General features: G+C 40.7%; 4 protein-coding genes and 1 pseudogene across 8 annotated transcripts in view; 2 read left to right on the top strand and 3 right to left on the bottom strand.

Moving 5' to 3' along the window:
* LOC103723876 (scarecrow-like protein 32 pseudogene) overlaps nt 1-1,690 on the bottom strand; it is a 1,972-nt pseudogene extending 282 nt beyond the window's left edge. The window contains exon 1 of the transcript XR_015967120.2: nt 1-1,690. This exon is cut by the window's left edge and continues 282 nt beyond it. The product of XR_015967120.2 is annotated as a scarecrow-like protein 32 pseudogene (transcript).
* A 29,689-nt stretch (nt 1,691-31,379) lies between these two features.
* Nucleotides 31,380-34,970, top strand: LOC103695912 (uncharacterized). Its single transcript, XM_008777358.6, has 2 exons — nt 31,380-31,871; nt 34,753-34,970. The coding sequence occupies exons 1-2, from the start codon at nt 31,543-31,545 to the stop codon at nt 34,808-34,810; spliced, it is 387 nt and encodes a 128-aa protein (XP_008775580.4). The 5' UTR covers nt 31,380-31,542; the 3' UTR covers nt 34,811-34,970.
* Nucleotides 34,971-37,144: 2,174 nt separating this feature from the next.
* LOC103695913 (uncharacterized) lies at nt 37,145-49,362 on the bottom strand. Its single transcript, XM_008777359.5, has 6 exons — nt 49,072-49,362; nt 48,013-48,931; nt 47,634-47,821; nt 38,939-38,975; nt 38,733-38,800; nt 37,145-37,962 (listed from the first exon to the last, which is right to left on the bottom strand). Exons 1-6 carry the CDS (start codon nt 49,173-49,175, stop codon nt 37,482-37,484), a joined length of 1,797 nt encoding a protein of 598 aa, XP_008775581.3. The 5' UTR covers nt 49,176-49,362; the 3' UTR covers nt 37,145-37,481.
* A 1,959-nt stretch (nt 49,363-51,321) lies between these two features.
* On the top strand, nt 51,322-52,188 carry DPMS2 (dolichol phosphate-mannose biosynthesis regulatory protein-like protein). 3 transcript variants are annotated; one of them, XM_008777360.5, is made up of 3 exons: nt 51,322-51,443; nt 51,588-51,708; nt 51,828-52,188. In XM_008777360.5, exons 2-3 carry the CDS (start codon nt 51,619-51,621, stop codon nt 51,978-51,980), a joined length of 243 nt encoding a protein of 80 aa, XP_008775582.1. In that variant the 5' UTR covers nt 51,322-51,443; nt 51,588-51,618; the 3' UTR covers nt 51,981-52,188. The 3 variants fall into 3 exon arrangements, with proteins under 3 accessions (XP_008775582.1, XP_088557001.1, XP_038981832.1); XM_088700875.1 differs by having other exon boundaries at nt 51,364-51,443; nt 51,529-51,708; XM_039125904.2 differs by lacking the exon at nt 51,322-51,443 and having other exon boundaries at nt 51,477-51,708.
* A 9,752-nt stretch (nt 52,189-61,940) lies between these two features.
* LOC103695916 (pentatricopeptide repeat-containing protein At4g18975, chloroplastic) lies at nt 61,941-67,432 on the bottom strand. Of its 2 annotated transcripts, XM_008777363.6 has the most exons (6): nt 67,135-67,432; nt 66,848-66,891; nt 66,056-66,149; nt 65,001-65,144; nt 63,046-63,258; nt 61,941-62,740 (listed from the first exon to the last, which is right to left on the bottom strand). In XM_008777363.6, exons 1-6 carry the CDS (start codon nt 67,237-67,239, stop codon nt 62,546-62,548), a joined length of 795 nt encoding a protein of 264 aa, XP_008775585.3. In that variant the 5' UTR covers nt 67,240-67,432; the 3' UTR covers nt 61,941-62,545. The 2 variants fall into 2 exon arrangements, with proteins under 2 accessions (XP_008775585.3, XP_088556986.1); XM_088700860.2 differs by lacking the exon at nt 63,046-63,258.
* Nucleotides 67,433-71,633: the final 4,201 nt, after the last annotated feature.

The following is a 71,633-nucleotide window of genomic DNA, read 5'->3' as shown; positions in this document are numbered from 1 at the left end:
TGCGTTGGACCACAAAGGGATGCCGAGATCTCTCTCTCTCCCATCCAAAGAGACAAGGCTTTTATTCATCAAATCCATCTGGGACCCAAGCTGTGGTGAAAACTGAGCTATGGCCTTTCCATGTGAGCACCAACATGTCTTCTTCTTTCTTCATACCCCAACCACTTGCATGCTCATCCAAAAGAAGCTTCACCTCCTTCACCGTCTCCTCATCGAACGGAATGCTTTGAAATCTTGCTCTCTTCATTCGTTGCACGAACCGAACACCGGACTCCGACCTCTCTATCCTTCGGCCCCCCTCAAACCCTATGATGTTCTCGATCTTCTGCCCGACATCGGCCTCGTACTCCGCCTTCTGGGGGCTGTCCTTGGGCAAGAAGGTCTCGAGGGCATCAAATGGTATCCATAGATAGTTGAAGCATGCCATGATCCTCGAGGTGAGGCTCGGGGAATCCAAGTCGGAGTCCTCATCGGTCACCGTCACAATCCGAGGACCGAGTCCGCGTATGAACTCTAAGAACCCATCTCTCGATGACGGGTCCCTGGCAATGCCCCCTGACTCCTCTGGCAAGTACCGGAGCCAGCTCTGGCAATTCAGGACCAGGGTCTCATCGTCCCTGAGCCCCAGGGATGAAGGATCCAATTGGCCCGATGCCAATTCCTGGCGAAAGCGCAAGGCGGCATCCATCCCGTCACCGGAGTTCGCTGAATTGGCCTTAATCACATGGAACTCGAATGGGATGTCTCTGAACTTGGCAAAATTGGCCAGCCTCAGGCCGACCTCCTCAATCGAGATATTGAGGGAAGGAGGGACCGGCGGCCTGGAGGACGGCACGGTGATGCGGAGCGACGGGGGGCCCTCGGGTCTCTTGGCGAGCTCATCGATGAGCGTAGGCCACTGCATGCAATGGGTGATGCCGAAGTCGAGCACATGGACCTTGGGCCTGTCCTGCACCGCCTTGAGGATGGCGCCGTTGGAGGCGGAGAAGCCGAAGCGGTGCCACGGGGTGAGGTCGACGTAGCCTGCGAGCTCGGTCACGGTCATCGGCCGGGCCCGGGCGAGCCCCGTCGCAGCGAAGGGCATGGCGGTCGGGCAGAGGCTGGAGGCGCGGGCGATGAGGGCCCTGAGGAACCAGGAGGTGAGCCTCTGGTTGGGGTCTCCATGAGGGGAGGCCACGTTGTTGAGGACCCACATGACCTGCTGGGCTAGGGTTACATCATTGGATTCTAGGGCGCTGGCGCAGTGGAGGAGGAGCTTCTCGATACAGGCACCATCTAGGCTCCCAAGGCGCCCCCTGAGCGCCCCAGAGAGGGAGTCCCGAGGGGTTTGGAGGAGATTAGGGTTTGAGACGGGGATAGAAGTGGGGGTGCCCCTTAGCTCTGCCTCCATGGCTCTTTGATCGAGAGAGAGAGAGAGAGAGAGAGAGGAGGGGGGGGGGGGGGGGGGGAGGCTAGGGTTTCACCACATCCTTCACGTGCATGGGTGTGTGGTGGAGGGAATGACACGTGGCGGAGGGATGGCTGAGGATTGGGGAGCTAGCCAGGGATTCATCTTTGGAAGGAATGGGTTTGCAGAGATGGGAGGGGGTTGTCGAGGGCTGGAAATCTCAAGAGGATATGGTGGTGCGCTTTTTAAAACTAGCAGTGGACGAGGGGGAGGGGATAGACGGGAGTTTTGGGTGTGTGGGTCTCGCTTAGTCCCTACTGGAGTTTTGGGTCTATATATAGGGGGGGTCTACAAGGCCATTCAAATTTTTATTGGAATTTTTATTTATGGTGAACGAGGACAATGGAACAGTGTGGAATGAAGGGTACTAGTGTTTTGCCAGAAAAGACGGGATGCCACGTTTTTTTTAAATCGTTAATCATGCAGCATAGTTGTCTTCTTCTTTACCATTGATTGAAGCATACTGGAAATACACTAGGTTGATCATATATGCGTACCCTGTTCATATTGTTAATATAAAACTCAGAGAGTTGATCCGTAACATGATCAAATTGTCTCCACTTCATTGATTTTCATTCTCCTGACACAACTTTAACTGGTAATACACAAGATTTGTGTAACGCGTTCATCCATACGCGTTCTCCTGACACAACTTTAACTTTGCATGCACACATATATAAATTTATATATTTATATGGATGATCATTATATCAGTTCCAAAATTCTATATCATATGTTCTTTTTCTTAGATAATTGCAATTAGGCCTTTTTATTGACTCATCAACGGCAAGACTTAGGATTTAAAAAAATTCAATTTGCTCATTGAGTTGCCACGACTAAACTGAGAAAGAGGAGTAGGGCAGACCTAAGCTTTTCAGAGCTTAATCTATGGTCAAAAAATAAAAACCCTTGTGAATTTTCAGAATGCAAGTACACCATTGGATGTCGTGGTCCGGTGGACTCGCACTACAAAGTCAATGAAACAAGTACATGCTCTCTAATCAGAATAAGACAAATGATTAGCCATAAAAAAACGGCTATTTTGGCTATTTTGCTCATTAAGTTGTTTATATAAGTGTCACTGGTTTCTTAATTACTAGAAGGTAAAGAGTAGGCCAGAGAAGCTGCCCTAGCCGGCCTCTCTTTTGTCCAATGGTATTACAAGACAAAACCCAAGCTTACAGTGTTAATTAGTTGGTTCTTCCTGTATCAGCCTTGAGGCTGAAAGGTAGCTGGCTCCTTTACATGCCAACGTACATCATGAAAGAGCAAAGAGTTGTTCTTTTGCGCCATGCTAGTCCAACGGAAAGGACAATTGGACTTCTTTTATCTAGATAGCATGTCGCTCCTTGATTAATGATCGGCATAAGGGCAAGCTACCAAAATGATGACTTCATGTTGATTAACCCGGATATCTTAAGCTAATGAAATTGTTTTGTTGGGTTATGTGCACTTAGAAACTCTCATTTGAATGGTCAAAAGCCGTCCCTATTCCAGTAAAGGCCAAAATCATTATGATAAAATCATTCATTACTTTCTCCTAAAAAAGAAGAAAGAAAAGTAAAAAAGAAAATCACTTATTACCTTTTTTCTTGAACAATATTATCCGTTGCTATGTCATGTCATCCTAATTATCAGTAACTTGTAAGCTTCTTTTGTCAATATTCTTGATTTATGTCAAAAAGGGGTACCAAAAGAAGCAGCCTAACAACATAAGCAACTGCACTGCATTATGATAGCCTAATAAACATTCTTTCCACATGGAACAATCCCCAGATATCAGAGACCTTTTGTCCAATTTATACGAGGGTTATAAACTTGTTAGAATGGGGTTTGTTATGGATCCAACAAAGATGAATAAAAATGAAGAAAGGAGATTGAGATCACCCCGCTCACTTTTTGTGAAGCTAATGAATCTAATGCAGAGTACTTTTTTTCATTTGATTCTTGCTGCATATTATTGACCGAGCTTTTTCAGAGATTGAAAAGCTTAGATATGTTGCCAATAAAAGAAAATTGTGCATGATAGTTAATATAAGCTCCAACAAAATGTTGGAACAAGTTCTGAACTTTTTTTAGAGCCTCATACACTGAAAATAATGACACTGATGGTGAGTGAAGTCCAGAGCTTTCCTACATATAAAAAAGAAGTCCAGATCTAGTTAACAGCAAGCAGGAATTAATTACTATATTGTAAACAACCTTATGCTTCTGAGAGGGCATTATTTTGGTTGTCCTTATCCACTCTAATTCAGTCGTAGCATTCGGGAAGTACATAAGAAGGCAAAACAAAAAGCACCAGGCGCATGCACTGGTATGCGAGGGTTCCATGTGATATCTATCAAACTCCAGAGAAACCTAGCCTGCTGACAAAATATCTAAATTACTAAAATCTTAACCTTCATAGATTATTTAAGGAAATGAAGGCAACATCAAATACCGCCACCACAAGAAACAATGGAAGGTCCAAATTATGCATAGATATTCCCACCAGAGCTTTGGTTGGAAAACTTCATTGGTGTTTCCTTTTGTCATTGATCTAGTATTGAAGAGATTAGATTAATTCCAAGTAGTACTTGTGCCACCTATGCCAAATAACTAATTAATCTAGAATTCTAGGCTTAAAATACGATCCCTTTAAATGACTTTCATGCATTTGAATTGGGATGCGATGAGGATCTTCTGCATGTCTTTGCGCGCTACTTATACGATTCCACTTGTCTGAAAAAGGCACAATCATGGATTCCCATGTGAAGATGCTGTGGTTACATGTTGATTAATCTTCCAATTATCTAGCATTTTACTTTTTCAGGAATGCGGTGAAAATGCCGCCACCTGGACATCTCTCATACAGTGTCCAACTATGCTGCTTGAATTTTACCCGCCCGAACTGTGCTTGACCTTTAAGGCCTTAAACCAAGGAACTTTGAACTACCAACACTACCATGATTTTGAGAAAGCTGCTGCAGTTTATTTCAGAGACAGAACAAGCTAGTACAGTTGTGCAATTGTGTGCAGCAGGACAGCATGAGAGCATGCACGGAGCCTCTGCGGTGCGGGATTTGTACAGTAGAGTACTGTTGAGCACTTGATGGCCACGATCAAGAAATAGATGACTATCAAACAAGATAGGATAGCCTTACATGTCATACATAATGCCTCGCTGTTGATAACCGTCCATCTGATGATGGCCATCGAGCACTGCACGACACTTTATGGTGCAAATCAGGCACAGCAAAGGATTCTCATGGCAACAGTCAGCAGACAGCACCAGGTTTAGATCTAAGTTTGGCCTGTTGATCTACCAACAGTCAACAGACGTGCAAGCTCCCATGATTATATATGTGGCCTCTATATTCTAACCCAAGCTTAGGCCCGTCCCATTTACATGCCGGATTAAAAACTAAACATAACTGGGAGTTGCTTGGACTGTAGGAGATTTCATTCATGGCATCCGCCATGGACAAAGAAGCTGAAGCAACGGAGAAACGGTGTTGAAGAGCTTACAGGGAAACGCATGAAGATGACACACATCAGATAGTATTAAGCCAGTCCAATATGTTCCCTCCTAAGGGAAGAAGTTGGTCGAAACACTCGTTTGCATCAGAAGCTGCTGACTACCAGGTTTGCTTGACCTCGAGCTGCCTCGGCCTGAAAGTTTTTGGACCAGCACATCCAAATCCGCCGTTTAGTGAAATGAGCCCAAGACCGTCCTTAACAGGCCGTACTGTTTCTAATCTCGACCCGGCCCAAATTCCACGAACAGGCCGAGCATTTAATCTTGGGTCTACAGGGCAGGTCAAATTATTAGGCTAGCTTCAGTAAATTGGGGTCGGTAAAGTTCTGTGGCCACAAAGAAGGCTCAATCCTTGCCTTGGAAGTGGCCAGTGGTTGGAGCAACTCCATTTTAGGAATAAGGGCAGGATAAGGCTTTGCTTTTATCTTTCTTCTGTTTTCAACGGAAGACATGGTGGCCACCAACCTAATCAAGGTGTTGATATCCCACTAGCAGCGCATCTTCTTCCATACAAACATTTTATAAGAAAGTGGGCAGAGAAGGTTGTTTGAAAGCCTCCAATCAATGAATTTTTTCTCCATAAAACAAACGGCCCTCTTTTTCTCAGCGCATCGACAAGGAAAGGATAACTTCGAATAAGTCAGGTCTTGTATCTTAGTGGCTTGACTCAGCCCCCATCACCAAACAAAAAGGTTCATGAAAGGGACGAAAGGGACGTTGAGCTCTACCCACTCCACTCTTTGCGGCATCTATATGAGAAGCTCTCTCTAAAGAGGAAAGGTCGATGAAAGAGTACAGCATCCCTTGGAAAAAAAAGGTTGACAGACAGTGCCCTTTCATCCATGACCTCAAATTTGAAGACTATATCCTCTGTGATGAGTGGAACTGATCGCCAAGTTGATCGGATAGATACAGCATAAGCTTTCAAGCACTCGTACCATATCACCACTCATTTTAGCTAAATGCGAAGAATTATTGTCTTTAGTCTAGTGTCTTCGTATACTGTGCTGTAGAGCTTCTATTACATGCAGATGCTCCTATGATGGCACGTTCGCCAGCTATATTCTAGTTAAATTTAGGTTTATGGTAAATGGAGCACTACACGTTGTTGACTTGGAATAACGTTCATTCAGTAATAGTGGGTTCTCAGAAGTCAGAACATTCGTGCCCATGCGTTGCCGTGACAAAATGGACGAACGTCATGTCATTGGGTAAACTATTGTTCAGAATTCCACATCCAACCACTGCGCGACGACTCGCAATAATAAAATGGGCAGCCAGCGTTTGTAAATATTTTATTTCATGGCCACGATATATAAAGCCAAGTTGAAAAGTATGACCAATATTGCAACTCAGTTTATGAAGAGTTCGGACCCATCTTTTGGCTGTATATACTATTCCTTCGCAAGCTCCGGAGCCTGTCAAAGGCTTGCACTTGGACCCATTTATACATGCAATCGCCCCATTCTATGGAGAAATTGCACGACGATTAAGCCGAGGTAAAAATTATATAGACACTGAGAAGTGCTTACTGCGTCAAAATTCTCTGGGTGGGTAAGCAATTAGAACGAGTAAATGAACTACTAACGTAAAGTAATAAAAAATGCCCATTGTGCATGAAAAATTCAAGATTATGTAATTGTATGGGCAAAAAGAAATCACCTTTTGAGAATGATGGTGGCAATTCTCCCCTCATATCATGAAAATGATGGAAGAACTCACCTTTCCAAGATTAAATATGGATGATCCTTCCAATGAAAGAAGGGTGGGACTACTGGACTATCGTTGAGCGATTGAGACATCGTGACTTGTGTAATTCAGAAGCAAAGTCTACAACTCGGAAAATCTCCACAGCTTCAGATAATTAGCCCTTACCGTCCAAGTAAGGATTGATCTCATGGACCAGCTTGATAAGCTCTGCTTTGGACCATACTGCAGCCTCACCATCGCACGTTATTAGTTGAAAAGAAGCTTAATCAAATGACTGCCTAGAAAGCTATCGAAGGTTGACTAGGACCCTGATTGTAGCATATGAGTCCAGCAAGTCCTGATCAGCATGAGAGTGACTAATGAACTCCTCTTTTACGAAACTTTGTGAGCCAACCCTGGACTTTATCATGCTATTAGTTTTTTTCTAGTAAACCGAAGGAAGAGGCTAGGGATGGCAATGAATCAGGGATCGGATAGGACATTACCTGTAGCTGTTCCGTACTTGTCTCAAGGCAGAGTTGGGCGAGTAAAGTTAAATAGGGTGGATTGGACGGTCAAGTCGGGTAAAGTTACAAATTCATTTTTTTTTTCAAGATACAAATTTATTTTTTTGTCTTGAAGAGGAAATTTGTAAAGAGATATACATATTTAAATTGAGTTGGGGACGAAATTTACCATTACCCAAAATCAATTTTTTTTTCAACATACAAATTCATTTTTTTTTGTTTTGAAGAAGGAATTTATGAATATATATATATATGTATATCCAAATCGAGTTGGGTTGAATTTTACCATTATCCTTATCTGCTTCGGATCCATCGTGCAAGGTCGGGTCAAATCGGATAACCTGATGGGGTAGAGCAAAGTACCATCCCTAGAAGAGGACCCTCTCTCGTGGCATTGGGTCACAACTCTTGAATGCCAACTTTTTCTGAATGAAAAAAAAAAGGAAAAGAAAACTCTGGAATGTCAAAATAAATGTAGTTGTGCCTGGTCTCTGTTTTTCGGTAAGCATGCCTGGCCTCGATGCTGGCCGGTTCATCATGCTGCAGTGCTAAGACTTGATGGGGTCCAACAACATCTGCTGTCACGCCCCGGATCCGGATCCGTGACACGGCCGTGCTATTGCCGACTATCGCCCACAGTAGCACGCAGCCTCATACAGGGGTAACAGGTAGCCAAAAGGATTAAAACTTATATATATATATATTAAAAGTTTTACAGTACCACCTTCAAGTTTGAAACCAAAAATACAGAACTTCTATGCTATTCAAATGTACAAAAGTATATAAGCTTCTCCAAAAATACGAAGCTCTGTAACAAAATAAAAACATATCTGGTGGCGATCACTGATGAGGGTCTGAAAGAAAACGAAGCATAAACAGATGTGAGCTACACGGCTCAGTAAGTAATCCTGCATAATCCTACCGGATCAACCAGTAGGCTAAACATGTAAATCAGGGTTTGAGAAGCTGACATGCATGTTTATCTAATAATCATCATGGCATAATATGTATGCAATTTAAACAAGGTAGTAGTGCAAATCACAAAATTTTCATAATATATATATATATGAAACCGTGCCCCCCCGGCATGCCGTGGTCCTTTTTCTCTCGGATGCTACTGCGAAGTCAGACTCGACCACTGGCGGGGCCAGCTCAGTTACTATTCAGCCACTGGTGGGGCAACTCAGTTACTATTCAGCCACTGGCGGGGCAGCTCAGTTACTATTCAGCCACTGGCGGGGCAGGCCCAATTCCAATTCAGCCACTGGCGGGGCAGGCTCAGTTACTATTCAGCCACTGGCGGGGCAGCTCAGTTACTATTCAGCCACTGGCGGGGCAAGCTCAGTTACTATTCAGCCACTGGCGGCTCAGTCATTCTCAGTAGCATCTTTGAGCCCATTATAGTGCCTCTGGGCTAGCTAAGACTTTATAAACTTACATGCATAATTAAAATATCAGTATCATCATGTTGCATACATAGCCATAGCTTCTGGGATCATGCAAGTTACTTATGCATTGTAACATATCATGCATGAAACATATATACTTAGAATAAATGCGTAGGAAACATTAATGACATGATCCATAACAGGATTAGGACAGGTTACTTACATTCTTCACTAATCATGCATACAATTCAAATTGTATAAAGAAAAACACTGGTTCATCTTATAAAACGTAATACAAGATCTACGATAGGATTAAGACAGATTACTTACAGTGATTCGTTTTCTCCCAAGTTTCTTACGTCCTGGTGACGGATCCCGAGTCACCTAAAATCACATTATAATGAGCATATTATTTCCTTTTTACTTGTTTGGATCCTACCCGAAATTTAGCCCAAGTCTAATGTGTTCATATTGGAGCCTTGATTGGGTCCATATGGTTTAATTGACCTTCTAATTGGTCATTAGGCTTAATCCCAAGTTTAATTGGGTCTGCTGGAATTAACTCTACTCAACTGGGTTCGGACCCAAATCAATTTGGGCCTAATTTGGTTCAGATTTGACCCAATTTGTAATTTGGGCTCGTCCAGACTTAGCCCAATTAAATTGGGCTCGGGTTCAGGTTCAATTGGGTTCAGATCCCACTCAATCCCTCATCCGGGTTCACCCAACTAGATTGAGTCCGGTTTAATTGGGTTTACTTAACCCATTTCAATTTTTAGGCTTAACGGGTTGCGGGTTCGGATCCGACCCGCGAACCCGTGCTCATGTTTTTCCTTCTCCCCCCTTCCAGAGGCTTCCGCCTCTTCACCTTCCGCGACCCCTCTCTCCTCCGACGCTCTTCCTCTCTCTTCTCTTCTTCGCCCTCGCCGGAATCGTGGGTGTTTCGGCCGATTCCTCGGCCTTCTTCTTCTTCTCCGGCCGAATCCACGGCCTCTCTTCCTCCGTCACTCCCTCTCTTTCTTTCTCTTTCCCTCTTTCTTCCTTTCTTTGTCTTTCTTTCTTTCTTCTTTGTTTTCGCCGAACCCTAGCTTCCGACCCTTCGCCCTCCACCGGAACCCACTGTCTCCTCCCCTTCTTCTCCCGCAGGCGACCGGGGAGACGAGGCTCCCCCCCGATCCACCGACCGAGGCGGGGGTTTCCCCCCGGTGCACCGGCGAAAAGGAAGGCCGGCCCTTCCTCTCTCCGAAGTGATGCCGGAGAGGGGAAGGGGCTCGGAGATGGGTCGGAGTCCGGGCTATACCCGAGAGCCTCCATCCGTTCCGTCCACGGCAGGGCATGGCCGGAGGGGAAGAAGCCTTAAGGTCCGGTGAGTTCCCCTTTTCTTTTTTTTTTCTTTCTTTTCTTCCCTTCTTCCTTTTCTTTTCTTTGGTCCTTCCTTCCGGCGCCACCACCTCTTGCCGGAGAAGAGGTGGCGGTCCGGCCGGGGCTGGTGGCCTTGTGGCCACGCCGGTTGCCGGCTCGACCTGACCGGCGGCCCGGGGCTGCCCCCCGAGCCCTAGAGTAGCCGCAGCCGAGGCTGCGGTGCCCTGCAGGCGGCTCGGCCCGAGTGGTCATCGGGCCTGGCCTTGGGCCGCGGCCGTTCTCAGGCCGGTCCGGGGTCTATGGGTCCGGCCCGTGACCCTTCTCCCTTCTGCCGGTCTCCTCCTCTCTGTCCCATAGTTGAAACAGAGGGGAGAATACCCTACAGAGGGTTTCTCCACTCCCTAAAATTTTATTAAAAGGGGCCACTTACCTGGATTTTTGCTGGTTACCGTTGGGCAGTTCTCCCCCTGGTAGTCCCTCCTTCCTCTTGGAGCTTCAGGGCTCCTTCGCCTTCGGCTCCAGGGCTTCGGCTCTCTCTCACTCTCTCGTTCAGTATTCTAGGGGGTCTGTCACTTGGGGTTGCCGGCAGATGCTTAAATAATTTGTTTAGAGGATGAAACCCCCCTCTGAGAGGTCCCATCCTCTCCTTTCCTCCATACTCCGGGACTGGCCGCCGCCCCCCCTGTCTCCGGCGCGCCAGCATCGGCTGCCAGCAGGGGGTGAGGTGACCCTTCCCTGTCAGTCTTATCCCTTCGTTTTTTTTTTTTTATAACTATTATAATAACCATTATAATAATACTGCCCACAGTGAAATTTGGGCCCAAACCTTTAACTGGGCCTACTTCTTATTGGGCCTAGTAGGTTCTGGGCCCGGACATTACATCCTACCCCCCTTAAAATAAATTTCGTCCCCGAAATTAAGCATACCTTGGTTCTCGAAGAGCTGAGGGTAACACTGTCGCATCTCTTCTTCCAATTCCCAGGTGGCTTCCCTTTCAGTGTGATTGGTCCACTGGACCTTAACGTAGGGAATGGTGCGCCTTCGGAGGATCTGCTCTTTTCTGTCGACGATGCGCAGGGGAGCCTCCTCATAGGTTAGATCTCTATTTAATTGCAGGGGCTCATGTGGCACCACATGGCTGGGATCCGGGATGTACCTCCGCAGTAGTGAGACATGGAAGACGTCGTGTACGCCCGATAGCTCCGGGGGTAGGGCCAATTTGTAGGCAACCTTGCCTATCCTGGCAAGAATCTCGAATGGGCCGATGTAGCGGGGACTTAGCTTGCCGTGTCTTCCGAATCGGGTGATACCCTTCGATGGAGAAATTTTTAGAAAGACAAAGTTCCCCTCCAAAAATTCCAAGGCCCTTCTTCCTCTATCAGCCCATCTTTTCTGTCTGTCTTGGGCAGCCTGAAGCCTTTGCTTAATTAGTAGTACCTGAAAGTGAATCCTAGGTTCTTCGGTGTTAAGCATGCGGATTTTTTTTTTTTTTTAAAACCATGGCTGAATCTGATCGGGTTGCCTACGTACCCCTTGATAAGGGGGATCAAGCCATACGTAGTTCTTTTTAAGTTTTAAAACGCAGCGGAAAAATCGAATCAAACAATTTAATTCATGCATGCTTACAAGATCAAATCTAGAAATCAGCACCTTAAGAACACATAGGATTATGCCGGAATCGTTTAAACAATTATGCTAAAACTTTCATGCATGATTAACTATCAGATCTGAAACTTAAGAACTCTATTCCGATTAATCTCCGAATATCCATTGAATGGATTCTGGAGATATCTCCGTGAGGAGCCCCAAAAGAGGGTAAAACCTCGGGGAATCAGACCTAGATCTTGACACCATAATAAAAGATTAATGTAGGATTAATACCTTTTATGATGGATGAAACTTGTGGATCTGATCCTCGACTTCGCAGCCACGCACACGAATGGCCTCTACGAGAAGTCCACGCGAAGTTCCTGAAGAGATCCAATCCTGCGGAAGTGCTAGCTTGCGCAGAATTTCTTGAGGCTGAAATTTGATCTTCCAAACACTATCAACTTTTGATCCGCCTTCTTGGAAGAACTTGGAGGAAAGGTTTAAAGGGATTGAAGAGGACTTAGATCTGATCTAAAGACTCTTATCAGGGACCCCTAACACTAATGGCGCGATGGACTTAGAGGAGGAAGAAGTCAGCTAGATTGAATGCAGAATTTTTCCATGCATGAACTAGGGTTCCTCTCTTTTCTTTTCCCTTTTTTCTTCTTCTTTTTCTCTCTTTTTTCCTTGAATTCGACCACCAGATGATGGAGGTCCTTTTAATGTTGCTCTCCTACCTAACTTCATGCCAACCATCCCATATTTGTGGAGGATTTTGTGGGGTTTTGAATTTTGAATTCAAAATTCAAGTTCATGTGCCATTACATGATGAAGCTTGATCTAATCTAAACCATTCATCATGTTGCCACTTCCCTCTTTCAATTTCGAAATTTCCATGCCCCTAATCAGATTAGAGGGTCACGTGGTGATTTTGTGGTGATTAAATTCGAAATTCAACCTTAATTAGAAGTGAGATAAAGATAAGGATGGCATATGTCATGAAGAGAGAGAATTTGATCTTATCCAATTCTTTTCATGAATTTATCTCTCCATTTCGACCCATCTAATGATGAAAGAGGTCCCTGATGTTGCCAAGTGTCCCATGGCACCATTAAATAAATTAAATTAATTTTTAATCATATTAAAAATCAATTTATGGCGCCATGCATGGATATGTGACAAGTGGATTTCAAGATCCGAATATTTTCAGATCAAACCCATTTAATTTAATTAAATCCTAACAATTAGAATGATTCAATTACCATGGGTTGAACCTAATCCAATTAGGTCAATCCCTAATTAAGCACAAATTTAATCTAATTTAATTTGGTCAACCTAAGTCCTCTTGATTCAGACCTAATCCAATCAGGTCAAAAACCCTGATTGAGCCCAGAATTGAATCTAATTCAATTTGGCTCATCCTTAGTCTAATTACTCAATCCAATTGAGTTCATTAGCAATCTAATTACTAATTAATCCTCCGATAATTACTTTAATTATTTTATAAGATAATTTGCCAATCGAATTGACCAAATTACCCCTGAATGATTCTTAATCATTCATCAGCCTTCTTGATCAATCAGGAATCTTCTATGCGTGTGACCTCATAGGTTCGAACCTAAGCCGGTAATATAGGAACGACTTCCTACACTAATCGATGTGACCATCTAGCAATGGCACCCGACGTCCGAATAGGCCGAATATATGCGAAGCAAATATTCTGGAACCCTGAACTATGGTTACTGTATAATTCAATCCCTTTGACTCTTAATGCCAGGATGACTTAGAGCTCACTGTCAACCCTATAATTAGTACATCCATTATGTGATTAACTTTAGATATCCCGTGACTCCTCACTGAGATTACCCTGGCCAAGGTTTTGCTAAATTAGTCACAAGACATTATCTCCTGTTTGCAGGAGGGGTCAATTCCATCTTGACTCACAACTGACTACGCAAGTACTTGACTGCACCCAGTGACCTTCCGTCACTGAATTAGAAATTCAGGTAGTCCGGTACCAAAGTACAGTGAGTTGCTTGCTAGTCACAGGTTGCGGTCTCAGGTCAGAGGGCCAAACTTATACCCATATCCACTCGGAACATCTCTCGACAGTAGAGCGTTCCGGAATTGGTCACGTTCAGTGAAATGTACTCCTACACTTCACCTGTATGGCATACCAGTGTCTCCACACTCCTTGGTTAAGAGGACAACCAACGTATATGTCACACAACGACCTAATCTCGATAATGTTGTCGTCCTAGTAACAACATATCATTTGATCGCGAACAAGTTTAAGGACTCAAAGATAAATCCTCCTTTATCATAACATAAGTCCTAAGGACTTCATCATATAAGAGTTCATTTGAAGATGAAATGATGAATAATGCCAAATAATACTTTATTAATTTGTCAATTTATTTACAATATTCAATCATCAATATGCTGACGATTGACATTTAGGATACAATTCCCAACAACTCCCACTTAGCCTAAAGCCAATCGGCACAGTATCTAATACCCATCTTCGACTTGTGTTCGTTGAACTCTTTGATGCCGAGGACTTTGGTAAATGGGTCAGCCAGATTTTCTTTTGTGTCAATCTTCTGAAGATCAATATCACCTCGTTCTATAATCTCTCGAACCAGGTGATAACGTCGCAGAATATGCTTGGTCCGCTGATGTGCTTTAGGTTCCTTTGCCTGAGCTATGGCTCCAGTGTTATCACAAAATATACGAACTGGACCATCAATGGAAGGTGCCACTCCCAGCTCGGTGATGAACTTGCGCAACCATACGGCTTCCTTGGTTGCATCAGATGCTGCAATGTATTCTGCTTCACATGTAGAATCTGCCACTGTATGCTGCTTGGAACTCTTCCAGCAGATGGCCCCACCCTTAAGAGTGAAGATATATCCCGACACGCTCTTGCTATCATCTTGATCTGACTGAAAACTTGAATCGGTATATCCCTCAAGTTTTAAGTCAGAATCACCGTAGACAAGCCACTGATCTTTAGTATTTCTCAAATACTTAAGGATGGTTTTGACAACCTTCCAGTGGTTGCTACCTGGATCAGACTGGTATCTACTCACTACTCCTAGTGAGTATGCCACGTCTGGTCTAGTACATCTCATGGCATACATTATAGATCCCACTGCCGAAGCATATGGAATTCTATCCATAGTCTCTCTTTCTTGAGAGGTTGTCGGACAATCCCTTTTACAGAGGTTAATTCCATGGCCCATTGGAAGATAGCCTTTCTTGGAATTAATCATACTGAACCTTTTCAGTATAGTATCAATGTATGTGGATTGGGATAATCCAAGCAATCTTCTAGATCTATCTCTATAGATCTTCATCCCTAGGATGTAAGATGCTTCTCCCAAATCCTTCATGGCAAATTGAGATGATAGCCAAACCTTTATTCCTTGTAATGCAGGAATGTCATTCCCGATTAAAAGAATGTCATCCACATACAAAACAAGAAATATAATAACTGAACCATTTGCCCATTTATAAATGCAAGGTTCCTCTTCATTCTTAATGAAGCCATATGATTTGATCACCTTATCAAATCGTATGTTCCAACTCCGTGAAGCTTGCTTTAATCCATAAATGGATTTTTGAAGCTTGCACACCTTAGACTCATCTGCAGATATAAAACCTTCAGGTTGCATCATATACACCTCTTCTTCTAAATCTCCATTTAGAAAAACGGTTTTAACATCCATCTGCCAGATTTCATAATCTAAGTGTGCTGCTATCGCAAGCATAATCCGAATGGATTTGAGCATTGCCACAGGAGAAAACGTCTCGTCATAGTCAATACCATAACGTTGACGATATCCCTTGGCAACCAGACGGGCTTTATAGGTCTCTACTTTTCCGTCTGCGCCTCGTTTTCTTTTGAAAATCCACTTACACCCTATGGGTTTAATCCCTTCGGGTGGGTCAACTAATGTCCATACATCATTGACCTTCATGGATTCCATTTCGGATTGCATGGTTCCAAGCCATGCATCAGAGTCATGCCTCTGCATAGCATCCATATAGGTGATCGGATCCTCATTGTTTTCATCAAGTTCGACAGGATCCCCGTCCTGGACCAAGAAACCGTAGTATCTGTCCGGCTGACGTGGTACTCTACCTGATCGCCTTAATGGTGCATCTAAGATGGGTTCTGGATCTGATCTAATCAAATCTGACTCAACTAGTTCAGTAGATGGTGTCGGATCTTCTACATGTTGAACTTCCCTAAGCTCAACATTAGAGCTTTTAGTTCCTTCACTAAGGAATTCTTTCTCTAAGAAAACAGCTCTATTGCTTACGAATAACTTTTGTTCTTCAGCAAAGTAGAAGTAATATCCTTTAGTTTCTTTAGGATAACCAACAAAGAAACATTTGTCAGACTTGGGTTCAAGTTTGTCTGTCTTCAAACGTTTGACATATGCTGGACACCCCCAAACCCTAAGGTGAGACAGCATTGGCTTACGTCCAGTCCACATCTCATGTGGTGTTTTATTTACAGACTTACTTGGAACCTTATTTAGAATGTAGCAGGCTGACTCAAGTGCATATCCCCAAAAGGATATGGGCAGACTTGCAAACCCCATCATGGATCGAACCATGTCTAACAGAGTTCGATTTCTTCTTTCTGATACACCGTTATACTGTGGTGTACCAGGAGGAGTCCATTGGGAGAGAATCCCATTCTCTCCTAAATATGTCAAAAACTCATTGGAAAGGTATTCGCCTCCTCGATCTGATCGAAGAGTTTTAATACTCTTTCCAGTTTGTTTTTCTACTTCATTACGATACAATTTGAACATTTCAAATGCTTCAGATTTATGTCTCATTAAATAGACATAACCATACCTAGAAAGGTCGTCTGTAAACGTAATGAAATATGAATACCCACCTCTAGCATCTGTGCTTATTGGCCCACATACATCAGAATGTACAAGGGTCAATAAATCACTGGCTCGTTCACCTTTTCCGGTAAAAGGTGATTTGGTCATCTTACCAAGAAGACATGACTCACAGGTTGTCAATGATTCACAATCATTAACATTGAGGATTCCCTCTTTACTTAACCTGTTCATCTTGTTCTTGTTAATATGACCTAGCCTATGATGCCAAAGGTAGACATCCGTGACATTATCTATTCTAGGATGCTTACTTGACGTGTACATTACATTAACAGGTTGTGATAACAAGTAGATGCCATTGCTCAATTGTCCATTCATTACAGTAACACCATTCATAATGATATCACAAGAAAATTTCTTTATTGAAATTTCATAACCGTTCATGGCCAAAAGGCCTACGGAAATTACATTCAATAAGAATGCAGGACAATAGTGACAATCACTCAAGACAACTACATGAGAATTGAAAACAAGTTTGAGATTTCCTAAAGCTAGAACTGGAACAGATCTTCCATCTCCAACATTCAGGAATCTCTCGCTGTTTTCAAATCTCTCATTGACCTGAAGTCCTTGCAATGAATTGCATATATTAAACGGACTTCCAGTATTTAATACCCAGGTTGAATTATCACATATAGAGAAATTACAAGGTGTTATCATATAAATACCTTGATCAGCAACTGATTGCCCTTTTCTCTTGCTTAGCCTGTTCGGGTCAAGTGAGGTAAGGTACTGAGGACAATTCCTCTTCTAATGCCCCTGCTTCTTACAATAGAAGCATTCTGCCTGACTTTGGTCATCCTTAATCCTTTTGGTCTGACTATGCTGAGTTTTCAGCTTTCTATACCAATTATTGAAGTTGGAACTAGTCAACTTGTCATTATCCAATAATGAGCGAAGTGACAAACTTGTGGCCATTTCTACATAAAAGAAAATTTGGCTATTAGTATATGAATTGACTAAACACAGTAGACTTGGACTTTAGTCTAAAGATACTCCCACTATTTTATACAAATTGGTAGCCTCTACCTCCAATTCGAAAAATTACTCCTAATTCTTTAGTGGGCACTAGAACCCAATAGATCGCATATAGGCCCGAGTGTGGCTCGGCTAACCCATATGCACCTATTGGTAGGTTCTAAACCAGTTGCTTCACCAAGCAACTTCTAGTGATAATTTTGCCCTAGGTTCTTCGGCAGGCGTGTGGCGCCTCCACCGAATACCCTAGTCAGGTCCAACCATTAAATGATAGGGTTAAGTCTAATCAACTAATAGACGACCAAGCCCGAGTGTGGCTCGGCTCACCTGACCGCCTATTGAAGGTACACTTAACTCATCATATATTGAATGACAATTCCAATGCTTGATAAGTACCAGGCGTGTCGCGCCTCCAATAATTATCAAAACATTGGACCCATTATCACCCAACTTAATGGGAGGCTATGACCTAGTTATCCCCATAACCATTTCATTTTAAGGACCAAATAATTTTAGAGGATTTCATAATTAGGATAGATGAGAAGATCCGGTTAGTCTAATTTCTCCCACTGACTTCACCAAATCAGATTAGACTCAAACCGGTTAAGGAGATACCTAAATCAGTCAAACTGATTTTCCTTATAGGCATGGGCTAACTCGAATCATTAAGTGATCCAATCAAAATGTGATTGACCATGTCGGCCAGGAAAGTGAGATCGGTGGAAGGGATATGCCATTAACTCGGCAAAGACGAATCAGTGCGAGTAGCTCCCAATTAAAAACCACCGGTCAAAACTGCCAAACTTACCTTAGACACCGACTGGTTAATCAATTTTGATTTGATTACTCAAATGACTCGGGCTACACCTCTGAGCCTAAATCAAGTTCCATCTTGGTCTAATCAAAGACATGGACTTGATCCATCTACAACTATTGTAAATTGATCTAGAATTTTCTTGACCTAATCTAGTTACTACTTAATTAGATTTGATCAATTAATTCTATTTGTCCATGTATGATTCTAACCTTAGGTCTAACCCAATCCTAGGAACTTGATTCAAGCTAACCCATATGCCCAAAGAATTATGCAATGTCAATTAATTGAGTTACAATTCTATTTCATAACACTTAATTCTCAATTAAGTTTAGACTTATGAAAGTTTTGATCATTGCATATTTCTTTTTAATTACATATTAATTACAATCTTTCAGTTCTTAAAACATATTTTCAGATCTGAGTTTTTGTAATTAATCATATGTAATCAGATTAAATTCATGTTTAAGTCATTATATTTAATGTTCATGCATCACATATACATAACAACATGAATTAATACAAACAACATACATCTTATGTATTTGTTTTTTCACTTTTATTTTCAGATCTGATTTGTTCATTAAAACCAGAGATCATATGAATCATAAATTTTATTTAGATCTAATCTAAACAATATTATGATTTCAGATTTATTTATGTTACAAATCTTAACACAAACATGCATCATATGCATTCAAAATTTCAGATCTAGTTAATCATGCATAATCAGCAATTAAATCAATCATAAAAAATACTTTAGATCTAATCTAAGCATGCTCATGATTTCAGATTTAATTACAAGAATTAAAACATAAAAGTTTAAACATGAACCTGGCTCTGATACCACTGAAAGTGAATCCTAGGTTCTTCGGTGTTAAGCATGCAGATTTTTTTTTTTTTTTAAACCATGGCTGAACCTGATCGGGTTGCCTACGTACTCCTTCATAAGGGGGATCAAGCCATACGTAGTTCTTTTTAAGTTTTAAAACGCAACGGAAAAATCGAATCAAACAATTTAATTCATGCATGCTTACAAGATCAAATCTAGAAATCAGCACCTTAAGAACACATAGGATTATGCCGGAATCGTTTAAACAATTATGCTAAAACTTTCATGCATGATTAACTATCAGATCTGAAACTTAAGAACTCTATTCTGATTAATCTCCGAATATCCATTGAATGGATTCTGGAGATATCTCCGTGAGGAGCCCCAAAAGAGGGTAAAACCTCGGGGAATCAGACCTAGATCTTGACACCATAATAAAAGATTAATGTAGGATTAATACCTTTTATGATGGATGAAACTTGTGGATCTGATCCTCGACTTCGCAGCCACGCACACGAATGGCCTCTACGAGAAGTCCACGCGAAGTTCCTGAAGAGATCCAATCCTGCGGAAGTGCTAGCTTGCGCAGAATTTCTTGAGGCTGAAATTTGATCTTCCAAACACTATCAACTTTTGATCCGCCTTCTTGGAAGAACTTGGAGGAAAGGTTTAAAGGGATTGAAGAGGACTTAGATCTAATCTAAAGACTCTTATCAGGGACCCCTAACACTAATGGCGCGATGGACTTAGAGGAGGAAGAAGTCAGCTAGATTGAATGCAGAATTTTTCCATGCATGAACTAGGGTTCCTCTCTTTTCTTTTCCCTTTTTTCTTCTTCTTTTTCTCTCTTTTTTCCTTGAATTCGACCACCAGATGATGGAGGTCCTTTTAATGTTGCTCTCCTACCTAACTTCATGCCAACCATCCCATATTTGTGGAGGATTTTGTGGGGTTTTGAATTTTGAATTCAAACTTCAAGTTCATGTGCCATTACATGATGAAGATTGATCTAATCTAAACCATTCATCATGTTGCCACTTCCCTCTTTCAATTTCGAAATTCCCATGCCCCTAATCAGATTAGAGGGTCACGTGGTGATTTTTTGGTGATTAAATTCGAAATTCAACCTTAATTAGAAGTGAGATAAAGATAAGGATGGCATATGTCATGAAGAAAGAGAATTTGATCTTATCCAATTCTTTTCATGAATTTATCTCTCCATTTCGACCCATCTAATGATGAAAGAGGTCCCTGATGTTGCCAAGTGTCCCATGGCACCATTAAATAAATTAAATTAATTTTTAATCATATTAAAAATCAATTTATGGCGCCATGCATGGATATGTGACAAGTGGATTTCAAGATCCGAATATTTTCAGATCAAACCCATTTAATTTAATTAAATCCTAACAATTAGAATGATTCAATTACCATGGGTTGAACCTAATCCAATTAGGTCAATCCCTAATTAAGCACAAATTTAATCTAATTTAATTTGGTCAACCTAAGTCCTCTTGATTCAGACCTAATCCAATCAGGTCAAAAACCCTGATTGAGCCCAGAATTGAATCTAATTCAATTTGGCTCATCCTTAGTCTAATTACTCAATCCAATTGAGTTCATTAGCAATCTAATTACTAATTAATCCTCCGATAATTACTTTAATTATTTTATAAGATAATTTGCCAATCGAATTGACCAAATTACCCCTGAATGATTCTTAATCATTCATCAGCCTTCTTGATCAATCAGGAATCTTCTATGCGTGTGACCTCATAGGTTCGAACCTAAGCCGGTAGTATAGGAACGACTTCCTACACTAATCGATGTGACCATCTAGCAATGGTACCCGACGTCCGAATAGGCCGAATATATGCGAAGCAAATATTCTGGAACCCTGAACTATGGTTACTGTATAATTCAATCCCTTTGACTCTTAATGCCAGGATGACTTAGAGCTCACTGTCAACCCTATAATTAGTACATCCATTATGTGATTAACTTTAGATATCCCGTGACTCCTCACTGAGATTACCCTGGCCAAGATTTTGCTAAATTAGTCACAAGACATTATCTCCTGTTTGCAGGAGGGGTCAATTCCATCTTGACTCACAACTGACTACGCAAGTACTTGACTGCACCCAGTGACCTTCCGTCACTGAATTAGAAATTTAGGTAGTCCGGTACCAAAGTACAGTGAGTTGCTTGCTAGTCACAGGTTGCGGTCTCAGGTCAGAGGGCCAAACTTATACCCATATCCACTCGGAACATCTCTCGACAGTAGAGCGTTCCGGAATTGGTCACGTTCAGTGAAATGTACTCCTACACTTCACCTGTATGGCATACCAGTGTCTCCACACTCCTTGGTTAAGAGGACAACCAACGTATATGTCACACAACGACCTAATCTCGATAATGTTGTCGTCCTAGTAACAACATATCATTTGGTCGCGAACAAGTTTAAGGACTCAAAGATAAATCCTCCTTTATCATAACATAAGTCCTAAGGACTTCATCATATAAGAGTTCATTTGAAGATGAAATGATGAATAATGCCAAATAATACTTTATTAATTTGTCAATTTATTTACAATATTCAATCATCAATATGCTGACGATTGATATTTAGGATACAATTCCCAACAGTACCTTGTCTCTGGTGTGCTGGACCAGTTTGGGGCCTAGCATTTTTCGCTCCCCGACATCATCCCAGTGTAAGGGGGACCGGCATTTTCTCCCATAGAGGGCTTCGTAGGGGGCCATCTGGATACTGGAATGGTAACTATTGTTATAAGCAAATTCCACCAGTGGTATATGACTATCCCAATTTCCACCTAGGTCCACAGTGCAAGCCCTCAACATGTCTTCCAGAGTTTGGATTGTCCGCTCTGACTGGCCGTCAGTCTGGGGGTGGTATGCTGTACTGAGCCTCAGTCCGGTACCCATGGCCTTCTGAAAGCTTCCCCAGAATCTGGACACGAATCGGGGGTCACGATCAGAAATGATACTCACTGGTACTCCGTACAGGCGTACAATCTCGTCGATGTATAATTGGGCCAGCTTGTCTAAAGGAGTACCAATTCTGAATGGTAGAAAGTGGGCCGATTTTGTGAGACGGTCAACTATCACCCATACCGCATCATTCTTCCTGACTGTTCTAGGAAGTCCCGTAACAAAATCCATTGTGATGTGCTCCCACTTCCATTCAGGAATTTCTATTGGTTCCAGCAACCCTGCCGGCCTCTGGTGCTCTACTTTTACCAGCTGACAGGTCAAACATCGGGCCACAAACTCAGCTATCTCTCTCTTCATCCCCTTCCACCAGTAATATTCCCGAAGGTCCCGGTACATCTTAGTACTGCCTGGGTGAATAGAGAAACGGGATTGGTGGGTCTCTTCCATGATTTCCCTTCTTAGGTCAATATTTGCCGGTACACACAGTCGGTGGCCAAACCTTAGAGTGCCATCTGGGTGCATTTGGAGCTCGGGTCGCAACCCTTTCTCCACTTCATCCTTGAGCTGGCAGATGTGCTCATCAGACTGCTGGGCGACCTTTATCCTGTCGATCAAGGTTGGTTGTATGCTCAAAGCGGCCAGCAAACTTTTTGTAGTTCGGGTAACCACCTCAACCTGCAGTTTATTGAGATCCCCCTGAATCTGTGGTTGAGTGGTGAGTACTGCGGCGGAGCCCACTACTGATTTCCTGCTTAGGGCATCAGCCACCACGTTGGCCTTCACTGGGTGGTACTTAATGCTCAGGTCATAATCCTTCAGGAGTTCTAACCACCTTCTTTGCCTCATATTCAATTCCTTCTGGGTGAATATATACTTTAGGCTCTTGTGGTCGGTGTACACTTCACAGTGTTCGCCATACAAATAATGTCTCCAAAGTTTCAAGGCGAACACTACTGCAGCCAACTCCAGGTCATGTGTCGGGTAGTTCTGTTCATAGGGTTTCAGCTGTCTCGAGGCATAGGCTACCACCTTGCCATCTTGCATCAGCACACAGCCTAGCCCGTTCTTGGAAGCATCACTGTAGATGGTAAATTCTCCCGTTAAGGACGGCAATGTTAAAATTGGGGCAGAAACTAACCTTTGTTTAAGCTCCTGGAAGCTCCTCTCACACTTGCCATCCCAGATAAACTTGGCCCGTTTCTTAGTCAACTGGGTCAAGGGGGTAGCTATTTTGGAGAACCCTTCCACAAATCGCCGGTAATACCCGGCTAATCCCAAAAAGCTTCTTATTTCCTTGGCGTTGGTAGGACGAGGCCAATCCACCACCGCTTCTATCTTCTTGGGGTCCACTGACACTCCTTCCTTGGAGATTATATGGCCGAGAAACGCCACACTGTCCAGCCAGAACTCACATTTGTTCAGCTTGGCGTACAGCCCCTTCTCTCGAAGGATTTGTAGCACCACCCTCAAATGGTCTTCATGTTCCTTCCGGCTCTTTGAGTATATCAAAATGTCATCGATAAAAACTATCACGAACTGATCCAAATATTGTTTAAAGACTCTGTTCATCAAGTCCATAAATGCAGCCGGGGCATTGGTCAGTCCAAAAGGCATAACCAGAAATTCATAATGCCCATACCTGGTTCGAAATGCAGTTTTTGGCACATCCTCAGATTTGATCTTCAGCTGATGGTAACCCGACCTCAAATCTATCTTGGAGAAGACTTGGGCGCCTTGCAGCTGATCAAACAGGTCATCGATCCGGGGTAGGGGATATTTGTTCTTTATGGTTATCTTGTTCAATTCCCGGTAATCGATGCATAGCCACATACTCCCGTCTTTCTTTTTCACAAACAGGACAGGAGCTCCCCATGGCGACGCACTAGGCTGGATGAACTTTTTATCCAGGAGTTCTTGTAGTTGTACCTTCAATTCCCTTAACTCAGCAGGGGCCATCCGATAAGGAGCCTTGGAGACTGGCCCCTCTCCTGGTGCGAGGTCGATAGTGAATTCGATCTCTCGATCTGGGGGTAATCCTGGTAATTCCTCCGGAAAGACATCCGGATATTCTCTGACTACTGGAATATCTTCCAGTTCGGTCTCTTTCTGGGTATCCACTACACAGGCCAGAAAGGCCATACACCCTTTTCTCAAAGCCTTTCCAGCTTTCAAGGCAGAAATAAAGTGTAGTGTAGGAGCATCTTGAAGGGGTATATCGCCCTGAAAGAAAAATTCTTGCTCCCCAGGTATCCGAAATACCACCCTCTTGTGGTAACAATCAATGTGGGCGTGATACTGTGACATCCAGTCCATGCCCAAGATAATATCAAAGTCTTGCATGTCAAGCTGTAAAAGATTTGTCTCTAATTCTTTTTCCCCTATCTGAATTATGCAATCTTTATATTTAGTGTCAACAATTGCGGTTTTCTGAAGGGGTGTAGCAACATGCCATGGTTCCACTAATTTCTCAGATGTGCTATGTAGTTGTCTGGAAAAGCTAACTGACACGAAAGAATGCGTAGAACCAGTATCAAATAGAATGAGGGCAGGAACCAAGTTGACCAGAAGTGTACCTATCACCACTTGATCGCTAGCACTGGCATCCTGTCGAGTCAGTGCGAAAACTCGAGGGTTACCCCTCGATCTCTGGTCCTCTGGTGCAGTATGTCTGGGCTCGTCCTTCTTTCGGCTAGGGCAGTTGCGGGCGATGTGTCCTGTCTGCCCGCAAGAATAACAAGCTACGGTCTTCTTCATGCAGGTACCCTTGTGGTTTCCGCCACAGGTGGGGCAGCCTCTGCTCTGTCTCTTCTTGGGCACAGACCCCTTGCTGCCTCCAGACCCACTACTCGGTGCTCCTGATGACTGGGTCCTCTTCAGGTCCTCCCTCTCTCTCCCGGACCGTATCAGGTCAGCCTCAACCTTCAAGGCTCGGTCCAGTACATCTTTGTAGCTTGAGAATAGATGGGAGGATATTCGGGACCGAATCCCGTACCTCAATCCCTGCTCAAATCGGTTCACCTTACTTCTCTCATCCTCCATGAACTGGGGGCAAAATCGTCCCAGTTCGTTAAATTTATTGGCGTACTCCAGAACGGACATCTGGTCAGTCTGGGTCAGCGTCAAAAACTCATTCTGCTTCGCCAGGTGAACTGAGTCCGGAAAGTATTGATTGTAAAACATCCTCTTAAAGTCCCTCCAGGTGAGTCCGTCAACGGCATAAGCCGTCTCCATGGCCGTCCACCAGTATTCGGCGTTTCCTGTCAGCATAGAGGTCGCCAGTCGGACTTTCACCTCCATCAGGAAAGTGGAGGGCTCGGAACATCTTTTCCATCTCCCGGATCCATGTTTCTGCCGCCATAGGGTCAGACCCACCCTCAAAGGTCGGGAGGTTCAGTCGGCGGAACCTCTCATAGCAGGAGTCTGCTGATGGCATAGCGGCCAGCTGCATCATCTGCTGCTGTTGCAGCACTTGTGCCATGAGCTGATACACTCCGGCTAGGCCGGCTTGACCCGCTGCAGACCGTGGAGTATCCGGGGAAACTGACCGCTCACTGGGCTCCGGGGAGGGTGGTCTCCGGTCGTCGTCCATATCTTCCTAATGATCGCCTAGCAGTCAAAAAATTTTTTACAGTGAGATTATGATAAACTAGCAGATTATATCATTTTCTATGACGGTAACATTCTTAACTACCCCTTTCCTTAGGCATTTTATGGTTATTCTATTGTTTAACCTAAGGCTCTGATACCACTAGATGTCACGCCCCGGACCCGGATCCGTGACACGGCCGTGCTATTGCCGACTATCGCCCACAGTAGCACGCAGCCTCATACAGGGGTAACAGGTAGCCAAAAGGATTAAAACTTATATATATATATATATATTAAAAGTTTTACAGTACCACCTTCAAGTTTGAAACCAAAAATACAGAACTTCTATGCTATTCAAATGTACAAAAGTATATAAGCTTCTCCAAAAATACGAAGCTCTGTAACAAAATAAAAACATATCTGGTGGCGATCACTGATGAGGGTCTGAAAGAAAACGAAGCATAAACAGATGTGAGCTACACGGCTCAGTAAGTAATCCTGCATAATCCTACCGGATCAACCAGTAGGCTAAACATGTAAATCAGGGTTTGAGAAGCTGACATGCATGTTTATCTAATAATCATCATGGCATAATATGTATGCAATTTAAACAAGGTAGTAGTGCAAATCACAAAATTTTCATAATATATATATATGAAACCGTGCCCCCCCGGCATGCCGTGGTCCTTTTTCTCTCGGATGCTACTGCGAAGTCAGACTCGACCACTGGCGGGGCCAGCTCAGTTACTATTCAGCCACTGGTGGGGCAACTCAGTTACTATTCAACCACTGGCGGGGCAGCTCAGTTACTATTCAGCCACTGGCGGGGCAGGCCCAATTCCAATTTAGCCACTGGCGGGGCAGGCTTAGTTACTATTCAGCCACTGGCGGGGCAGCTCAGTTACTATTCAGCCACTGGCGGGGCAAGCTCAGTTACTATTCAGCCACTGGCGGCTCAGTCATTCTCAGTAGCATCTTTGAGCCCATTATAGTGCCTCTGGGCTAGCTAAGACTTTATAAACTTACATGCATAATTAAAATATCAGTATCATCATGTTGCATACATAGCCATAGCTTCTGGGATCATGCAAGTTACTTATGCATTGTAACATATCATGCATGAAACATATATACTTAGAATAAATGCGTAGGAAACATTAATGACATGATCCATAACAGGATTAGGACAGGTTACTTACATTCTTCACTAATCATGCATACAATTCAAATTGTATAAAGAAAAACACTGGTTCATCTTATAAAACGTAATACAAGATCTACGATAGGATTAAGACAGATTACTTACAGTGATTCGTTTTCTCCCAAGTTTCTTACGTCCTGGTGACGGATCCCGAGTCACCTAAAATCACATTATAATGAGCATATTATTTTCTTTTTACTTGTTTGGATCCTACCCGAAATTTAGCCCAAGTCTAATGTGTTCATATTGGAGCCTTGATTGGGTCCATATGGTTTAATTGACCTTCTAATTGGTCATTAGGCTTAATCCCAAGTTTAATTGGGTCTGCTGGAATTAACTCCACTCAACTGGGTTCGGACCCAAATCAATTTGGGCCTAATTTGGTTCAGATTTGACCCAATTTGTAATTTGGGCTCGTCCAGACTTAGCCCAATTAAATTGGGCTCGGGTTCAGGTTCAATTGGGTTCAGATCCCACTCAATCCCTCATCCGGGTTCACCCAACTAGATTGAGTCCGGTTTAATTGGGTTTACTTAACCCATTTCAATTTTTAGGCTTAACGGGTTGCGGGTTCGGATCCGACCCGCGAACCCGTGCTCATGTTTTTCCTTCTCCCCCCTTCCAGAGACTTCCGCCTCTTCACCTTCCGCGACCCCTCTCTCCTCCGACGCTCTTCCTCTCTCTTCTCTTCTTCGCCCTCGCCGGAATCGTGGGTGTTTCGGCCGATTCCTCGGCCTTCTTCTTCTTCTCCGGCCGAATCCACGGCCTCTCTTCCTCCGTCACTCCCTCTCTTTCTTTCTCTTTCCCTCTTTCTTCCTTTCTTTGTCTTTCTTTCTTTCTTCTTTGTTTTCGCCGAACCCTAGCTTCCGACCCTTCGCCCCCCCACCGGAACCCACTGTCTCCTCCCCTTCTTCTCCCGCAGGCGACCGGGGAGACGAGGCTCCCCCCCGATCCACCGACCGAGGCGGGGGTTTCCCCCCGGTGCACCGGCGAAAAGGAAGGCCGGCCCTTCCTCTCTCCGAAGTGATGCCGGAGAGGGGAAGGGGCTCGGAGATGGGTCGGAGTCCGGGCTATACCCGAGAGCCTCCATCCGTTCCGTCCACGGCAGGGCATGGCCGGAGGGAAAGAAGCCTTAAGGTCCGGTGAGTTCCCCTTTTCTTTTTTTTTTTTTCTTTCTTTTCTTCCCTTCTTCCTTTTCTTTTCTTTGGTCCTTCCTTCCGGCGCCACCACCTCTTGCCGGAGAAGAGGTGGCGGTCCGGCCGGGGCTGGTGGCCTTGTGGCCACGCCGGTTGCCGGCTCGACCTGACCGGCGGCCCGGGGCTGCCCCCCGAGCCCTAGAGTAGCTGCAGCCGAGGCTGCGGTGCCCTGCAGGCGGCTCGGCCCGAGTGGTCATCGGGCCTGGCCTTGGGCCGCGGCCGTTCTCAGGCCGGTCCGGGGTCTATGGGTCCGGCCCGTGACCCTTCTCCCTTCTGCCGGTCTCCTCCTCTCTGTCCCATAGTTGAAACAGAGGGGAGAATACCCTACAGAGGGTTTCTCCACTCCCTAAAATTTTATTAAAAGGGGCCACTTACCTGGATTTTTGCTGGTTACCGTTGGGCAGTTCTCCCCCTGGTAGTCCCTCCTTCCTCTTGGAGCTTCAGGGCTCCTTCGCCTTCGGCTCCAGGGCTTCGGCTCTCTCTCACTCTCTCGTTCAGTATTCTAGGGGGTCTGTCACTTGGGGTTGCCGGTAGAGGCTTAAATAATTTGTTTAGAGGATGAAACCCCCCTCTGAGAGGTCCCATCCTCTCCTTTCCTCCATACTCCGGGATTGGCCGCCGCCCCCCCTGTCTCCGGCGCGCCGGCATCGGCTGCCAGCAGGGAGTGAGGTGACCCTTCCCTGTCAGTCTTATCCCTTCGTTTTTTTTTTTTTTTAACTATTATAATAACCATTATAATAATACTGCCCACAGTGAAATTTGGGCCCAAACCTTTAACTGGGCCTACTTCTTATTGGGCCTAGTAGGTTCTGGGCCCGGACATTACATCTGCGGGGTTAAATTTGCACATCGATGGCTTGATGGAACTCACAATCACCGCTTCATAAACTTGCAGTGAGATTTTCTATGGTGGTGGACCATCTTCCTGGAGATCATGAGCTCAAGTTTCTCCGAAATAAACACCTATGAGTCCGTAACTACAGTCATTTCACTCTGGAGCCTTCTCCATTTCTGTGCGTCCCTTGTAGCCTCCCAATTTACTGGTAGTAGCATTAAAAGATCACTGGCGGCTACCCAGTCCCTGTTCATCAGAATTTCCTAGATAATTAGAGCATCAACTATGTCAAGTTACCTGTCCTCAAGCCCTTCTGAGTTCAACATGACATGGGCTCACCAAATTCTCAGATAAGCATCCAAGAGGCACTAATTCTTCCTTAAACCGTAGTTAGTAGCACTAATTCTTCCTTAAATTGATGCATTGAATTGTACGAGCCTGACGACTGTCATAAGATCATGAGGTTTGAATCAAAAACCATAGAGATTGTGGAGCTCATAGCCATTTCTTAAGGTTCGATGAATGGAAGCAATATTCAGTTGGTTGACAATATATTACCCTCATTTTCAAGGTGCGTCAGTTTGAAGACAATTACACAAGGAGTTACCAAACGATGAGAAATTGGTTTTTGGCCCTGATACTTGGCTTAATTCATAGTTTATAATTCATAGTTTAAAGCACATGGGCTGCTCGCGATAGAGATGGGATAAAGAATATCACAAAGTTACAGGGGAGTTTGATGTCAGATTAATGGTGAAAGGCATGGCAAAATCCAAGCTGATGCATGAGGTCCTTTTCGATATCAAATTCATTTTTGTTTTTTTTTTCACTTTGAAGGGCTGTTTTCTACTTTGTAAACGTATGGTGTAAATCTATGGTGCGAGTTTAGTCAGACCTGAAAACCCAAGAATCTGTAAGGCAAGGTTTGACTATTAGTTAAAGGTTAAACATATGATTTGTCCCTTTTGAGGGTTAAAACATATGTTTTATCACTGTCTCCATGTTTCTGTTCTCTCTTTTTTATTCTCTCTTTCTGCTTTCGGTGAAAATATTTATCCATACTCTTAAAAATTTGGAATTGCACGATATAGTTTCCTTGCAGAAGACTGCAGTTAGTGACTGACAGATAAAAATCACCGACCAAAGCTCAGCCCAAGCAAGCAAGGTCTAACCCATTCAAGAATTTTTGATTTGTTGCAGGTGAAATGTTCAATTTTCGAGGCATCCTTGAACCCAGGATGCTTTGAAGACCTTTTGCCTATAAACTATTTGGCCTTACTAAACCCAACCACCTTTTTGTTTTTCTTCTACCACTTGTTTGGTGCGCAAGAAGAGGAGAGAGAAAAATGTGGCCGTTGAAAAAATAGAAAAATATTTTATGTTTGGTTGGATTTTTTTTAAAAAAATAAAAAAGTAGCTTTTTTTATAAGAATAAAATTTTTATATTTAATAAAAAAATCATGTAGGACTTCAAAAGTCTAATTCTCACTTGATCATAATTAGAATAATTTTTTTTTCAAAAATACTTGTAAACTTTTGGATAAAACACGATAAGAATTTTTTTTAATTAAAAATATAACAAAAATTTTACATAATTTTTCTAAAAAAATTAGATGCTCAACTGAGCATAAGACACTTTAAATGTCATTTTTCCATAGCCGACCAAATATATAAAAATCACTTTTTTTCAGATTTTATATACCCAGATATCAACTTTCTAAAAAAAATATTATAGAAATTTTTTTTTTCACATTCCAAATGAGTTCCTAATCTTTCCACGGAAGGATTGAAGTCTGATATCCAGTTTCACTTAAAATTACAATTCCCTTGCCCTCTAAACAATCCTTCTAGATCAACAACAACCAACCTTATTCAATAAAAAAAAAACAACCACCACCAACCTTAGCTGTTTTTTAATTTCAAGAAGCTTCATGTCTAAATTTAGATTTTCAAAAGATCTGACTGACCTAAACTCCCGTTCTTTCTGGACCAAGTTGAAACATCGCGTGATTACTTTATTTCCAAACTGAATCATATCCACACTGCTCAAATTTCCAATTCCACGCAATCCCAATGGCCAGCTCCAACTCTAATGTCACAGTCTCCGATGAAGAGTAACTAAGAAATTCTACATGGAGTGCAGAACTTAAAAGAGAAGTACTCCGCTTGCTTGCAGATATTTCTGCAGTTGGCGACAAGGATATCTAACAAACACAATTACTTGATGGTCAACTTGCCAGCTTGGGAGCTCTACTTGGCCCCCAGCTGCCGTAAGGAAATTAAATTCAGGACAAGCCATGGCCTTAACATAACCCAGGAGTTGGCCAACTTGATTGCTCCTCATGATGCACGCTTTCTGGTCCAAAACGTCCGTTTTCGTTAGTTTCCTTGTCCTCATCTGCTTCTACGGACTAACATAAATTCGTAAGATTATTTTAATCCCGGCGACCACGTCCATTCTTTTGAATTCCCGAAATACCCTCATCAAGACACTGTGAGCGAGGGCATTTCGGTCATTCCATTCGTCAACAAGGTTGGCCGGGAGCTCGTTATGAAGAGAACCAAGACAACCGGGAGACGCCCATCTTCGTCTTTCTACTCGGCGATGATATCCTCTGTCCGCCACCGATGGTAGAGCTGTAAATATGCAGTAAAGTCCTGCCCCTGCGAGGAGAACAACGGAAGAGGGGACAGATGAGGCTTCTGGAGTTCGTTCCCTGCGGCCGTCCAGTCGCGCTACCGGAGGACTCTCCGCCGAGAACGCGGCGGACGGAGGAGAACGCGGAGGCACCGCCGCTCTCCCCGATGACCTGCGCCTACCCTGATAAGCGCCGGCGGAGACCCTCCCACGGGACGGCTTCGCCATCATGGCGGCCGTCGCTCGTCGCGATCTCCGAGGACGGCCCCCAGGCTGCGATGGCGCCGGTGGCTGCGAAGGGTGGGAGTGGGGGCGGTGCATCGCGGACGAGGAGTGCCAAATCAACGGGGAGGATTCTCCCTCGCAAGGAGCGAGGCGACTACTGGTAATCTCTCCCTCTCTCTCTCTCTCTTTCTCTGTGTGTGTGAACGGATAAGGAAGCCCGTGAGTAGGACGGCGGACCGTGCGCCCGTGTACTGGTGGTTCCGCCACGTGGCGCTACTGGACTTATCCAGGGGCGATGCCGCCGAGTAGGTGTTCCGGCTCCGGTAAACCAAAGCCTCAGCCTTGCGTCCCCATAGAAACACTACGCGGACATTCCCTGCGAGGAGTACATGACCGTGTGATCGGAATCGAGTGGTTGTCCATTATGATTCCATTTCACGGTCTTTTTCCCCCGTCAGAGATATCGTCGGAAATGAATCGTGTTTTTTTTTTTTTTCTCTCTTTCCCTTCCTTTTTTTTTTTTTTTACGTGGCGATTCGGCAAGCAGTGAGAGTTGTTTTACGCACCGTTCAACCGGCCATCTGTCTCTTTCGGTCTATTTTATTAAATTATTAGACCGGCGGGCGTTGCAACCCACCAGATGGCTACATGTACTGGAAGGAAAGGGGTCGAAGAACGCCACTTGCCTGGCTTAAGCTGGCATCGAGTGTTATTAGTACGAACAGCAAACAGCCGTATTCTACGAGTGGCAAAAGAGCAGATGCTCAGTAGAGAAAGGCCAAAAGGATGATCGCAGGAGAGGGATTATCGGGGTGTCAAAGGTGTGGGTGTATGCGGTATTCCATATGGGTGTTGTCACGCCCCCGCCTCTGCGAGGCACGTGAGGCACCTAGTGCCCACGTGGGGGCCATATAAGGGAAGAACACAGGACTCCCCTGTCAGATATTGTCCGGTTCTGGGGCTTCACGCAAGCGTCCTTCACCCCTCCCCGGTTTTGCTTTCCGCCCAAAACGCGTCTGCAGGATTAGGAGACACCCGCCTCATATGCGCAGGCTCTAGAACGAGTCTTTCCGATGTGGGACTATTGGGCCTCATACCCTTCCCACCATCGGACAAGAGCCGTCCTCGGCTCTGATACCAAATGTCACGCCCCCGCCTCTGCGAGGCACGTGAGGCACCTAGTGCCCACGTGGGGGCCACATGAGGGGAAAACACGGGGCTCCCCTGCCAGATATTGTCCGGTTCTGGGGCTTCACGCAAGCGTCCTTCACCCCTCCCCGGTTTTGTTTTCCTTCCAAAACGCGTCTGCAGGATTTGGAGTCACCCGCCTCATATGCCCAGGCTCTGGAACGAGTCTTTCCGATGTGGGACTATTGGGCCTCATACCCTTCCCACCATCAAACATAGGTGGGTTGAGCCCCGTGTTCTCCCCTCATATGGCCCCCACATGGGCACTAGGTGCCTCACGTGCCTCGCAGAGGCGGGGGCGTGACATTTGGTATCAGAGCCGAGGACGGCTCTTGTCCGATGGTGGAAAGAGTATGAGGCCCAATAGTCCCACATCGCAAAGACTCGTTCTAGAGCCTGGGCATATGAGGCGGGTGTCTCCTAATCCTGCAGACGCGTTTTGGAAGGAAACAAAATCGGGGAGGGGTGAAGGACGCTTGCGTGAAGCCCCAGAACCGGACAATATCTGGCAGGGAAGCCCCGTGTTTCCCCCTCATGTGGCCCCCACGTGGGCACTAGGTGCCTCACGTGCCTCGCAGAGGCGGGGGCGTGACATTTGGTATCAGAGCCGAGGACGGCTCTTGTCCGATGGTGGGAAGGGTATGAGGCCCAATAGTTCCACATCGGAAAGACTCGTTCTAGAGCCTGGGCATATGAGGCGGGTGTCTCCTAATCCTGCAGACGCGTTTTGGGCGGAAAGCAAAACCGGGGAGGGGTGAAGGACGCTTGCGTGAAGCCCCAGAACCGGACAATATCTGGCAGGGAAGCCCCGTGTTTCCCCCTCATGTGGCCCCCACGTGGGCACTAGGTGCCTCACATGCCTCGCAAAGGCGGGGGCGTGACATTTGGTATCAGAGCCGAGGACGGCTCTTGTCCGATGGTGGGAAGGGTATGAGGCCCAATAGTCCCACATCGGAAAGATTCGTTACAGAGCCTGGGCATATGAGGCGGGTGACTCCAAATCCTGCAGACGCGTTTTGGAAGGAAAGCAAAACCGGGGAGGGGTGAGGGACGCTTGCGTGAAGTCCCAGAACCGGACAATATCTGACAGCGGAGCCCCGTGTTTCCCCCTCATATGGCCCCCACGTGGGCACTAAGTGCCTCACGTGCCTCGCAGAGGCGGGAGCGTGACAGATGCCATGGCTGCAAGTTAACCTGGTCAATTGAACTAATCTGTCCATGTTATTGTTAGATCTGTCGTGGTTCAATATTGACTAATTAAAAGAGTACTAAATAGATTTATCAATCCAGATCTCTTCTCAATAGCTAAAACTTTTGAACTTAAGAGTCTGGAACAAATGGTATCAGGGTCGAGTTCATTATGTATCGCCATCTTTATTAGCTATGCAGGCTCTTTGTTAAGAGATATCCGCATCGAGGAGGATCCGGCAGGGTGGAAGAGTCTTCCTTTCTCAAGTTAAGAGTTAATAGGACGTCACGAGATTGGTTGGGCGAAGGAGATCAGTTATAGTCCCACATTGATTAACAAAAAAGTGCCACACGTGTTTACTTTTGGGCTAAAGTTGTTGGGCTGTGATTCCGTATTCCTATTTTTGCACACTCGGGCAGTAGATGGCTGAGGAATGATAATAATGGTGGCGGATTCAGAGTCCATGTAGAAATATATACTCAAAGCGGAGTGATAGTGGCTCCTCCAGATGTTGAAATCTATACAGTATAATTTGGCAGGCCAATCATCATCTTCAATTCAGCTATTGAAGTTATGTTTGGCATGATTACGTTTGTGGGATCGGTATAAAACTTCTCTGTCAAGTGAATAAAAAAAAACTCAAATAAAATTTTTGATTTTTCAGGCACCATGGAGTTTCCACAGTCGTGCCTGCATTGGCTCCGACTCCCTTCTTGTTCTGAAGCTCTCCACCAGTCTGTGCGAAGATTTAGAAGCAAGAAGTGTCATGCCATGTTGACGACGATGGAAAATTGTGATTTTATCTATTGTTTCACAGTAGTTGCAAATTTATAGTCCTCCTGTACATTGTTCCATTGTTTTAAAAGCCTATTTTTATTTATCTATTTGCTTATCATGTAATGTTGCTGGAATTCCTTGACGGCATGCATGATTTCAAACCCTTCAGTTCAGACGGCAGCATGGCTCGAGGGAGATGGAGAGTACTGCAGAATGAAGATTTAATTATTTTCAATCTCTTCTTTAGAATAATAAATTTGCCAAAATTGCTATAGTTTTTGACGGCTTAACATAATTACCTTCAGACCTCGAAAATACTAGTACGAATAACTGGCTTGAAGTGGAAATCATACGTTCAAGGTCAAACTAATGACTAAAGCTTTTCTTTGTCCATATGTCTGAGGAAAATCACCTTGGAAAATCAGTTTGACAAGAGATTTCTGTTTTTCTGTAGTTAGTAGACCACCAAACTATTATTAAACTAAACAAAGAGTGCATCTTGTGTCGCCTAGGAAGACTCGAGTGTGACGCATAAATGGGCTCAATGGAACAGATAAGTGACCATAAGTGCCTGAAGCTATTTTACATATTCAGTAACATAATGCTGAACAAAACCCTGCCATATTATGAGCAAATACATTATTCTGCACCATAAATGCCGCAGTAGCCTCTAGTGATGGTCAGCTAATCAAAAGACCAGGTGAAGAAAGCAGAACTAGCATCTATATTGATTTGCAAACATCAATGAAGAAGACAAGATACTACCAAAAAGGCTAATATCAACAAAATATTTCAAGCATGAATTCAGACAATGTGATGCAATGTTATCTGGTCATAGTTCAAACAATGATCTCCAGAAAAGAAACCTTCGAAGCATCTTGCAAATCATGAGCTCAAAAAGAAAAATATGAACAACGATATAGTCAATAAGCAACCAACAACAATGAAACAACAGCCATCTAATCATTTCAATGCTATGTGACCTGGTCAGTTCAAACGATTATCCCCAGACAAGAAATAAGCTCATGACTTGCAAGCTGCTTTGAAGGAGAACTAGCATGCATATTGATTTGCAAACATCAATGGAGAAGACAAGATACTACCAAAAAGGCTAATATCAACAAAATATTTCAAGCATGGATTCAGACAATGTGATGCAATGTTATCTGGTCACAGTTCAAACAATAATCTCCAGAAAAGAAACCTTCGAAGCATCTTGCAAATCATGAGCTCAAAAAGAAAAATATGAACCACGATACAGTCAATAGGCAACCAACAACAATGAAACAACAGCCATCTAATCATTTCAATGCTATGTGATCTGGTCAGTTCAAATGATTATCCCCAGACAAGAAATGAGCTCATGACTTGCAAGCTGCTTTGAGGGAGAACTAGCATGCACATTGATTTGCAAACATCAATGGAGAAGACAAGACACTACCAAAAAGGCTAATATCAACAAAATATTGCAAGCATGGATTCAGACAATGCGATGCAATGTTATCTGGTCACAGTTCAAATAATGATCCCCAGAAAAGAAACCTTCGAAGCATCTTGCAAATCATGAGCTCAAAAAGAAAAATATGAACCACGATACAGTCAATAGGCAACCAACAACAATGAAACAACAACCCTCTAATCATTTCAATGCTATGTGATTCTCCATTGATGTTTGCAAATCAATATGCATGCTAGTTCTCCTTCAAAGCAGCTTGCAAGTCATGAGCTCATTTCTTGTCTGGGGATAATCGTTTGAACTGACCAGATCACATAGCATTGAAATGATTAGATGGTTGTTGTTTCATTGTTGTTGGTTGCCTATTGACTGTATCGTAGTTTATATTTTTCTTTTTGAGCTCACGATTTGCAAGATGCTTCAAAGATTTCTTTTCTGGGGATCATTGTTTGAACTGTGACCAGATAACATTGCATCACATTGTCTGAATCCATGCTTGAAATATTTTGTTGATATTAGCCTTTTTGGTAGTGTCTTGTCTTCTACATTGCAAATCAATATGCATGCTAGTTCTCCTTCAAAGCAGCTTGCAAGTCATGAGCTCAAAAAAAAAAAAATATGAACCACGATACAGCCAATAGGCAACCAAAAACAACAGAAACAACAATCGTCCAACCATTTCAGGCTAGATGTTCTTCCAACCACCAGTGAGGCTAGATGTTCTTCCAACCACTAGTGTCATTGTGAACTGCTGAAATACCTCGTAGCCATTCCTTGCCAAATCATCGAGTTTAGGGTTTTGAATAATGTCAGCAATGCAGAATGATGTTCAAATTCCATCTATTAGTTTCACGAAGTTACAATCTCAGTTCAGCATTAGTTCTTATGAGATGCAACTGTGTCATCAAAAAAATCAAAGCCACAGATTGATTTCTTCATTAACCATCCCTCTTGGAAAAAAGATGTAAAAATTGATTCTCTGCCATTGATATAAGCTGCAGCACGGATGTTGCTAAGGCAATCCACCTAACCCCCCAGGTTAAGTAAAATAGAAAAAAATAAGACCAATAATATGTGAAGATAGAATACCAGCAGCCATGTTACCAGCATTTTGCAGTAGGAATGAATTCCCATTAGCCCATTCTCTGATTCAGAAGGGATCAGTAGCCATTAATCTGTCTTTGGGGGGACCGGGAGTAGAACACCTTGCTGTTGTCTGTCAACCGGGAAAAGGGCACCTGAGTCCGGCCAGGAAGGCTCCGTTGGCTAGTGAAGCGGTTCTCAGACCTGCCATCAGACACTGACTTTGAGAATGCTTGAGCAAGTTCCAATGCAGAGACTGCTTTCCCTAAGCGGGCCCCTGGGACATCAGGCTTTGGCTGTTCAACAGGTTTGCGCCAGGTGTCAGGCTCTGGGCGTGGTTGTTCCATTGGCTTTTCAATCTCTCTAGTTGCCCTCCGGTTCTCGTTCCTCCATGAACTCCTCTGCACATCCATTCTCTCAACATCAGCTCGATGGTCTTTCCTCTCAAAATCCCTTCCAGCCTTTTGCCCAAGCGTAAAGGTCTCAGTCCTTTCACCAAGCCGGACAGTAGGAGCAGGCTCCAGCTTCAGGTCAGTCTTCAGAAGGTCACTTTTAACTCTAAAAGACACCAGCAGACAAAGTTAGGATGCTGGATGAATTCTAACAATGGGATAAAGTACGAACTTTAGAAAAGTGACCAACTATATCAACTCCAAATTTAGCAACAATTTTTAAATTTAGGGTCATAATATTTAAGGAAAATACAAAAAGAACAGAAATGTTAGGCCACAACATTTTCAGGTGACAAAAAAAATAACATGCTTGAAGGATATAATCTGCAATGCATTTACTTCAAATTCAATAATAGAAAGACGCACAATGAAAGAACAAGAAATAGTAATAAAAGATAGAGAGCATTGACAGATTTTAACAAAATTATTTAAGGATACAAATATGAACCAGCATCTCAGACATGGCCATGCAAGTTAAATAAATATGGATTTAATAACAAAATTATTACATTAAAAAAATTTAAAAACTACAACTTTCTGAATCTTATTTGCTATTTCTACCATATATTTAGAGGAAATAGGTGTATCATATAAATTGCACTTATATCCATCTCGGCATTTCAGGTTAACCATTGATCCTCTAACCCATCAGTAAAGCAACATCCTAAGTCACAATATCTCATAGTAACCTTCTAGCCTCTACAACTATAACTGCAATGACCATTATGAGAAGTATATAGCAAGTAAGATGCTATTGTCCATTACTCCACAAAGCATTTCGTTTGTTCTCTGAACTGACAATGCATAGATCATTCAAATTAACCCAAAAAAAAAAAGATACATGCAGAGTATTTAGCCGTTGGAAAAAATCAATACCTATTAGCTGGTTCAGTCATGTCAAGATCATTAGGAGCAACGACATCAATCCCACGCTCCTTCAAAACCTACAATAGATCATCACGAGATATATATTCAAAAGAAAGCTCTCGGGAAAAGCAATAAATTTAGTGGGTGTGTGTAGATGCTGAGACATAGAAGAAGCTCTCTTTTCACCATTTCAAATATGGAGGGCAGAAACTTACAACTTCTCGTGGGCGGGCACCACCAAACACAGTTTGCCTACAGCAAGAAATAGATTACAAAATTGTTAAGAAGATGATTGACATTCTACATTTTCAAAAAGTCTTATTATAAGTCATTTGATTCACACTCCATGAGCCATTGAGCACAATACATGAATAGTGCATGCATGTATGCATACATGCATGTGTGTGTGTGTGTGTGTGAGAGAGAGAGAGAGAGATAGAGAGAGAGACAGATTAATGGCCTATTCTTGGTAAGTGTGAAAGTGTCAATAAGACATCTATAACAAGTTCTTTTAAGTTACAACTCATAACATATTAGAGCACATCGATCACAAAAGATTGCTACAATGGAAAACATTCACAATGAATGGCTAAAGGGGAAATGAAAATTTTAAATTTCGGTATATATCAGCATATACAGCAAAATTTAGGATTTTAGGAGCAATGTATGCACAAATTTGCATGCATAAATGATCAGCATAGTGTCATTTGAAAACACTATGGCACATGAATGAATGGACATATACATGCATGTGCGGCTGCAGATACCAACATAGTCATTGGTAAGAAATGCACAAAAAGGCACATCAAAAGTAAGAAGACAATAAAATAATCGCATCAATGGATACACATGAATAAATGAACACATGCATTTGGAGCAGCAGATAATGGCAATGTTATTAAGCCCTAAGAGACTAAAAAATTTAATCAATCTTCAAGTAACACATCAATTTCATAATTAAAAGAAACCCAAAATAACATCAGAAAGACCGGGACTCACCCGCACATGAAACAAGAAGAAACCATCATACATTCAAATTCATGATTTATCACCCGGTATGTCTTAGGCCTGGCTTTGAAAGGTTGCTTCTGAATTGAGTCAAATACAAGGAGGGGAATTCAGGTTAGCTATTTTCAGCATTTCCTTGTTTAAAATAAAACCCACCATAAGCCACTTTAAGGGATAAGTGTTTTTCTCATATTCAACAGCTTAACACGGTCAAGTCAGTGATTCCAAGATCAGATAAATTAAGTCATCAATATGCCAACAAATGAATGATTATCAAGTTCTTCAATCTCAAGTTAGTTAATCAATGGAAATAAGCAGGTTGAAGAATCAATAATCTATTACCAATTGTTATCAGACGATACCGCTTGCATCTAGACTACAATTGATTTACTCCAAAGATATAAGGATTTCACATGGGAGCCTAGATTGAAACTGCCTACAGGGATCGATAAGGACATACAAACAGAAGCTCTATAAATAAGACCAAAGATGTATTTGAAACTTCCTACCTCCGCAGAGAAGGATAACTTATCTATAAGATATACTATTGATAAATTTACAAAGTTGAGGGCCCTTATAGATTGGCACGAGGACATCCTTCATAATCTCAATTAACAAATTATCATTATGCACTTCCAAAGAATCTTATCTTTCATCATAGACTTGTTCCTCATCAAATTTAGAATTTTAAGCGACAATCTCTTCCTCAAATGAGAAACATTTACAAAAGATATCTTTTGTATCAAGTAAAGAATCTTTGGGAGAATACATTGTACTTCTGATATATGCAAACACACCAAGACACGTATAATGGTGAAAAGTAGAAAGGATGCACATCAAATTTCAGTTTGTCAAAAACTACATTGCAATGCATCATGATCATTAAATCCTCAGCCATCTCACTGAGAAACTACTCATCATCCTAATCCAATTCTTAAAATACTATGATACCCTTCAATTCCTATCCAGAATATTCACAATTACAAACTTCGTCATAAGCAGTGCTTACCCTGTGCATACCTAAAAATTGCAAATACTAGCAATGTGTGCTAGGTGATCTATGGATGAAGATCCAACAGACATTGTGAATCATACACCTTGATTCATGATACTTGGATCATCACAACTTATAAGGACTGTTTGATCCTATTTGGACCCACATAGGATGCACCATTGATACATATGAATAATGAATACAGGCACCTCGAGACAAACTGCTTCCTTACAATAGTTGATCTCTAGAAATTTCAGTTGTCCATCAGCATACCTCCATAAAACACAGCTCTCTACACACAGCAACCACTGACAGGGGCTATCAATCTCTTTTTACAAATATGGCCTTAGAAAATGAAGCTCAATAAGGTTGTCCTTAGATTTGCAACAAACTACTTCAAACTTGGATTTTGTCACAAAACCAACAATCTCATCATAACTTGTTACATTCCTCAAATCACAATCATGATCCATAAACTTACCCATTTTTAACACCATTATGCTTCATTCCCTTCCATAGATCATTAATCTTGTAATTCTGGCTGATAACTAACCATTTTCCTTTTGTTATCTTGCACTTAATGTCTGACACCATGATTTTCCGTCTTTTATGGAACAAAAAAGTAATTAATGCCAACAGTTATATCCCAATTATATTTTCGTTATGAAAAAATCCATCATACTTCCAATTTTCATAAATAATCCTAAAATGAAGCTAAAACACAATAGCATTCCTTCATGCCTCTAGGCCTTCATACATGGATGCATTTTTTCATGTATGATAATACATTGACTTGTCTGTTTATGTTACAGCATGAATCCAATCAACGTGTCATTATTGAAACAAAAAGTAATACAGTCAGGTAGTAATTACAAGGATGGGATCATGAGAACATTCATTTATAAATAAGAATGATGAAGACTAAAAGAGAGATTGCGACAATCAAACTCTCTTGATGAAATATCCTGCAAAAGATATCTTTTGTTGGTTTCCAAACACATATTGGAAATGTAATTAAATATCTGATACTTTCTATGTTAGAAGGTGCAAACGAGAAATAGATATTTAAAATTAGTCTTCGCATCCACTTTTTTTCCATGAAACAGTAAGGCAATCCACAACATTGTGCCTAAATCCTACACACTTAAATCATTAAAAAAAGTACATCGTTGAGGTTAAGCAAGATTCAACCATTTCTTCATGGTTTTACAATAAGAAAGGAAAGTATGATAAAAAGAACTGAATTTCATGGTTGATTGATTAGATAATGATCATGGTTGTCAATTACTTCCTGCTCAGGAGTATGCCAATGGCATTGAATATGGTGTTTGCAGGCCAATGGTTATTCCATTTATGAACACTCAACATTGATAACAAGCTTATCGATGTGGCTTAATTTTCTTTAGACTCTTTACTCTCCCAACTTTTTCTAAGCTTTGCACATAGCGTTACCTAGACAAGTGTACACTTCAGGATTCTGGAATTTGATGCTTTCAGCACTTGAATGTTATATGACACTGCACAACAAGGCCCTCCAAAAGTGAAGCGTCCTACATATATCATCTTGAAATGTCAATATAAGAAACAGCTTTTCGAGTGAGTTTCTAAAGACATTATTGAAACTAATTCACTTCAATACCTATTGCCAAACAATCAGCCCAAAGTGTCCAAGTTATTCTACTATTCATCTGCTTCTTCTTTTCTTTAATATTATCATGGCATGAATGTAAATTTTTTAAATAAAAGTGCAATTATCAACAATTTACTCCAGTTATTACCACTTTTTAACATGTTTACATTATTTTTATATATTGTATAAATCAAACATGCCTTTATGTTGTACTCATTGGAAACTGTAGATCCTCATAGACACCTTGTTAGCCGTACAAGTAACACCAGTTAGGCACGGTACAATTTCAAAGTTGACTTGCTCAAAATCAGTATCTTGCTAAAGGGCACTGCTTCTTAGCAATAAAAGAGATGTCTGGAAATGCTTAGGAAATTGACAAATCCTCCAATCAGCAACCAAATAAAACTAAGTTATTCTACCATTCATCTGTTTCTTCTTTTCTTCAATATTATCATGGCATGAATGTAAATTTTTTAAATAAAAAGTGCAATTATCAACAATTTACTCCAGCTATTACCACTTTTTAACATGTTTGCATTATTTTTATATATTGTATAATTCAAAAGTGCCTTTATGTTGGACTCATTGGAAACTGTAGATCCTCATAGACACCTTGTTAGCTGTATAAGTAACACTAGTTAGGCACGGTACAACTTCAAAGTTGACTTTGTTCACAATCAGTATTTTGCTAAAGGGCACTGCTTCTTAGCAATAAGAGAGATGTCTGGAAATGCTTAGGAAATTGTCAGATCCTCCAATCAGCAACCAAATAAATAATAACATTTGCACAGCCATACCTTTAACCTGACAATAATTTTAAAAAATAATAGCAATTTGACCATCTTTAACCAGATTTGCCGTCTCGGTACCGGATCCCGTACCGGTGCCACACTAGCACAGTGTCAGTACGGTACAGAATTTTTTAGCATACCGAGTGTTAGTACGTCATCCGTACCGAGTACGAATACTGAATCGGTACAGTACGCCCCGTACCATTCGGTTTGGGCTGGTACGGCGTACCTCGATCTTTAAAAGCAATTGTATGAAGTTGTTTATGAACAGCAATTTTCCTGATAGTATTTACTCAAGAGCTTTCTTCCACAAACAGTCCATACCATCATCAATTTTACAAGCAGCATTTAGAGAAAAGGTCAAGTCCATATTGTCCAATTGTTAAATCTCCAAACCTCTGAGTCTTATTTTGCAAGTTTTCTCCAAATTATAAGCTCATTTTCTCTATATGCTCTTTATGGACAGCCCACAAGTTTGTTAAGACACTTCTAAATTTAACTTTACTAGCCATTTGAAGAAGGAAATACAAAGACTAGGTTCTAACAAGTTCAAGGACTGCCACCACATGAAAAGGTGGAGTACGAAAGGGGCAAAGAAAGATAATCATGACAAAAGATGATTAAAATCTCAAGTTTTACTAGTATACCCTGAAAAATTCCCATGATTTGTCGAAAAAAACCAGATAACCATTGCAATTCTAGAGAGATAAAAGTGATCCCTAAATAGCAACTCTATCTAAAATCATGGTAGAATATTTGATGCGCCAAGGTGAGTTTTTTAATAAATGTAATTAATATTTACTAGATTAAAAGGTAACACCTTTATTAACATTACAAGAAAAGACCATAAATGAACCATATAAGTTCCAAGAACAATAGTCCTTACTAAGCACAACTACGTAGCGTCAAGGAAGTTGTTCCAGCACCCTTGGTTTAAAGAGTCAAAAATAAAGCAAGAAAACAAATGATAAGTGTTACTAGTTGTTGTTGCCAGTCCATTAGGAGAGAAAAATCAACACTACCTTTAGATGGCTTCGTCAATTCTTCATATAAATGCTGGTGACGATCATCTATCTTTGCTCCATGATGCTCACGAGAAGAATTTTATCTTATTAAACATCAAGGGCTCGTTTGGTTCGCGGGAAGCATTTTCCTTCCTAGGAATATGATTCCTGGGAAACAAATTCCTAAGAAGAGGATGCCTAGGAAAGTACTTTTGGCATGTTTGGTTGACCATGGGAAAGTGACAAATTTCCAAGGTGCTTATGTTTGGTTGGCCATCCACTTTCCTAGGAAAGTTATATATAATTCCTATTATGCCCTTAATAAAAATTAGGTTTTTAATACCTCTTTAATGCTTCTTTAATGCTGAAGGGACTTTTTGGGAAAAAGTAAAAATGGAGTGATTCCCGCCTCATGGGAAAGTAACTTTCCCATGTTTCTCATGGGAAAGACTTTCCCATGAAATGTGGGAATCACATTCCCATGGGAATACAACTTTCCCTTCTCTCTCCTTTGAAAACTCCAACCAAACAAGAGGCATCTCATTACTTTCCCGTTGACCACACTTTCCCCCCTTCTTTTCCCGCGAACCAAACGAGCCCCAAAAAGAAAAAAGATTCATCATTAGGATCCTTATGTTCTATCTTTCCAAATTGCCTGACAACTAAGGCAATTAGGTCTGGGAGGGTTTTTTTAAACTAAAACTTGCAAATCTCGAAGAATATTGACAACCCGTCCTTTAAGGTTCAGGTGGTATTCAAAATGATGCAACCATGAGGCTTTGTCAAGAGGTAAAGGGAAGCTTTACAGCCTCAAGTTCAAACAGCTAAGACCGCATTGTTTCTTCTACCCTCCTTTATCTTTAAAAACAAAAATCCCAACCGTCCGACATTACTTAGGCCCTGTTTGGGGGAGCTGTTAGTAGTAGAGCTGTTGGAAGTAGAGCTGTCTGAAGCAGAACGTTTATAAAAAGTTGTTTGCTGCTTGGTAACTACATTTATAAAGTGCTGTGGCACTTTAACATGTGTTTGGTAAACAAACTAAGAAAGTACTTTTGTGTGACAAAATGACCATAAAGGACATTATCAGTATTATATAACAGAGCATAATAAAATCTAATATGTATTAATACATAAATATATGATATAATATAATATTAATGTAATGTAATATAATATTATTATAATATAGTACTATAACATTATGTATTATAGAATAATAATTTAATATAATATTAAATTATTTAACATAACATATCAATGTATTATGATATAATGTAATATAATATTATATTTATAGTATAATACAATAATAAATATATAAAATATTATAATTATTAGTGTAAATTAATTTTTCATCCTTCTAATGACCATTTATCTCTCTAACAAATTTTCTGGCTAGGTGATAGAATTAGTTAAATAAATACTAATATTTTTATTTATTTATTTATATCAGATTATTTGCCACTCACTCATTATTTTTCTTTTTATTTATTTTATTTAGTTATTTATTTATTTATTATTTTATTTCGTTGAAATATCGAGGGGTCACCGGCCATGGGTGGTGGCCGGCATGGTGGCTGCCACCGTGGGCAGCCATGAGCTCCCAAAATAAAAAAAAAGAAAAAAAAAGAAGAGAAAGAAGGAACAGAAGCGACGGCGTTGAGAGGAAGAAGAAGATAAAGAGGGAGAGGGAGAGGGAGAGGATGGGTGAGAGAGGAAGAGGCGGGATGAGGGTTTTGGGAAAAAAAGTGAGATTTAAATGGGGGTATTTTAGTCAAAAAAACAGCTTCCCGACAAAGCTGAAAACAGTATTTTCGGAAAGCTCCAAATTGGAACTTCTCCCCAAAAGCTGTTTTTAGCTTCCCGCAAAAGCTGAAACAGTTTTCTGAAAATTTTACCAAACATTATTTTTTATCTAAAAGTACTTTTGGAGGGCCAGAAAGTACTTTTTGGCCCTCCAAAAGCTCCCCCAAACAGGGTCTTAGACCAGCCTTTTTTTTACATAGATCAAGCTATCAGAAATCAAATCTGAATTCACTAAGAATTCACTTGAACAGGTCCAATATCAGCCAGACAAACACATCCAGACAGTACTGTTATCAGTGTTCTGGAAAGATTATCAACATCATCAAGCTGCATCTTTATGCAATTATTTTATCTTTTAAGACACCAAAAGCATCAAGCTTCTTTTTGTAGAATGTGTGACATGTCCTTACACCAATGTCATTCTTCCTAAAATAGGGTGCAATAATTCAAAAGGCAGAGCAAATAATAACTCAAAAATCAAATTGACCTCCCACATACAATTTAATCCATATTCCAAAGTTAATAGCAAGAGATGAAGGACTAAACTACAGCTCTTCAAATTGAATATGTTTTAGCACTTTCCTAATAGATCCCAAGGCAGCTTCCTTGTGTTTCAATAACATCCACTCAAGTCACAGACCTTTATATATCGAAAGCAGTCTCCATATTAATTTTCTAGGCACAGCTTTATTCATAGTTCTCAGTTTCAGGATTCTCCTCCAAACTCCTTAAGCACATAATCTCTCATTGTTCTGAGGCATTTCCATACTGAGAGTTCCATATCAAAGTTTATGCAGCTGATAAAAGAAGCTAGAAAGGAGATATTCAGTAAGGAAATGTCATGGAGCAAAGCATTTGTCTGTACCAACTTACTGCATAAAGAGTACATTACCTATCCAACCTTCAAGTCTCATGTTAACTCTCTAGCCCAGCAGTTTAGCTTAGCAAGTGTAAAGAGAAGCCCAGATAGGCGATGGAAGTCCACGATACAGCAAATTGGTTGAAAATCCGTATAATTTTGTATAAGGCTGATTCAACAATTGGGGATTCAACATATTTTGCATTTAAAAAAAATGATTTTAGAGTATCAGAATAATATTTTGATGTACTTCAATCACCCTAGCATAGTAATACATTGATATATTGTGAGGATTCGTGCAGGCATGTGTTTAGTCCCGCATCAGCTATGCACTAGGTAAATCTTAGGTACTTATATAGGATCAAGAAACCACATAATACCTTCTGACTAGCCTTTTTAGGTGAGGCTCTAGGTTGTTACAAATATCGTCAACCTTCATAAATTGAATGCTAGTCACTCTTTTGCCATTTATCCTTCCTATCTAAAATCCTTAGCCACTTGAAGCTGATTTAAATCATCAACTTGAGAACCTTAAAGGACATGAGAAAGCAGGTTAAGGAAAATCAATTTCTATGTTTCAAGATCCTATCAACTTTTCAAGATACTTGTGCCATAAGATAGATATTTACAAGATAAAGAAAGAATTTCTATTGGCAGAATCATCCTAAGTTTTACTTAATCGCCAATGTTAAGATCATTGTGCATCGAAATAACAAGAACCCTCAGTAGCTGGAAAAGACACCATCCATGACTACAAAAACAAGTGAGCACAATGAAGAACAACATAAGATGACAAAGAAAAAAGCAAGATTTCTAACCTCTCTCTTTCAGCACTTTCATCTGACTGCTCAACAGGCAGGGAGCGGGGTTTTAAGTTCAGTCTTGGACGTTCAACAGCCCGACTCTCAGAATCAGCCCCAGCGGAGCCCGGTTTCGGTGGATTTGTAGTTACATGCATTTCATGAGCACTTTCAACCTGCACAGAGCTCACAGGTGGCTGATATCCCTGCATGATTGACCAGATAACAGGCATTGTTCTTCAAAAAAAGAAATCCAGCATCCTAAAAGAGCCGATTTATTGAATGATAGGAGGAAGTAAGCAACTCCAATTTTATTCAGATTCCATCCAAAAAAGGGCACCAGGAAGTGGGTAATTTACCAAGCAACCATTTTTAAAGGATTGAAACAACAGAATACCTGCTTGTCATCAATTCCCTGTGTCTCAGAGGAAGGCTCCAACGGCTTGGTCCTTGGGAGTAGCTTCAGCTTCGGACGCTCCAATACTTCCACCGGTCCTTGCTGATGCAACTGCGATCCACTGAATCGCCCCTCATTGGACACTGGACGAGCCCTTTCATTACATAAGTTTGCGGCGTTCCTTTCCTTCACCTCTGGATAGACTGGAGATCTCACCCGCTCCCGGTCCCGAGCCCCATCAGTATAAAAACCAGGTAAAGTTCTCTCCTTGGCTTCAGGGTATGCCATGGACCTTATCCTCTCCCTCTCGTCGTCCCAATCCCCGTCATCAACGATGCGAACGCTGTCACCGAACCTCCGATCCAAAACTTCTGTCTCCTGAAATCTGATGACCTCCACCTCAGGCGGCTTTGACTGCCATCGGCCCGATGAGACCTTCTCGACCGCACTGGCCTGCGCGAGCCTCGAGGCGGACCACATCGTGGTGGTGGAATGGGCGGGCAGCGGCTCGCTCCCAGGCTCCTTCCTCGCAGCCCAAGCATTCGGAGCGGGACCAACGGTGTTGCCGGAGGAAGGGGGAAACCCAGAGACAGGGGACGGTTGGGTCACCGGGCTCGAGATCGGGCGCTTCTGGTCGGATCTGGCGGCGGCCGGCGGGGCGGGGCGGGCGGGGTCGGCGGTGGTGAAGCGGCGGGGGGCGGAGGAGGCGTCGAAGGGCTTGCGCTCGTCCTCGTCGAAGTGGCGACCGATGTGGGCGGGATGGGAAAGAAACGCGGGCGGCCGCTCGTCGAACGCCCGGGAGCCGCTGCCAGTGGCGCCGCCGGCAGATCCGGGGCGGGGGCGGTGGTGGTCGGCCCTCGCGGCGGCGCCAATCGCGGCGGGGCCCCAAGCGCCGGGCCGATCCGGAGGCCTCACGGAGCTGCAAGAAAAAAGAGAAAAAAAAAAGGATCAAAGGATTAGGGTTTGGGGAATTGGAAATCTAGGGTTTAGGGGAAGAGAGAGCGTTCCAAGAAGGGCTCAGGGTAAGGACGGGTAATTATGTAAGGGGGAGAAGAGTACACGCCGGGGGCGGAGGGGAGGGGGAGTTCGGAGGGGATGGATCCGCCGTGGAAGTCTTTGAGCGTCATCGTCGTCGATCCGCTGAAAGATTTCTTCTTTGACATTTTTCTTTCTTGTTTGCCTTCCCCTTCCCCTCTTCCTCTCTGATTTTTTTTTGGTTTTAAAAACCCTTTTTTGTTCTTCCTCTTCTTCCCGGCTCTGGGCAGAGAGGAACGGAAGAGGGGGCGGACTCAGAGGCGGTCGGGACGAGGTCTTGAGCTTTTTGAGGACGACGGAGATGCCCCTGAGATGCCAAATTTCATGAAGTTACGCCTATAGCCTTTGTCGTGTCCGTTCTGGCTTAAAAGAACCGGGCTGGAAATAAAATCGGGAAAAAAAACCATATGATTTTTATTTGTATGGAGTTTATTTTTTTCCCCCTAAATCCATCAAAAAGCCTGGGAGTGATATGTATTTTTCATGTGCTTTGTAGCAGAAAAAGGATGCAAAATTCAATGTCAGGTGAAGATTTTTGAGCAAATATTAGGAAAGATAGAATTATCTAAAAGCATTTTTAGCAGTCCACAGAATGGTTGAGGTAAACAATTTGTTAAAATGAATTATAAATCCAGGTTTGAAATTTTTAGGCAGTGAAAAACAAATTTTTGTGAATGATGGACATCCAAAAAGATTTTGTTATTTCAGATGACTTAGAGAAAATGATGTGAAGATGATTTCACGAAGAGGCAGCAAATTGAATGAACTAACAATGCTATTAATACGACAATATATGGGACTAAATTCTATTTTGGGTAGAATGTGGTACCCTATTTTTTTCCCGAAAAAAGTGAGCTCAGACTTGAACCCTAGATTTGGACCGATGCCCTCTCCTTCTCTAGCATCTCAGCCCCCTTGATTGAAAAATGGGCACAAATTGTGAAGTTATTTTTTCAGCACATTTATTCCATAATGTGAATTTATCTTGCCTTTAAAGTTGGAAATTTGTCAAAAAAAAGAGAGAAAAGAACTAGATGGAAAGATATATCTCAAATATCTACCATCAAAGTTGGATTACATGCTGGCTACCCCACTCTAGATTATCTAATCTTGACTCATATTTAATGGAAAGAGTAAAATTTTAGCAAATTTAAAGAATTAGATCGTTAAGTTGGGTTTGTTTTGAAGAACCTTGATATGTCAAACCATGAATTGAACCAACTCAATATTTTAATAAATATATTATTAGAATACAGTAGTATGCAATGCTACAATGACATAAATATCGATTCAGGGCATACACAACAAAGATGACTATTATTTTTTATCTCTGTTTTTATTGCTTTGATCAATTTGATGGAATGAAATTTTTATTATCTTATGTTCATTTTAACTATACTTAAAATCAACTTGGTGAGGCATTACTTTCTATGAGATTGATTTGGAGTCTAGATACTCATAACATTGGTAAGGGTGATTACATCTACCGGTGTAGACCCTCGCCACCATGATTTTGTAGGTCTGAAGTTAATCTCATTTTTCTTTGCTAATGCTTCAATACTTAGTCAAGTGTTAGAGTAGCTGTAGATGAAACTCTTCAGACCCAATGGCTATTAGAATTGTTTTATGGCTGCCCCCACGTCTTGTCTCCTTTCCAGTATCAAAAACAACAATAAAAAAAAATTTGTAGCGTATATATCCTTATAAATATTGAAATTTGCATGAATACCGTTATAAAATAAATATTTATATACATACTATTATAAAATACTTATTTGTGTGTATACTCTTTATTTTTCCTTTTTCTTGCATATGTGCCCATACCATCTAACACTGTCAAGAAATTAATGGTTTAAAATTAAAAATGACTGAAATATCCTTAATGTATAGATATGCAAAAAAAATATTTATAAGGGTATATATGCAAACAATACTTTGCAAGGATAATCATGTAATTTCACACATATAGGAGGGTTTATATAAAAAAATTCTAATTTTATTTTTTTTATTTCAATCTATTTTAACACTCGTTAAGAGTATTTTCATCATTTTAATTTTAAACCTCTAACTTCTTAACGATGGCATGGGTAGATATGCCAAAAAAAAAAATGATATACATACAAAATAAATGTTTAGTGAGGAAATATAAGTAAATATTAATTTTAAAATAATATTTATACAAAGGTTAATATTTAGGAGGGTGTGTTTGTAAAAAAAATAAAAAAAAAAAATTCATTCTGTACTTGATGCACAATGGGCTCAGAAGGTTGAAATTAATTGAATAGCTGAAGCCGGCGCAGCCCAACGGGTTGTGTTCCAAAATCGGGAGATCCCATCTCTGTTTCCTGCATCGCGACGTTGGCCTGGAAAAGAGAACGGCTTCGTCTCTCTCTAAGGTTCTTTTCTCTCTCTCCGCGGCTCTCTTCCTCCTCGTTTATATACAAACGTTCCGGATAAATGGTTTTATATCTTCTCATTTAGATATTTTTCTCTCCTTTATTTTTTCTTTCTTTGGTGTCTGTGATTTTTTTTTTAAGTAGTTAGGGCACAAATCCGATACGGATAAAGGTGATGGAGTTGGCGGACAAGGCGGTAGGGTTCTTGCTATCAGCCATCAGCCTGTCGATATTCACCTATTATACGTTCTGGGTCATCGTTCTGGTTCGTTTTTTCGTTACCTTCCTCTCTGTGTTTCGATTCGTTTTGGGGGTCTCTTGATCTCTTGGAAGACCCAGTCGATTGATTTTTGCGGGGTTTGGGTGTGCGATTTTTTCTTGCAGCCGTTTGTGGAGAGCGATCACTTTATACACCGATACTTCTTGCCCCAAGAATATGCCATCCTGATACCCGTGTTTGCCGGGATCGCGCTTCTCAGCTTCTTGAGCGTGTTTGTTGGGTATGTCATGCTCAAATCGAAGAAGAAATCCGCTTGATTTATGCTTCTTGTTTTTAGCTTTCATCGTTTGTAGAGTCGAATGCTAATTTAAATCGGAAATTCGGTTGGTGAGGTTAAGGATCTTGTTTTTTCTTCTTCTTTTTTTTAAATTTTTCTAACATGGTGTTACATTTTTAAAATTGCATCATTTTATTCCACAACTCTTATTTACTTGATGGTGAATGGACATCACAGGCATGATCTAACTCCTCTTCTCGTATTTTCTCTGGAAACAAATAGTAACTTAAGCATGTTGTTGTTTTTTGTTAGGATAATAGACAGAGGAGGCTATAGGTATTTCTTTACGGTATGAATGAGAAAGGATGATATTGTGGAATGAAATACCCATTGAATGCTTAAAAGTGTCGTACACTTAAAAAAAGAAAAGGAAAAAAAAATAAAGAAAAGGTATAATTGTGTGTTTATGTGTTGGAACTTTGGGTTGGGGGGTGGGGTTGGTTTACGCTGATTATTTGCTGAATCAAAGTCACATCAAAATGTGTTTGTTTTCTGATAACACCTTATAGGCTACCTTTCTGGTAAACTGGCTTCTCAACCTGATTAACTTGTATTCCATATGTCTTGATAAGGGAGGCAAACGGCAACCTGGCCTTTATTGCTATTTTAATTAGAAATATCGCCGCAAGGAAATGGCTGTTTCTTACATCAGGGCAGAGATACAACTATGAGGAAATGTTTGTATCCACTATGTTTCAAACTAATCTATTTATGTATTATGTTGGAACACTTTTTCTTTTCTAAATTTCTGATCTTTTGCTATCTGCGTTATCATAGCCTGTGGAAGGATGCGAAGTCTTATTCTTACACTAACATGAAGAAAACATATGATAAACTAATAAACTGTGCTGAGAGGTAATTTGATGGCTGCAAGAAATTAAGAATGAATGGCGTAGATAAGCAATTTGTTGAAGTTGTAGATGAGCATAAAGGATACATTGAAGATTATCATGGACGCTTGTGCTGGACAAATGATAAATATCAGGATTATTTGCTGCAGAACAGTTGAATTTTCCATCATGGTGGACCTAATTCAAGGTTTGGCACTATACTCAAATTTCTTTACACTAGGCAATAAATTAATTGCAGTAGATATTCAAGAAGTTTACCGTACTTTGTGCTATTTGCACATGATTTAATGTTAAACTATGAAGCAAGGTTAACTGCTAAATCGAAACTCTGCAAAAGCCTTAAAAGGATGAGGACCAAAAAAAATAGAATGAAAAGCTAACACTGGCTGCAAATTAGGGGAGATAGAGAAGAAGACGAAGCTCAATCATTGATGGACAAGAGGTTCCTTAGTTTTGTCGCTTTTATCTTCTAGGATCTAGGTATGTAAAGATAAGTGCATTTATACATAATATGAATAAAACCAAACGGATGAAGTAGAGAAGTGCTTATGGTGTCATGAGAAACTTATAAAATGATGATCAAAATCTGAATGTTGTATGGTTCAGAATGTTGTGAGAATGTTGAGATGATGTGTCCTAAAATTAGGAATCTAAGGCGATTAAAAAATTGGGTTAGGTGGGACAGCTGAAAACATGTTGAATGTAGCAGAAATAAGAATATTAATGGTTGTGTGGTAAAACTAGAAAGGATAAAATAAAAAATGAATATATTAGAGGTGTTGTAGGAGTTTCACAAATTAATGATAAAGTGATGGAAAATCAATTAAGATGGTATGGACATACATAACAAAGATCTGAGAAGACTCCACTAAGGATGGGTACTTTGGTTTGTATTGAAAGTGGTAAGAAAAAGAGAGGAAAACTTAAAGTAACATATATAGAGGTTGCGAGGAAGGGTATGGAGAAGCTTGGAATAATATCAGAGGTGGTCTTAAATAGGAGTACTTGGCAATGGAGGATTCACAAAGCCGACCTTGAATAGTTGGGAAAAGGCTCAATGATTATGATTATAGGATAGATGGGAGAGTTGCACATTGAGGACGAATTGATGGAGAACCTATTTAGATGGTATGAGTGTGGACAAAAGTCTCCAAGAAATTCATGTCAAACAATTTTGGAAGTATTATTCTGAAAGTTAAGATACATTCTTATTGGACATGAGTTCGTTACTTCATCTTTAAATTTCTATGAGTTAGTTACTTCATCTTTAAACTTCTATTCTTAGAATTAAATGGATGAAGTTTCACTCCAAGGAAGAATTCTCATGAGGAAGCTTGCAACGCAAATACATGAGAAAATCTGAGAAATTTTCTAGTAAGAGATACTGTTTTTTTCCACATAGCTTAGAAAGTAAGATATTGTCTTTAAACTTCTTTGGCATCACATAAGCGGACAACAAAGAAAGTATTCCTTCTTGATTTGTTATGTGCTTAGTTACTACTTACTGGTATACTCTCTACATGATTTAGGAGCCATCATCTGAAAATAGGTTAGTTAGATCCCCATTCCGCAGGCTACTGTTAGTATGCATGTTTTGGTAGGCGAAGATGTAGAAGGAAATAACTAATGTTGACACAAACACACACGCACACCCCCTGAAAACTTGTATCAACCTCATAAGCCTCTCTTACATAGCTGCCCTTTGTAATTATCTATGCACATAAAGCAATATAAAAGGGGACAGCAGTAACAAGATAAATTCAATTAAGGTGCATCTGAAACAAATTTGCATTCATTTGGGAGTAGTTTGAGGGCCTGTTTGGGTAAGTCCAGCCAGATCCAGTGAGAATGTGAGATCCAGCAGGATAGGCCAGAGAGTAAGGAGAGAGCATGAGAGGGGGAGAGAGAGTGCGGGGAGGCTGTGGGTCTCAATCCCTGCAGCCCCTGCCCACCCTCCCTCTCCCTTACCCTCTCTACTCTATTAGCGGCCCATGCCCCCCCCCCCCCATTTCCAAAAAAAAAAATAAAAATAAATCTCGCTCTTCCTCTCTCTCTCTATCCACCGGTTCCGGTGAAATGTTGGCATCTTTTTTCAACATAAATTTCTGTAATTATGAAAATAAAACCACAACTATTTGGTTCGTTGAATTTAGTGCCATTCCTATCAGTTGAGTTTACCACGCTATCAATGTAAAGCTTCTTCAAACGTTCTGCCATATCTCCATGATAACTATAAAATATTTTATATTTTGACCTTGTTTTCTTTATATCTTATGGATTTCCTTCAACATGACTTCCTACTTTATCGTATTGTAATTTGGCTTGGATCAGCATCAGGGTGCTTTAGCATCAACTCCCTTCGGTTGTAAGATTAAGAAACACTAGTAAAATCGACTTTTCTTAAAATAGAAATGCAGGATCAAACCATTGCTAGCAGCATAGCACTTAATTAGTTAGAGAAAGCTCTCTTAGGGACATCTGAGTGGACAGCTACTCTAGCATTGGAAGTCATACCAGTTCTACTATCTATTTTCTGCTACATACTATATATAATGGGAAAGGCTTTGAGGCAGGCCTTATGCACCAGCCCCCAAGCCTAAAGATGTGGTGATGGAAAAAATGAAAAGAAAAAGCAAGAGTAAAGCTGTGTTATGGGAAGGGGGATCTTCCCCCAAACTTTGGAATCTTCCCAGTAGTTTTAAGGGAGAGACTCTTATCTCATGCACCAAATGGGGACTTGTGATGGAAAAGAAAAGAAAGAAAGAAAGAGTGCCTCGTTTACATGTATATCACATGCTGCAATCTAGTAACCATAATTGTCAAGCCTTGTCCCTACTGCTTGGGGTCCATTTCATGAATTTTCATTGTCTAAGCATTTCCATTGGGGGCTTTCCCTGATGTTTGACTTCTACCACACTCAGGTTAGGTGGTGGAGCATCAATTAAAACAGGGATGTTCAACTTTCACTGCAATTGGGTTAGCTGGTGGTGCATCAAATAAAACAGGAAGACACTAGCATTCACAACTATGGATTTAGACAGGATTGCGAACCAAGATCCTGAAGCAACTTTCTTGAGAAAATTGAACAGTAACGGCTAATGTTAAAATATGGAGAAGAGCACCAAATTTGAGGATAACAACTTCTTTAATAGGGATTTAGGTGGTGAAACAGAAAGTGAAAATAGGTTATCTGCTACCGGCATCAGCTGATAAATGCAAAATATAAGAATGCATACAACTAAGAAAATAAGAAATGTGTTAAGAAAATAAGAAATGTGCTTTCTGTTTTTATTTTGTGCTTGAGTATCTCTCTAGACCGTATAAGATGGCTAGGAACCTGAGGGAGTCTCTTTATGCTTAGCTGTGCAGTACATTTTGTAGAAGTTAGTGCACGATTTAAAATTACAGGAGAACTGTATGAGAGGTTTTAGTGAAGACAGATTTGGTAGGACTCGAGAAAAACGGTTAAAATGGAAAAGGAGAATGACAACTACCTGATGGTTATGGAGTCAGGCATTTCTAATTAGTATGGATATTCCATTGGAGCCACACCTTAGTCAGAGGGTATGTTTTGGATCTATAAACTCTGCATCTCAACCAAAACTTTCTGTGGTTTTGTTTGGCTTGAACTCGTTGCAACTAGAAAGAATTTGCACTACTTGGTTACTCTAGTTGCTGGCTACTCCATCAAGGTGATTCCCATAACCATTTAAGCGTGGGGGCCTTCAAATTGACAATACTTGTATTTATTCCATGCATGCACTTGATGGAGAAGTTACAACTCCTTAGGTAAATGAGATCCTAATAGCTTAGCAAGCAAGGAAAAGAAAGACCCTAATTATATTGACAACCTATGCATACTATTCCTTAATGAGACCCTTTTTTTGCTGTTCATCAAAGTTTTGTTTGACTATGTTAAAGTTAAGTTCCACATGATTCGGAACATTTAGAAACTTCTGACTGCACTCAATTTGGTCTGATTCTGGATACGACATTTCCAAAGTCAGGGCCAATTCTAAGTACAAATACCATTATGAAAACAATTCAACTAATCATAAAAGGGTAAAATATTCTTTTACTATTGTGTAAAATTTACAACAATATAGATATATTAATTTGTTTTTCCATATGTCAATGCATAAGCAGCAAATGAAGTGAAAAGAAAGATTTTTTTGGGAAGGAACTGATCTTAGTGGAATTGTCGTGCTATAAAATGGTCACAGAAAGGAAGAAACTACAAGTGAACTTACTGTGGGATTGGATATCTAAATAACATGGAGGGAGGGAGAGAAAACTATTAATTTCCAGTGGAATTGAAGGTTTAAAGAATGCATTTCCAGTAGGTCTTGCTATCATCTGCTGTTGCGGCAAACTTAAAAAGATTTAAATTATTTTCCTTTGAGAGAGAACTTGTAGCAAAAGAAATACCGTAGTATCGTTAGAAGTGCGTTGTCATAGAGAGTCACATGTTACCAATGGAAAGGGTCTTAGGTATTTGAAGGCGACTTTAGTCCATCTCACAGAGATGCTGGCAGAGTTCTGTAGTTCCAGATGTCGATAGTGTTCTGGAGGTTATGGATATTGGTGATCATCATGACAAAAGTGTGAAGGTCATGAACTGTTATTGGTAGTCTGGGATAAAACCGCATCTCCTGAATCTCACAGATATGATTGTTAGAAGCTTGGTGATTAATATGTTCCTCATGCTCATAAGTGGATAATTCTTCCTATTATCTTATAAGCATAGTTTGAGTTTTCTTGCTTTTGAACGCATATCTTTTGTGTAGTTAATGGACTAAATTGTTGTCATGCCAAAAAAGGGCGGAGAAAAGACTTTATTGTCGGGACAGACTTGTTGGGGTTTTAACAATGGTTTGATGAGAAGTTAGGGTTTTCCAATGTGATTCTATTTTTTAATCAACAGATAATAGAGAGAATCCTAATTTCTTTGCAAGTGTTCTAAATATGTTTATGATGCAAATGGCCTTGATAGACAAAATGGAAAATAATTGTAACGAGAATCACAATGAGATTGCTTTGTTCAGGAGCAGGATTGCAGTTGACACAGATTAGAGGTGCAATATCCTGACATCCTGCATCATTTTCTTCTCTTTTAACCCAGTAACAAACTCATTTCAAAGTTTAAATCCTTTATGTTGATTCTTGACGAGGCAATTTGCTAAGTAAAATGTAAGATTTGCTTTGCATAGATACTGACTCCATTTTCCCTGAAAAAGGAAAAATAAAAGGAAGGAAAACATCTTCTGCATTGCAGTAAATGTAAATGCTTAAGGTAAAAGGAAGGAAAACATCTTCTGTGTTGCTGTAAATGTAAATGCTTTGGTAAGTTCTCTTGTGATTTTTTTTTCACTGTTAGATAGCTATAGTAAGTGAAGAGATACTGGTGGAATCAGGTTTCCGTTAAAAAAGACCCATCTTTAGGGAGGTAATCAGGTTTCTGATGCCCTCTATAACCTGGCTATCGATGTTGAAAATTCCATACACTGGACCGAGAGTAGCCTACTCATGGCAAAACTCAAGGACCTTGTATCTGCTGATCTCAGAGGATGCATATTCTCTAGGTTGATGTAAATACATTGATATTTACCCCAAAAGAGAGAAAAAAAAGCCTATCCTTTTGTTAATAGATTACCATATTTTTGTTTTATAAATCTTTTGAAATGGGCACCTATTTCAAATAGGTATTGTCATACACTTGTGCCTCTAAATTGAATCTAGTTACTGTAGACGTATCTCTCTTGTCAATTTGCAAAAGAATAGGAACAGAAAGATGGAGAGAGTCCTGCTGACTAGGCTTGCACTGGTGGATATCATGATATAGATTTCATCACTTCTAATTTCTAATTCTGTTAGCAATCCAATGATTGAAAATCCAAATAATCGGGTCGGTTTCTTCGAGTTGGTCCCATAGTTCCACCCATGGAAGGAACACTTCTTGCCGTAGTATATCTGTGATTTCTGTTCTTGAACCATCTTGTATATGAGTATCTTTAGGTTTCATCCTTCCTCAGTTGTTTATTAATATCTTCGTTGTGGTGGTATTCATCTTTATGAAAATCATTAATAATCATAGATATGATGCCTTTTGTATTCTCCTTGGAGGGCTTCTTTCTGCATTGGCTAATTGATAAATCGAAGCATGAGTTTCTTTTGTTTCCTAAGCCCCCCTCCCCCTCGATTTACAAGATTAATTTTCCATTTGCATGATAAAAGCATGTTTAGGACGTCTACAGACATTTCAAAATTCGTTCGCTATTTGTGTTTACAAGGTTTTTTTATGTGCTGTCTTACCAATGAAATCCTGGTTTATTGTTCTTGTCGCCAACAATGATCTCATTGTCCGAGACAAGATTTGTAATGGAGGTTGAATTTTGCATATTTGCTTCAAAGTTTTTAACGACCCTTTCCGATCCTCGTTTGCGTGTCACGGCAGCAGGCCTTTTAAAATGAGAGTTGTTTCCGGTCAAGCCAGGTGTGTTGGTGTGGTAGAAGAGAATATCCCTACTCCAGAAACAAGAACATAGTCATGATGGCGTCGATAATTGCAGTGATTTAGTAATTGCAAATCCATGACCATAAACAAAAAGTGATATTGTAACCAAAGGAATTATTATTACAATTTATTGGCATTTGTAAATCTAGAAAAAAAGCTTATCAATCAATAAGAGCTACGAAAACGGGATGATTACAATTTATGGGCATTTGCAAATTCAACAAAAAGCTAATCAAGCAATTACAACAAGGTAGCCGTAGTATTGGTGAGTGCACCGGGCAGCAGCCTCGATGAACCTTAGCGGCACGCTGCACAAAAGTATCACTTGATAACGTGGAGAAGTTTGTGCAGAAGCCCTAAACGAAAGCAGCAGCAGCAGCAGCAGCAGCAAGTGAAGCAATCAAAAGGAGCTCCTCGTCATCCCATGCCACTAACACGGACTTGATGAGAAGCATCAGTAGAATAGGTGGAGATGGCGGCGATGTTGGTTTGGTCACCGTGTTGGTCGGAATCGGTTGATGCGCCAATTTTCTTCATTAATGAGTTGTCCGAAGGTGTCTAGAAACCTGGAATCACCAACATCACCAACATGCATGTTGCTCTATTGCCACCCTCTCTAGTCTGGCTATTGGATTTGCTTTTGTTGAGGCTATCGATGCCGGCATGGTTGCATTGATCCAAATTGAGCTCCTATAGGAGTTGTTGCTGCCTGGCCCTCTCGAGATGCCGAACTAAAAAGGTCGTTGGAGCGGTTGGCCTACCTACTGTCTCGATCAGAAAAGTCAGTTGAAAGTTGCTGCACGTTTTTGAGGTGAAAGGAGTGGAAGAGGCTATGCCCAGATGGTGGCTTCAACATCGGATCCGATATGAGACAACACAGACACAAAAAGTCTACTTGTCGGTGAGTGTCCGGTGAAAAATCCTTCAATGCCTAAGTCAGATTCAAATTCTTAAAAAAAACAACGGAGATATTGTGAAAGTGGCAGAATGGCAACGTGCGGGTGTCGAGATATAGCTTAAAGAATTTACCTGGAGGGTCCCTTATATAGATTGAGCTGCTCCAGGACATGAGAGAATAAGAAAGAAGTGAGTGAGAATCACGGCAAGGAGTTTGACGTTTCTTTCGTAGCCAATTTTCATGTTCGAAAACATGAAAAAGGCCCCATGTCTTTACTTTATTCCAAAACACTTCAAACGAAGTTTAGCATGATTGTTTGCTTGCCCAAGTTATTTTTCTCCACACTAACCTTCTTTTACTTTTAAAACTAGAACTTTTTGCAGAATAACTTTTCTTTTTTCCCTTGTTTGATGGTAAAGATAGTGAGCAGATCATTCTTTCTTTCTTTCGTCGTCTTCTTCTTCACTGCTTTTTTTTTTTTGTGTGTCGGGATTGCAGTGAACAAGTTACTCTTGGAAGAATACATCAACCTCATTGGCGTAAGCCAAATCTGTCATCCAAGAAAGAAAACTGGGATTTGCCTCCTGATAACACCCATTCCACACTCCGTCTTTGCTCGAATTGGCATACACATCATCTGGGGATGATGAACTTTATGCTGTCAAAACAAGCCCATGAACCCTTAGGCTAAGCCAACCAATCCTTAAATTTTCTGCATACATGCTTGTATTATCTTCTTTTCAATTTTCCTTTTCTTCAATTACCATGCTTAGAATGCAGTTGGTGTTGCTTTCATTTCTTTAAAAATTCTTCATGCGAAAGGAGAAGTCATATACTAGATTTTCTAGCTTCTTGTAGAACCATTTTTTTTGAACTTTTTTTTTCTTGTACAGGCACTCTGTTTTTTTTCTAGAAAGAACACCTTTTGCTTTAAAAGTTGCAAAAGCATTTTTCAGACTCGTCCTTCAATTATATCGACGACATCCGCTGGTTTTCTCGTGCCAAATTACTGGGTCATTACACTGCCATTTTTAACGTAAACGAGAAGATTATATTGCTCAATAGAAGATAAATCCCAAAGTATCAAGCCAAAGTTCTCCAAGCTATCCAGGTACGCCACTGGTCCACACTGCGCCTTAGATGATGCATTGAAGAAACACCAAAGCATCTATCGTCCATTATTAATGTAAGATTTTATCAGCCTGCTGTTAGACATGTCATCCATGCATAGCAAAAGGTCTTTTGTCCTCTCTATAATTTTGATCCCTTCACCATAAACTCCCTAAGAACGGAAAGGGGAAAAAGGGACCAGCATGGCGGTTTGCACATAGGCAGGGTATTCCACCGTTTTCTGAAACCAGAGCAATCAACTGAACAAAAGACATGCCGTGGTACGAGGTTATAACCCCTGGCAGAACTTTTCCAACTCCACATTCAATTCTCAGCTCCAGACAGAAGCTCCATGCAGAGAGTAGAATAAACAAATAAACAATTGGGCGGATGGATTGAAACAGTAAAATGATCCAAGCTTGCTAAGCTGAATAGAAAACACATTCAGTCCCTAATCAAGACGAACGGACAAAAGGATATGAATCATGATTTGCCGTACCACCCAGTACAGAGCATACATATCGAAACATACCGAAATAAACATAGAGAAAAATAGTTAGAAATCTATTTTGGTACAGAAATATATCAATAAGGTAACAACATAATATTCAATACCGAGATTATAAACTTGGTCTACAATAGTTTACTGTGCTAATACATTTCCTCACAAGACAAGCTCAGTTACCAGACACAGAAGGAAACCTAAAAAGAACACCAGCACCTCACAGATTTGATTTTAAACTAAGAGGTTGGAGAAAGGTTAGCATGTCAGCCACTGTACCACCCATGCATGGGACCAATAAATACTATCAAGAGGTCAATCTTGAGAAACTTGAGAACTTTCCAACCGTGGTCGGACTTTGAGTAAGCCAATACGATAGCTTCTTTTGGGGGTGTTGTAAGGCTTTCAACAGAAGATGCGAGCACGGGATATGTCATCACTTCTATTATTCCCTCATATTTTATCGCACAAATAGGAGGCTTATGATAGCTGTCGTGTAATTGATCCATGATCCCTGTATACTAGCAAAAGCTCAATCTAGCACTTTAATATGCCAGTCTGCAAGCAACGGATGTTTGAAGAGCATGCCCCAGCGTCTGAAACTAGGCTAGGACCAAGCATAACAATCAGGCTATTCTCTGACCTGACTTGCAATTTCTTGCGGAAGTGATTAATCAACCAAATAATCAGCTGTCCTTACTCTAGCACGCTCCCCGTTAAAATGAATGTACTTCCATTTCTTCTGATACTTCTCTAAAACCAGCTTCTGTTTGTCTGGTTGGCCTAGCTCATGAAATGCTCTTCCAATTCTCCAGACAGTATCTTCATCAGGTTTCACTCCCAGCTCCTCCATATCTGCAAATACCTGATTTTTTCCCAAATGAAGAAAATATTAGAATCCACAAGTTAGCTCCTAGGTTCAACTTAAAAGACAAAATTCTCGGCAAAATTCTGTGGACATTGTCAAAATGAAAATTAATGATAAACTGTAGCTGAGGTTGCTTGATTAAAAGAACATAGAATGCTTGCAAGATCCCAACATGAAAACCCTGTATCCGACATTTTTTACCTACTAAATATTTGCCAAAAATTGCATAAAAATAGTTTCTTGTCCTATATAGAGTGGCCAGAGGAAGAGGATAAATTGACTGGTGAAAACTAATTGTTTACCTCCAAAATCTTATCTGGAAGGTGGTGATGGTTGTACAAGGAGATCATCCTAGAAAACAACCTTTTAGAGACTGACCGTGTGTGAGTTTGAATGATCATATTCCAAACAGTCTCAGCCTCATCAATCCTTCCATCCATATCATATGCCAGTAGCAATGTGTCATATGTTCCCATTGTGAGTACTTGACCTTTGCTTAACAACCACTTGGTAACCTGGAAAGGTTTAGGAACAGCACTTGAGAAAAACCCTGCCAAAATATTAGGAACTTCAAATATGCTATTTCATCCTTGGGCCACATACATCGTTTGATTATGCTATTTTTGCCATATAAAAGCTCCATGGTACTATCAAACTTAAAGCGAAGAACAAGATACCCAAAATCACAATGATTCCACTAGTCAACGGAAGCTGTAATCGAGGATTGCTGTACTAATGCATACCACCCCGTACCGATCATACCGTACTGCGCCGATACAAAACTGGTACTCAAAACGAGGGGCACATGGAGTGTTGATGCAACAAACCAACCCATATCGACATTGTACAAGCATGGTACTGACATGGATAGCACAACCAGTATAGCGAACCTTGGTTATAATAGAACCAATGTCAACAAGAAAGTCTGATTTCATATTTCTTAGTTGATATGCTACCATTGGCAAGATGAACCATGAAGTGAGTCAAGTTCTCTGAAAAAAACTGATTTTCCCACTACAAGCCAATTTATTTTTTTAAAAAAGTTCCCCATTTGTGTTGTATGGATCATGGCTTTAAAGGGACATATTGATACAAAATATGCACATGATAGTGCAAGAGACATGTAATACATCATGAAAATTAGGGTATGAAATGAGGATATTAGATTAAGCGTAGGAATTGCATTAACTGAGGATCAAGACGTAAAGTGACGGTACAAGCACGTGCAATGAAAAACCAAAGAGGGGCTTGAAATTGTTATGAAGACTATGGACAGACAAGAAGATTAAGGTAAATCAGAATGAATATTACAAGAAAGAAGTTGAAGAGAAGTTAGCATTATTAGGAACAAAGGCAAAGAAGAATTCAGTAAGTCAAAACTAACTAGCTGGGGCAATGCTTGTTATTTCTGGTTATCCATACACTGATTCTGATCTAATCTAGCTAAATCATTGGAGCAATTTTTTATGTACCATACTTCTGCATATATTACTCTGATATGACACTAATTTGGAAAAAGAAATGCAATATTCTTGAAAGGAAAGCTATTTCTTAAATTTCATAGAAATAAGTTTCTCAGAACAGCTCTCAAAATCTTGATCAGTGTTTTGGATAGGCAATCTAGAAGGTTTAGGCTCAAGGACCAAAATATTATCTGCACCATACCTTTTAAGAATTGGTCCTACTAAGTTCAGTTACTGATACAAACATCTCAATAGAGCATGGATGGAGGGTGACTAACTGGTAATCTTGAAGCTATATGTAATAATAAGCACGACTCATATCTAATGATTACTTAGATAATTGTCTTCATCAAAGGTCAAATAACAGCTGCAAAAAGCATGAGAACCTGACTTGCAACATTGGCAGGGGAAGAATCCACTTTTGCGGACTTCATTGAATAATGTATAAGTAGACATCCATTAGGAGGATATTTTTGTGCAAGATAAATTGCAAAAGCATGATGGTTAGTTTAATATATATTAGAATCTATAGATATCATTTCTGCCCAAAATGCCCAAGCTGAAAGGCAAGTGGACAGTTTTTTCCTTTTCCATTACCCTTGTGCAGATTTGACCAGACAAAACTGTCAATTTGACAGGTCACTGACCAGTTATGTCGATGTTTAGATTGACACCAAATTCAACTTGAAAATAATCCAAATCAAACCTTTCTATGACACAACTCATATAGTGTTAGATAAACCATACAAAATGCTCAATATTCAATAAATATAAACTTATCTGCATTCCCATACTTGAATGATTCGTAACCATTGTCTTCGTTTTCGCAAAATTTCTAAAGCTTTTGCCGCTGCAATAACAGGGAATTCTGTCTCCCAGGCAGTCCACTTATCCAGTTCTCCATAGATGATTTCTTTTTCATTAGGAAGTTTTGAAACCTGCCAAAATATGATTTAGCAAATTAGGTTTAAAATGGTGTGCAATATGTGGAACTTTGTTGATCATGACATGTTCACATTTTAATTGTTAGTTTTATTGGCGAAGGGAGGACAAGTAATATGACAAGTACAGCAAAGAAAAATGAACAAGTAGTTTCTCTCTATAAGCTTTCCAATGTTATTACATATGTAAATGAAAACAAAAGAAGAATGAAAAAAAAGTTTGGATATAAGGTCACGTTTTTTTTTTCTTGCTTTCAATCTAGTATTGTCTAGTGCATGCATCAATATCAACAATGTCTAAAACACATGCTCAAGAAGAAATGGAATGTGAAACCCTCCTTAGATGAGAGAGAAGTGCATTTATTGAGTTCAATTATTGATAAGATACCATCAAATGGTCTAGATTATGAAAGGATAGTTGGAAGGCACCTGTATACTGGGATATTTTATCATAACAGTTAACATTTCCAGTACTCAAATGATAGGACAACCATTAGTAGACAATCAATATTGCCGTACATTCTGAACCATAGTTCAAAGATGGGGCACCAATTAGAATTGTATATCAACCTGATGACAGCTCTTAAATTGTATCATTTCGAGTTCAGGCAACACTACGATATTGTCCAAGAGACAGACAAGTTAGAACGAATGAAAACAATATATAACCCACCTAAACAAATTTAACAAGCTTGTGTTGTTAACTGAAGCACAAAAACAAATGCTTGTGAGTATAATCTTAATACCAAGCAACTTAAGCCACAAAAAAGAGGCTCAAAAAATTACAAATGAAAAATATCTTTTTCATAAAATATCAGAGAGAAAGAGAGAGAGTTGCTTCTAAATTCGTAGTCGTAGTTGAGTGAAAAAAGCATACACAGATTGCACCACAAGAAATAATATCTTACAATGCGAACAAGATTGAGAGCTTTTTGCCCAGACCCAGTTGAGTCTCTCTTCATCCATAAATGGTGCTCTTTTTTCCCACTCTTCTTCAACTTTCTGCAATCCATATAAAGGTAAACGAATTTATTATCAAAATGGAAACAAAATATGAATTAATGGAAAACAAGCGGCAGACTCCAAACTGTCATGTTTTTAACAAAATATGGGAAAATCATCCAAAAACTTCATAGGTGTGATTAGCGGTCACATCCTTTATCTAGATTTAAATGAAGAGTAAAAAAATTATGTCAGAGATAGAAAGTTGGAAATATTTTGTTTAAGGTATTCAATTATCAATCCAATACTTTTGCAGCCCCAGAAACCACCTTCCAAATTACAATTAACTCTTATGAAAGGTTAAGAAGAAGGAATTGTGACAAAGAATGAAACTCTTCATGAATAAGAAGAATAAACAGAAAAACTTGACTTGATCAGGTCCACCAAGCTAAACCAGAAACGAAAAACTATGTTGAAACTTGTTATAATCACGAAATTTGTATGAATCTCAGCTAACTCTTTTCTATCCTTCTTGCTGATCATCTAAGGCCACATAAATTTCTTTCCAAGCTCAAAATTCACACAGATAAGTTTGCAGAATTTAGATGAAAATAAATTCTTTTGTACAAAATTTCGTCATGAAACGGTAAGTCAAAACTCAGTTTTAGTTTAACCTCTGTAAAGAATCAGATGATATAATGTCAAAAAAGGAAGATCATTGTATTGAAGCATAACTGGGAGGCAGAAGAATTCCTTACATTGATCGGTCAGTTGAACAATGAATGTATGGCCTGCACCTGATCTGCATTCACCGAAGAAAGTTAAATACGAAGAAACTCTCACAGTTCATGACCATAAAAAGCACGATTTTTTAACAAATTACAATAACAGATTCATAGGAATAAGAAATAAGATAGCCCTTTTCCCAAATTAGTGAATCCAACAAGATTAAAACAAAACATGGAAAGGTTCTTCAATATGACCTCAAATTCCTCGACAAAGAAAGAAGTGGAAAATAGATAAGGAAAAAAAGTCAAATTTTTACCGATGGCGGTGGGAAACAATCCGCGTTCCACAAAGGGACGCCCCCGAAGCTCGATGAATGGAAGAAACCGATTCGAAACCCTAGACGTAAACCTAATTCCGCCATTCCTCTCGATCAGGGAACGGGAACTGGGTACAAAAGCCCCCTTTTTGATGCACGACTGCACGAGCTTCAAAAACCCTAAACCCTATCCCAGTGGCTCTTCTTTAGGATTAGGTTTGGGAACTGACGTCCGGCGTACGACGGGCCTCGCCCGCCTCGATCCAAGATGAACGAACGAGGAGGACTGGGCTGGGTCGGGCCGGAGGAAAGGAGATCCGGGTTGTTTATCGGGTTGGATCTCCAGATCGGATACGGATCCTGCCCATGGACCATTAACATCCGTGAGTAGCGAAGAAGGGAAACAAATATCCTCTGGCCCATAGAGCATTAAAATCCGTGAGTTGTGGACAAGGGAATAAAAATCCTCTGGTGGTGCACGGAAGAATATGAGACATCTTTCTTATTTTACTGTATTTCCTCTAATGCCTATCTTAAAAGAAAATTTTAAAAATTAAATAAAGATGGAACTCTGACAAAGTCCATCAATCTTGTGACTTAAATAAAATAAAAAAAATTATATGTGTCAAGAGAGATTGCCTGCCCGCATCCTTTCGTCTTCCTTGTTAAGCCTCTTTGCATCCATCCTCTTTTTCGTCAAGCCATCTCTTTCGCTTATGAAGCTTTCTTTCTCCTCCTCGCATTCCTTTCTTCTTCTCCAAATCCCTCTCTTTTTTCTATGACTAAAAAAATTTATAGTATGTATCAAAAAACCAATGTGTATATCATCTGGCCATGTACTACGTACTGGTTAACATCATATTCTGAAAACTATGTATTAATTTACTTAAAGATATATATTGGAAAGCTGAATAATTATTTTGCTAAGTTAGTATATCTAGCCATGTAGTGTGTACTAGTGAACGTGATGTTATGAAAACTATATATTGATTTACTTGAAGTTGTAATTGGGATATTAGATGACTATTTGCTAGGTGGATCATTTGGCCATGTACTATATACTGCTGAATATTGTGAAAACTATGCATCAATTTTACCTTGAAATATATTTTGGATCATTGATAGGTATGTATTAAAGAAGCTTAAAATATATATAAGAAACCGACGAGTGTGTATTGCCTAACTACATAATGTGTACTGGTAAATACTATGTTTTGAAAACTGCTTATCAATTTATCTAAAGATGTGAATTGAGACGCTGAATGATTATTTTGTAGGTGTGCATTGCCTGACTATTTAACATGTACTGGTAAATATCATGTTTTAAAAATTATGTATCAATTTACTTGAATATATGTATTGCGGTGTTAGATTACTGTTTTGCTAGGTGTGTGTGCCTGACTATTTAGCGTACATTGGCGAACATCATATTTTGAAAATTGTATATAGATTTATCTGAAGGCATATATTGAAATCTTGGATGATTATTTTGCTAGGTATGTATCATTTGGCCATATACTATGTATTGGTAAACAACATATTATAGATATCTTCACAAAGAAGAAGATTCGCAAGAGGAAAAAAGAACCCAAGGACAAAAAGAAAGACAGAAGAGAAGATACAAAAGGACAACCCCTTTCACACGCACAATTTTCTTTCTTTCTTAATTTTTCTAAGTAACGGACTTGATGAACTCCATATTTTTTATTTGAATTTTAAATTTTCTTCTTAAAATAAGGTGCTAAAAAAATATGATAAAATAGGAAGCCTATATCATACAATATTCTCTGAAGCGTGCATTAGACGATCAATGCTCTAAAGTAGGCAAAAAGTGGAGAAATAAGCTGTTTTTGTTCGCAAGTAATCATGACAACTCCCTGTCGGGCACTTGACTACAATTTAGGAAGGTGTTGTGATGGCAATTAGACGCGACCTAAATCCTTGTCCAAAATAGAGATAATAAAATAGAATATAAAATGTTGTAGAAAGTTGAGGCGTGGGTCTTAATTAATCTGATCATGTAATTTAACCAATATTGTCTCTTCAGTTCATAATGCCTCGCCTATCAACTTTTTTAAGTGTTGATAATGGTGAGGCAAAGGAATCGGATCTGTCCATGAGTTAACAAGCATTAAGCCATGACTCAAGTCAAATTGAAATGTGATGTCATTTGCAATCGAGGTCATAGTTCGTTATTAAAGTTGTGAAAACTAACAATACTAATTAATTTTTTCAGAAAATATTTATGATAAATTTAGATATATTATAAGGTGTGTCTTGGCATAATCATAAGGTGAGTTAAGTATTACGGGTTTAAAACATATAAAGAATCTCTTCGCACATTAAATAGATAGGTACATCATGCCCTTCCCAAACTTTTTAATGACGAAAGTCTCGTACACTGGGATCATTTTTTTTTGATCATGCGATAGAATTAGATAGCATGCTAAAGATGAAATAACTCTCTCTATTGCACATCAGGAGTTAAAAATCATAAACATTAAATACCAAAAATTGTGTGAACTAGGCAAATGCTTTGCCTCTATTGGGTTTCTTTCTTTCTTTCTTTTTTTTAGAGTAAGGGAGGGAAATATCCACCCAGGTTTCATTGATATAATAAAAAAACTAATAGGTGCAGGAGGAGAAGAAAATTATGGGAGCTTGCTATGATGTCCAGGAAAATTCTGGGAGCTTACTATGATGTCCAAAATTTGCAGCACCGTTACAAATAGAAATTGGGGCAACTGTCTATTGCCCAATAGGGAGAGAACAGAGAAGATAGCATTTGCCTTGTTTGCCTCTATAGTTAGTAGACACTACAACAAATATGGGTTTTGCCAACTGTCTTTTTCCGACGCTAGGAAAAACCGTCAGTAAAGTTTGGCTCAGCACCAACCTTTGCCGACGCTTTTTCCTTGCGTCGGTAAATGTCCAGAAACAACGACGCTCTAAAGCGTCATTAAAACATTTAGAAACGACGACGCTTAGAAGCGTCGTTAGAAAACATAAAACTTTTGGAAACCGCTCGCCCGGCCCCCTCTCCTCATTTTCTATCGGTCAATGCCCTAGCTGCGCGTGCGCCGACTTCTCACCTCGATCGCCGACTTCCTCGCTGTCGTCGACCTCGCCCTTGTCTGAGGTAAGCCTCCTCCTCCTCCTCTTCCTCCTCAAACTGATCTAACCTCCATCCGTAGCCCCGATCGGTGATCGAAGATTCCGCTTCTCCGCCGCCGTCGACCTCGCCGTCGTCTGAGGTAAGCCTCCTACTACTCCTCCTCATCCTCCTCCTCCTCTTCCTCTTTGTTTTCTTCTTGTCTTTAATGCTCGCCCGACCCCGTCTCCTCATCCTCTGTCGGTCAATGCCCTAGCTGCGTGCCGATATCTCACTTCCATCCCACGCGTGCCCTAGCTACTCCACCGCCGTCGACATCGCCGTCGTCTGAGGTAAGTGATCCTCATACTTTCCGTTAAGCTGCATAAATGCTTGCTGCATGGCTGTGAACATATCTAATGACTTTCCTAGATTATGCTTTTTTTTAAAAAAAAAATCCTGTAGGGAATGATGGATGGTTTGTCATGCATCCAAATGTGTTTTTATTTGTGCCATGGACAATAAGGAAACATATGAATGGAACTTAATCACGAGAATTTGCCAACAGCCCACCAGCATCAAATAGAGCATGTATTTTTCACTTTCAAAGATCATAAACGATGTATAGAAGATTAGCCGCATTTCCCAAGGGGGATCCAGCTTTATTGTGGTTACATTTTTTAGATGGTTGTGGAGAACTAAAAGAAGGTAATAAAGAAGGGATATCATAGATTGCGGCCAAGATAAAAAAAAGGAACAACAAGGGAAACATAGCAAGGCTCAACAACAATCAGTTTACCCGATAAACTTAACCCATTTCCATATGAGACAGTTGAAACTCATAAACTTAAAAATATTGTAAAATCACACCATGTATCAGTCATGTTTCCCTCAAAAGCAATCTTTAATCATCAAAATGGAAGTCTTACTGTAAAAGGTCGCATTCTCAAAGATGGAAGAAGCAGATACCTGCCCATCAACACTGAACAATAGAAAAGCCATCTTAGCAGAGCAACCTTTATGTTAAAGTCAATTTAAGTGGTACAACTGATAGTGGCTAAGAACAAAATTGATAAGCAGAATATCAGTTTTCCTAACAAATTCTAAGATAAGTTCTACTACTATTCAGAAAATATCCTTGTCATACTAGGACTTTCTTTCCCCTCTCTTTTATCTTCTACAGTATATCACTTTACTGGTTAGTTCTTCACTATAATGTGAGCAATGAAACTGTAATTCTAGTATATTATTAAAATATAACAAACATTATTTCTAATCACCAACCAAGTAATGTCAAATTCTAGTTTTGGAACATCTATTCATACCCACATCAAAGTACTGACTAGGCTACACACAAGGCCATGGAAACTAGAATAATTCCCAATAATGACCACTTCTTAGAATAATG

The sequence above is a fragment of the Phoenix dactylifera genome, chromosome 1, assembly GCF_051530095.1.
Source record: "Phoenix dactylifera cultivar Ajwa chromosome 1, Ajwa_hap1_PhDact_Kaust_v1.1, whole genome shotgun sequence".
In the NCBI taxonomy this organism is placed as follows: Eukaryota; Viridiplantae; Streptophyta; class Magnoliopsida; order Arecales; family Arecaceae; genus Phoenix; species Phoenix dactylifera.
The sequence above is the reverse complement of the archived record's forward strand: the minus strand, read 5'-3'. Positions and strand labels throughout refer to the sequence as shown.

Bases quoted from the DNA above. Each gene is read 5' to 3' on its own strand.
- LOC103695912 (XM_008777358.6), top strand. From the start codon at position 31,543: ATGAGGCTTCTGGAGTTCGTTCCCTGCGGCCGTCCAGTCGCGCTACCG. The intron at 31,872-34,752 runs GTAATCTCTCCC...TTGATTTTTCAG, and splicing joins AAGGAGCGAGGCGACTACTG to GCACCATGGAGTTTCCACAG.
- LOC103695913 (XM_008777359.5), bottom strand. From the start codon at position 49,175: ATGTCAAAGAAGAAATCTTTCAGCGGATCGACGACGATGACGCTCAAA. The intron at 48,932-49,071 runs GTACTCTTCTCC...TTTTTCTTGCAG, and splicing joins CTCCCCTCCGCCCCCGGCGT to CTCCGTGAGGCCTCCGGATC. The intron at 47,822-48,012 runs GTATTCTGTTGT...TCAATCATGCAG, and splicing joins AGGGAATTGATGACAAGCAG to GGATATCAGCCACCTGTGAG.
- DPMS2 (XM_008777360.5), top strand. From the start codon at position 51,619: ATGGAGTTGGCGGACAAGGCGGTAGGGTTCTTGCTATCAGCCATCAGC. The intron at 51,709-51,827 runs GTTCGTTTTTTC...TTTTTCTTGCAG, and splicing joins CGTTCTGGGTCATCGTTCTG to CCGTTTGTGGAGAGCGATCA.
- LOC103695916 (XM_008777363.6), bottom strand. From the start codon at position 67,239: ATGGCGGAATTAGGTTTACGTCTAGGGTTTCGAATCGGTTTCTTCCAT. The intron at 66,892-67,134 runs GTAAAAATTTGA...CGGTGAATGCAG, and splicing joins ATTGTTTCCCACCGCCATCG to ATCAGGTGCAGGCCATACAT. The intron at 65,145-66,055 runs GTAAGATATTAT...ATATTTTGGCAG, and splicing joins CTCTCAATCTTGTTCGCATT to GTTTCAAAACTTCCTAATGA.